Source organism: Staurois parvus, unplaced genomic scaffold (assembly GCF_062004578.1).
Source record: "Staurois parvus isolate SC_StPar_1 unplaced genomic scaffold, SC_StPar_1.0 ptg003053l, whole genome shotgun sequence".
Classification (NCBI taxonomy): Eukaryota; Metazoa; Chordata; class Amphibia; order Anura; family Ranidae; genus Staurois; species Staurois parvus.
In genome coordinates, this window is record NW_028320849.1 from 1 (window position 1) to 51,633 (window position 51,633).

A 51,633-nucleotide genomic window follows, 5' to 3' on the forward strand; every position below is an offset into this window, starting at 1 on the left:
CCACCACCATCATCTACTCCACCACCACCTACTCCACCACCATCGTCTACTCCACCACCACCACCACCATCATCTACTCCACCATCATCTACTCCATCACCATCATCTACTCCACCATCACCTACAGCTCCCCTCTGTGACCTCACACCTTCTCCATCTCACTCCACAAGCCTAAGGAAAGATGTTAAAAGCTGTTTTTAAGAAGAGTCAGGAGGGCGTCAAAATCAGCAAGAATCAAGGCGGAGGAGAGATCAAGGAAGTGTTCATCTCTGGAGGAAGAGTTTATCCTGGGTTTACCAGCTGGTTCATGTCCAATGTAAGGGACGCATGCATTTTTTGAACGAACTTAACGTGAGGTCAAACATTCCAGGTGAGGGCAGATCTGGTGATCCATGGTGGAGGAATAGATGAAGACGATTGCTTTGGGAGATAATTCGAGTAGAAGATATCACGGTTTAGAGCATTATTATAACATTATTATTGAACGCTCGTCTCGCCGTTGTGGGGGCGTGGCCCCGCAATGAAAACTTTCCTTTTTTTGCAATTTCAAAAATAAAAATAACAAACCATGCAGAAATTATGTCAAATTTTAGGGAAAGGCTCAGTGTAGATCTAAAGGGCCGAACCATCGAATCCCGTAAGTTTTGTGAAATACGTATTTTCACTCTTTTTTATTTTTGTTTTTTTATTTGTTTTTTTTAGTAGAATAGCGGATTTCAGTGCACCGGTCCTTGAAGAGGAAATCATTCACTCGCATATCGTTGAACCATTCTACCTAATGACATGAAACGATGCGCCGCGCTTGGCGCGCTCCAGCCTTCAGTTTATTTTTATTTCTCGTCGGCGGTCGGGAGTCGCTGCACAAATACTTCAATAACCAGATTAACCGCACTCCATTCACACGTAAATCACCTAGACCGGCGCTTTCTTTTTTTTTTTTTCTCCCTCGATTGGCAGGTTTCATTTCCGAAGACGTAATCCCGCTGATTGGCTACCTGCGGGCTCCGGAATTAAATTAGTATTATTATCTTCTATTTATAAAGCGACAGATGATGCTTCCTGCGTGGCTGAGATGGGAGCGCGCGATGGCCTGGGATTCGCTACATCTCTGTGCGCCTATAAATATTGCGGGGGTGAGGGCGCGCTAAACTCCTGGACCGTAACTCGGAGGATTGTAGATTTTTCCATCTCTTAATTGCTCACATATATATCTGACACCAGGATTGTGTGGATAGGCACCAACATCGCTGGATACAAACACAGTTTGGGGCTCAGTAGGAGGAATGGTGCCCCATCACTGGTATCAGTGGGAGGAATAGTGCCCCATCATTGGTGTCAGTGGAAGGAATAGTGCCCCATCACTGGTGTCAGTGGGAGGAATAGTGCTCCATCATTGGTGTCAGTGGGAGGAATAGTGCCCCATCATTGGTGTCAGTGGGAGGAATAGTGCCCCATCATTGGTATCAGTGGGAGGAATAGTGCCCCATCACTGGTATCAGTGGGAGGAATAGTGGCCTATCATTGGTGTCAGTGGGAGGAATAGTGCCCCATCACTGGTATCAGTGGGAGGAATAGTGCCCCATCACTGCTGTCAGTAGGAGGAATAGTGCCCCATCATTGGTGTCAGTGGAAGGAATAGCGTCCCATCACTGCTGTCAGTGGGAGGAATAGCGCTCCATCATTGGTGTCAGTGGGAGGAATAGTGCCCCATCATTGGTGTCAGTGGGAGGAATAGTGGCCCATCATTGGTGTCAGTGGGAGGAATAGTGCCCCATCATTGATATCAGTGGGAGGAATAGTGCCCATCACTGGTATCAGTGGGAGGAATAGTGCCCCATCACTGCTGTCAGTGGGAGGAATAGTGCCCCATCATTGGTGTCAGTGGGAGAATAGCGTCCATCACTGCTGTCAGTGGGAGGAATAGTGCCATCACTGGTGTCAGTGCGAGGAATAGTGCCCCATCATTGGTATCAGTGGGAGGAATAGTGCTCCATCATTGGTGTCAGTGGGAGGAATAGTGCCCCATCATGGTAATCAGTGGGAGGAATAGTGCCCCATCATTGGTATCAGTGGGAGGAATAGTGCCCCATCACTGCTGTCAGTGGGAGGAATAGTGCCCCATCATTGGTGTCAGTGGGAGGAATAGCGTCCCATCACTGGTGTCAGTGGGAGGAATAGTGCCCCATCACTGGTGTCAGTGGGAGGAATAGTGCCCCATCACTGGTGTCGGTGGGAGGAATAGTGCCCCATCATTGGTGTCGGTGGGAGGAATAATGCCCCATCATTGGTGTCGGTGGGAGGAATAGTGCCCCATCATTGGTGTTGGTGGGAGAAATAGTGCCCCATCATTGGTGTTGGTGGGAGGAATAATGCTCCATCGCTGCTGTCAGTGGGAGAAATAGTGCCCCATCATTGGTGTTGGTGGGAGGAATAATGCTCCATCTCTGCTGTCCAATGGGAGGATTGCCCATGTAAATCTCATAGTCCATAGTTTGAGACCCCTGCTTTAACCCAATGTCAGTGGCTTGGTATTTATGACAACTCTATTATCGAAGGGAATTGCTGGGGGGTACTTGATGTACTGAGGTTGGGAACCCCTGGTCTACAGGACTGGAAACAAAGCAAAATCTTCCCAATGGGACAGAGATGGCCAAAAAACAAAAGTGGCCGAGGTTTTAACCAATCCCTACGCAATCCAAAACAAAAGAAATATTGGCGTACTGTAATCGGTGAGCTGTCCTTTCATCATGGACACTCTGTACGTTGTGGTCTCCTGAGGTTCCTGAGGCCCTCATACTTGATGAACTCTACATTTATGAAGCCGTCATCCTTGCATCTGGAAAATCTGAGGCGGTCCCGTCTGTCCCATCACTTCATCTTCCAAGCCCTTGTAACGTAGCATGTCACTGTCACAGGCGATCCTTTTTCGGGAGGCTTTTATTCGAGCCGCTTGCTCATCTCTTTTTTTTTTCGCGTTATATAACCGTTAAGACTCAGATAAGTGTGGAGAAATCACAGTGGTGTTGGCGAGAGTGTGGGGAAGTGGGGACAGTTTTTCATATTTGGTGGGAATGTCCAAAGATTCAAATATTCTGGAAAAAAATAATATATTTAATAGAGAACATCACTGAATTGAACATCGGGTTAGACCCTGGGTTGTGCTTGCTACACAGTTCAGAGATATCAGTTAGTAAGTATAAGAAATTAGGTTTAGGGTACTATCTGAATGCAGCAAAAAGTCTGATCCCCAAATATTGGAAGAAAAAAGAAATACCGAAAGAGGAGGAGTGGATAGAGAGAGTAAATTGGACTAGGGAGATGGAGAAGACATATTATCTACAGGAAGATAAGTTGGAGATATATCTCGTGAAATGGGAAAAAATGGGAAAATTTCGTAATAAGTATGAGAAAGTGAAGAGTAGAATGTTATAGAGAAAAATTGGGTAGGTTATGCTTGCTTTGGATACAAGTCAAGGAAATGCAGAGTGGGGGGGGGGGGGGGGATGGGGTCAAGGTTTTAAGAGGGGGGTAATTGAAACAATAAGAAAAAATCGTATATTTATAATGATGGAGATGAAATTGTTTATGGTTATTTATGTGAAAATTACTAATAAATATTTTAAATAAAAAAAAAAAAAAAAAAAGACTCAGGCGATCCATTTTTCGTGCACTAATCTTTGCTTTGTCCTTTTTTCTGTAGAGGATTTAGAAAGGCGCACTTTGATCCCGTCTGAGATGCCTAATAAAGTTTTTTGCACCAAATGGTGTATTCTTTTTTTTTTTTTTTTTGAAGGCTCTCCATGTTGGGTGCGTTGACACCCTTGGCTACATGCTAGCATGGTGAACGTTACCGTCAGCAAAGGGGCCATCTGAGGTGCTTCTCAGTGGGCTTTGTATTATCCTTGAGCTTTGCAGAGAAGATGCCGTTTGTCTCCGAGAATCTCCAATCTCCGTTGTCGTGATGGAAAGTGACAAGGCTGAATGGGGACTCAATGGCAGGACAATAATTCAGTTGACGTTGGAGACTAATTCTCTTTGTGATACCGGGGTGTAGAAGAGGGTAGGATTGGCGGGAGTGATCTGCTAACTCTATTACTGATACTGGATGAGACAGTGGCCTAAATGAGGCCTTAACCACCTTCCCTCCAGAGGATTTACCGCCCTCCCTTCCTGAGCAGGACATTTTTTGTGATACGGCACTGTGTTACTTTAACCCCTTCCAGTCCGGACACTTACACCCCTTTCCAGTCCAGACACTTTCATCCCCTTCCAGTCCGGACACTTTCATCCCCTTCCAGTCCGGACACTTTCATCCCCTTCCAGTCCGGACACTTCCCCCCCTTCCAGTCCGGACACTTTCATCCCCTTCCAGTCCGGACACTTTCCCCCCCTTCCAGTCCGGACCCTTTCATCCCCTTCCAGTCCGGACCCTTTCATCCCCTTCCAGTCCGGACCCTTTTATCCCCTTCCAGTCCGGACCCTTTTATCCCCTTCCAGTCCGGACCCTTTCATCCCCTTCCAGTCCGGACCCTTTCATCCCCTTCCAGTCCGGACCCTTTCATCCCCTTCCAGTCCGGACCCTTTCATCCCCTTCCAGTCCGGACCCTTTCATCCCCTTCCAGTCCGGACCCTTTCATCCCCTTCCAGTCCGGACCCTTTCATCCCCTTCCAGTCCGGACACTTTCATCCCCTTCCAGTCCGGACACTTTCACCCCCCCTTCCAGTCCGGACACTTTCACCCCCCCTTCCAGTCCGGACACTTTCACCCCCCCCTTCCAGTCCGGACACTTTCACCCCCCCCTTCCAGTCCGGACACTTTCACCCCCCCCTTCCAGTCCGGACACTTTCACCCCCCCTTCCAGTCCGGACACTTTCACCCCCCCTTCCAGTCCGGACACTTTCACCCCCCTTCCAGTCCGGACACTTTCACCCCCCCTTCCAGTCCGGACACTTTCACCCCCCCTTCCAGTCCGGACACTTTCACCCCCCCTTCCAGTCCGGACACTTTCATCCCCTTCCAGTCCGGACACTTTCACCCCCTTCCAGTCCGGACACTTTCACCCCCTTCGAGTCCGGACACTTTCACCCCCTTCGAGTCCGGACACTTTCACCCCCTTCGAGTCCGGACCCTTTTACCCCCTTCCAGTCCGGACCCTTTTACCCCCTTCCAGACCGGACCCTTTTACCCCCTTCCAGACCGGACCCTTTTACCCCCTTCCAGTCCGGACCCTTTTACCCCCTTCCAGACCGGACCCTTTTACCCCCTTCCAGACCGGACCCTTTCACCCCCTTCCAGTCCGGACCCTTTCACCCCCTTCCATTCTGGACCCTTTCACCCCCTTCCATTCTGGACCCTTTCATCCCCTTCCAGTCCGGACCCTTTCATCCCCTTCCAGTCCGGACCCTTTCCCCCCCTTCCAGTCCGGACCCTTTCCCCCCCTTCCAGTCCGGACCCTTTCCCCCCCTTCCAGTCCGGACACTTTCCCCCCCTTCCAGTCCGGACCCTTTCCCCCCCTTCCAGTCCGGACCCTTTCCCCCCCTTCCAGTCCGGACACTTTCCCCCCTTCCAGTCCGGACACTTTCCGGGCAGAGTCCTGATCATCAGTCAGATCCCATATATAAAGGAGAGACCGAGTCCTGATCATCAGTCAGATCTCATACATAAAGGAGAGAGTCTTGATCATCAGACTGATGATCAGGACTCTGTCTCTCCTTTTATATATGTGATCTTACTGATGATCAGGACTCTGTCTCTCTCGCATATGTGGTCTGATCGATGATCAGGGCTCTTTCTCCCCTGCTGCTGGATGAAAAGGCTGAGTATTTACGGAACACTAAAGAGATACCAGAGCTGCCTGTTTGATTTGTGGAAACTCATTAGCGGGCGCCCTGTTAGCCAGGAAATGACATCAATGTAGGTATTGGCTCGGCAGGGCAGGCGTTGTTTGGTTCATGCTGTGGACTTGCTGTACAAAGCTCTCCTGCACTGAGATGTTTGTTTTGCCTCCTTGCTGAACAAAGGTGCAGGACAGAGCTGCTTGGACTGTTCCTGGGTGACCCCATCTCACGCATCACTTACCGCTGCCAATACCAGCCCAGCCTGCCCTCCCTGAATATATATGTAGGACATTCTGAAGGACTGGCATTCAGCCTGCCGGGGGTGCAAATGTGTTCCCAGATCTGAGGCTTCTGGAGGGGTGACATTCTGGAAGAGGTTGCTGCAAGTCAGAGAAGGAAGAGGGGATTAGCAATGACACGAATCCCGGAGAGCCGCCATTTCTAGCAATATTCACATTCAGCCCAATCCTTCCCCCAGAGCGCAGCGAATCCTAATTGTGACTTTGCAGCTTAGCGAGTCCACATTATCGCACGCGGCTTATTCAGAGGCACGCTAATCTCCGCCATCTCATTGGATGTTCAATCTTCAATTCCAGGAATCGCACCATATGTCCATAGACAAGAAGACGCCGGGCTGCGATAAGGCGGAGGTCATTGCTTTTCCTCTGACCAATACATCTTGTGTTTCGTGGCGTTCCACTCACCCTGTCAAAAAATAAACGTCACAAAAACTGTACAAAAACTGTAGCTGCTGACTTTTAAAAAACAGCCACTTACCTGTCCCTTGGTCCCGAGGTGTCCCCCGCAGCCCCTTTCACCGGCTGTGCTGTGTTCCCCGCAGCCTGTTTCACCAGCCCTCCTTTGCCCTCCGCAGCCCATTTCACTAACCGTCCTGTGCCCCCTGCAGCCCCTTTCACCGGCCGTCCTGTGTCCCCCACAGCCCGTTTCACCAGCCATCCTCTGCCCCCCACAGCCTGTTTCACCGGCTGTCCTGTGTCCCCCACAGCTGCCTGTTTCACCTGCTGTCCTGTGTCCCCCGCAGCCCGTTTCACCTGCTGTCCTGTGTCCCCCGCAGCCCGTTTCACCTGCCGTCCTGTGTCCCCCGCAGCCCGTTTCACCTGCCGTCCTGTGTCCCCCGCAGCCCGTTTCACCTGCCGTCCTGTGTCCCCCGCAGCCCGTTTCACCGGCCGTCCTGCGTCCCCCCCCACAGCCTGTTTCACCGGCCGTCCTGTGTCCCCCGCAGCCTGTTTCACCGGCCATCCTGCGTCCCCCCACAGCCCGTTTCACCTGCCGTCCTGTGTCCCCCGCAGCCCGTTTCACCTGCCGTCCTGTGTCCCCCGCAGCCCGTTTCACCGGCTGTCCTGTGTCCCCCACAGCTTGTTTCACCATCCGCCCTGTGCCCCCCACAGCTTGTTTCACCATCCGCCCTGTGTCCTCCGCAGCACATTTCACCGGCCGTCCTGTGTCCCCCGCAGCAGCCTGTTTCACTGGCCATTCTGGGCCCCCCGTAGTCAGTTTCACTGGCCGTCCTGTGTTCCAGAAGGCCGGCATCTTCAGTGTGGGCACCCGGCTGTGACACAGCCAGGTACCCATTGCGCATGCGCAAGTAGCGCTGCGCTTCATAAATGGTCCTGTAGTCTTCTGGGACCTGTCACGTGTCCTAAAAGACTACAGAGGACAACTTCCTCCTAGGCGATCGGACCGGAAGTGGGAGCGGGTACCTGTCAGAGTCAAAGTCATGCAGGAACCTTTTCTGTCACCAGAGTCACATGTTGGGGTTGAAACCCGAACTCTGACCCTAACATGCGACTTTGGTCACATAAAGGTCCCTTCACTACTTTGATGCGACTTGAGTGCCGCAGAGTGTGAAGTCGCATTAAAGTCCCATCAGAATCGCAAATTGCACTACATGACCTGAACTGTCGTACTTTTCTGTTGGCAAAAAAAAATAAAAACGCGTGTTCAAAAATGCAAAAAAAACGCCACAAAACACGCTGGAAGAAAATGTATCCGATGCAACCTGCGTAGTTGTGAACCGATATCCTTCTACTCCTACCGAAAGCCCAACGCAGGCCATAGACGGTTCGTTTATCGGCCGATTTTTCATCCGAAAAATGAAACCTCGTTTTAGTGGATGGTGCCACCAATGATTTTAAAAATCGGTCATTTTTTACAAATTTTCCAGCACGACCGATAAACGAAACGCGAAAATCGCCCGATGCCATTGCCCCATTAACAGTGCGAAAATCGGCCGATTATTCTTTCAGACGAAAAATCATCTGATTTTCAAACCGTCTATGGCCTGCATTAGTCTAGGCTCACACCTATGCAGGTTGCATTTTGAGGTGTTTCTGCATTGTGTTTGGCGTGTTTGATGCGTTTTGCGTGATTTTTTTCATTTTTAAAAATGTTATTGTTGCTAGGCAGATTTTAAACACAAAAACACAGCATAAATGCAATGAATGCTTTTCTGCAGCATTCCCATTGAAGTCTATAAAACCAAAAACGGGTTAAAAAAAGTCCCTGACTCTTTCCAAAAACGCGCGTCGGGTGAAAACTCGGAGACATGAACCTGTCGCATAGGAAATCATGTTAAATGGACTGTAGTGCATTTCTGCAAAACGCGGCAGAAAATGCTTAGGTGTGAACCTAGGGTTATACTTTCCTGAACCCAATCCTGACCCAGTGATGTGCACAAGAACACATACTCTCTCCCTCCTCATTGGCACAGGGACAGCAGTGGTGTCAATCACAGCCAGTTGGTGGGGGGGGGAGCCGTGCTTTGTGTGTCAATGGAGACAAAGTGCTGGCTCGGCAATGAATGTGGCTTACTATGAGGGCACTCGGGTAAGGGGAGGAGCCATGACTGCCAGCGGGGGACCGCGGAGGAGGAGAATTGGGGCTGCTCTATACAAAACTGAGCAGGTATGTATCACGTTTTTGTTTTAAAAAAAAAAAAATTATCCTTTATAAATAGCTGCGCGAATATCTTGTGACATTAGAAATTGCAACTAATTCCATTTTATTCTCCAGGGTCTCTGGTTACAGAAAATATAGACTTTAACGTGTGTAAAAAAAAAAAAAAAATGCAGATAGACTTTTGAGGATTTGGGGGCCATAAAGTTAAAAAAAAAAAATAAATGCAGACTTTGAGGTGTGTAAAAAAAAAAAAAAATGCAGATTTTAACGTGTGTAAAAAAAAAAATGCAGATTTTAACGTATGTAAAAAAAAAAATGCAGATTTTAACGTGTGTTAAAAACAAAACAAAAAAAAAAAAACAGATTTTAATGTGTGTAAAAAAAAAAATTCCATTTTATTCTCCAGGGTCTCCTGGTTTCAGAAAATATAGACTTTTGAGAATTTGGGGGCCATAAAATTTAAAAAAAAAACAAAAAAAAACAGATTTTAAACGTGTGTAAAAACAAAAATGTAGATTTTAACGTGTGTAAAAAAAAAAAAAAAAAAAAAAAAAAAAAAAAAATGCAGATTTTAACGTGTGTTAAAAAAATGCAGATTTTAACGTGTGTAAAAAAAAATGCAGATTTTAACGTATGTAAAAAAAAAAATGCAGATTTTAACGTATGTAAAAAAAAAAATGCAGATTTTAACGGGTGTTAAAAAAAATGCAGATTTTAACGTGTTAAAAAAAAATGCAGATTTTGATGTGTGTAAAAAAAAAATGCAGATTTTAACGTGTGTTAAAAAAAAAAACAAAAAAAAAACAGATTTTAACGTGTGTAAAAAAAAAAAAATTCCATTTTATTCTCCAGGGTCTCCTGGTTTCAGAAAATATAGACTTTTGAGAATTTGGGGGCCATAAAATTTAAAAAAAAAAAAAACAGATTTTAATGCGTGTTAGAGAAAAAAATGCAGATTTTAACGTGTAAAAAAAAAAAAAAAGAACAAGTGTTTAATTGCACATACAGAATCCACCAAGCGCCTCCCAGAATGTGTGCTCATTAACAATACATGACAGTTTCCTGTTTGACTTGTGATTTGGTCCTCTGTGTGACCGATTCCCTGTTGTGGAGGAATTGGGTCGTAAAACTTCCCTTTAATAGAGGAGGCTGCTGAACGGTTTATTGTTTCCATTAATGCACCGAACTTAAATGCAGCAAAATAAATATTTCAGCATGTGAAAAATAAAATCTGTTTTTCTTTCTTTTTTTGCCCTTCACAGAGACGGATCCTGGATGGCAGTTTGGGGTTTGCCGCTGGGGTGAGTGTTTTTAACTCTTTTGGAATAGTTTCCGTGTTGGATAATACGGAGCTTTTGTTTTCCTCCCCCCCCCTCCCTGAAGGATCAGAGCGCCCATTGTGTTTCGACTGTCACTGCAGGCTCCTATAATCCGCGCTCCGTCACGCACTGTTCTGTCATTCCTCCTAATATCTCATGTCATTGACTTCCCATTACCGGAGAATACAAAGTGATGTTGTGGCCCCGAGATTCGGAGAAGAGATTTAAATGCCTCGTGACACCCTCCTCACTCGGATTTTGGAGAAACATTTCTCCCTGCGGTTCCTCGAAACAGTACACCGGGGGAGGGGTCCATGGTTTGGCGGCAAAGTGCGCTACGGGACTGATTCGTCCAGTAGGATGTATGTGCAATACATTTCCTGTGAGCGTACTGAGGGGCCGCTACGGTTTGTTTGGGATTTAAAAAGCGTAAAAGGGTCCAAATTCATTAAAATAACACTTGCGACACGTTTCAGGGGCCCTTCATCAGGGCTTAAAGTGTCATTAATGCCTTCATATGATGCCCAATCACAACGGCGAGAGTCCCGCCCAGCCATCAATCTGCTATAGGCCGGGACGTGAGCACTCACCGTTGTGACTGGGCGCCATATGACGTCCTGTCTAAATGATTGGCGCAATCTGTCACCGGCTGCGTCCACGAGACACAGCCGATGACCTATCACCACACCGGCCCATTGCCAGTGTCATGTGACCGCTGTGACCAATCACAGCAGATCACATCAATTGTATCCAATAGATGGCTTTTCGTCACGCCCTCTATTGTATACAATTATGTTGTTAGCCCATCTGTATCATGTGATCAGCTTTCCCCAATCACAGCTCTTCCGTATCATGTGAGTAGCTTTGCCCAATCACAGCCCATCTGTATCTTGTCATCAGCTTTGCCCAATCACAGCTCATCCGTATCATGTGATCAGCTTTGCCCAATCACAGCCCATCTGTATCATGTGATCAGCTTTGCCCAATCACAGCCCATCTGTATCATGTGATCAGCTTTGCCCAATCACAGCTCATCTGTATCATGTGATCAGCTTTTCCCAATCACAGCTCATCTGTATCATGTGATCAGCTTTTCCCAATCACAGCCCATCTGTATCATGTGACCAGCTTTGCCCAATCACAGCCCATCTGTATCATGTCATCAGCTTTGCCCAATCACAGCTCATCTGTATCATGTGATCAGCTTTGCCCAATCACAGCCCATCTGTATCATGTGATCAGTTTTGCCCAATCACAGCCCATCTGTATCATGTGATCAGCTTTGCCCAATCACAGCCAAAGACTGAACAAATCCGTTTCATTCAGTGACAATGATTGCAAATATCAATGAAATACATCGGTAGTAGCAATGATAATGTGTCAAAAAAAAAAAAAAAAAATCCTGATCACTTGCCTAGAGTAGTTCAACGTTACTATGGTTTGCTTTGGTCGCAGTGTGCTGAAAAATAACAAAATAAAATAGTAAAAGAAAAAATGTGATTAAAAAAATAGAAACATTTTGAAAAAAAAATACAAATTCAATTATTATTATTATTATTTTCACCAAAGAAATGTAGCAGAATATATTTTGACCTAAATTTATGAAGAAATGTTATTTATTTGCTACACTTTATAACAGAAATGAAGAAAAGTGCTTTTTTTTTTTTTTTTTTTTTTTTTAAAGTTTCTATTTTTTTTATTTTTCTATATATTATTTAGCAAAAAATCTCAATGGTAAATACCACCAAAAGAAATCTCTATTTGTGTGAAAAAAAAAATGTCATATGGGTACAGTGTTGCATGACCGCGCAATTGTCAATCAAAGTGCGACAGCGCTGAAAGCTGAAAATTGTCCTGGGCAGGAAGGGAGTTGAAGTGCCCGGTATAGAAGTGGTAAAAACAGAAGGCGCGCCAGCCTAGGGCCGTAGGTCAATAATGGCACCGGCTATGCTGCCCTCCAAACCAGAGATACGACTGTAAAAACATAAAAAACAGAAGGCGCACCACCTAAATATTGCCTTTATTTAATTAAAAATCGATGTATTCTCATGAAGGACATTAAATAAATGGCACGTCGAACAGACAATACATGAGAGTGAACTCATCCCCTGGACTAGTCCTTATTGGGAATAGATGATCCAAAAGGCTGACTCATTTCGAGGGGCGATCCCCTCTTCCTCAGAGCCAATCTGGAATGGATTGCTCATCGAAACGCGTCAGCCTTTTGAATCATCTATTCCCGAAAAGGACTAGTCCAGGGGATGAGGTCGCTGTCCTGTATTCTCTGATCTTGTTTGCTGCATTTCTGCATCGTAGACCTTCTGTCTCAGCAGCCCCTGGGTGGGGTAGTCCTGGAGACTAAGACCTGGTTAGTTGGCAGCAAAGAAAGCCGGGACTGCTAGTTTTCCTGGTCCATCTCCACCATCAGGAGCTGTGGTGAAGGCCATCTGGTACCTCAGGTGAGCCCGTGTTACCTGCTGGGGGCACCATAATAATGCTGGACCTTGCAGAAGCTTTACTCCCTTTCCCTTTGTTCCCCTACCAGGATTGGGCAGAACTCTATGGTACTTCCAGGTATGGGGGGGGAGCATGTGACTCATTCCCCTTCCTTCCTCCTACCTTCCAAGCTGGTGCTTGATAATTGGCTACTAGACCTGTATGATTTGTTTTTTTGGGACAAAATTTTCATTCGCTGATTTTGGATGTGTCTGAATTTCTGAATCACAACAGTAACAAACTTCAACGAAATGATTGCAAAACGAATGATCCGAATTCAAGAATGAATTAGAAATGGAAACATTGCAATATATACAGTGACGTATAAAAGGGAAATGAGATGATGACTGCTATTTAGGCTGCTTTATAGAATAGAAAATAGAATAGAAAAGAAAAGCATAAAATAGAATGGAAAAGAATAGAAAAGAATAAAATAGAATGGAAAAGAATAGAAAAGCATAACATAGAATGTAAAAGCATAGAAAATAATCAAATAGAATGGGAAAAGAATAGAAAATAATAAAATAGAACGGAAAAGCATAGAAAAGGAAAAAATAGAATGTAAAAGAATAGAAAAGCATAAAATAAAATGGAAAAAAATAAAATAGAATGAAAAAGCATAGAAAAGATTAAAACAGAATGGAAAAGAATAGAAAAGCATAAAATAGAATGGGAAAGAATAGAAAATAAAATAAAATAGAATGGAAAAGCATAAAATAGAATGGAAAAGAAAACAATAAAATAGAATGGAAAAGAATAAAATAGAATGGAAAAGCATAGAAAAGAATAAAATAGAATGGAAAAGCATAGAAAAGAATAAAATAGAATGGAAAAGCATAGAAAAGAATAAAATAGAATGGAAAAGCATAGAAATGAAAAAGCATAAAATAGAATGAAAAAGAAAATAATAAAATAGAGTGGAAAAGCGTATAAATGAATGAAACAGAATGGAAAAGACTAAAATAGTCTTTTATCTGGGAATAAAATAGTGCGTTATCTGGTAGAACTTCGGGGGGGGGGGGGGGGGGTTGGGAGAACAAGATTTTTGCTGTGATTATCTTTTTTGGTACATTTGGTCCACCTCACCTTTCCAAAAATATTTGTTTGCAATTTTTGCTGCCCCTACTAAGCCGATCTAACACTCACATCCTAAACTCTGTACTTACAGTTGTGTCCAAAATTATTCAACCCCCACTGAAATTGAGTGTTTTGGCCAGTTTGACATTGCTTTTGATCATTCAGTCATCTTGCTTACATTTACATTAAAGAGGCACTTGTAGGTCAGACAAATATAACATAACAGTTATAATGAAATAACCACAAATGTCTTTTCTGTGCTCACAGCATTATCAGTTTTATTCAACCCCCAAGTGACATTCAATCTTAGTACTTAGTACAGCATCCTTTTACAGTTATAACAGCTTTTAAACGTGAAGCATAGCTTGACACAAGTGTCTTGCAGCGATCTACGGGTATCTTCGCCCATTCTTCATGGGCAAAGGCCTCCAGTTCAGTCACATTCTTAGGCTTGCGCACTGCAACTGCTTTCTTTAAGTCCCACCAGAGGTTCTCAATCGGATTTAAGTCTGGTGACTGCGATGGCCACTCCAAAATGTTCCAGCCTTTCCTCTGCAACCATGCTCTAGTGGACTTGGAGGTATGCTTGGGATCATTGTCCTGTTGAAAGGTCCAACGTCTCCCAAGCCTCAGGTGTGTGACGGACTGCATCACGTTTCCATCCAATATCTCCTGGTACTGAAGAGAATTCATGGTACCTTGCACACGCTGAAGCTTCCCTGTACCTGCAGAAGCAAAACAGCCCCAAAGCATGATTGACCCTCCACCATGCTTCACAGTAGGCAAGGTGTTCTTTTCATCATAGGCCTTGTTCTTCCTCCTCCAAACATAGCGTTGATCCATGGGCCCAAACAGTTCTAATTTTGTTTCATCAGTCCACAGAACACTATCCCACAACTTTTGTGGTTTGTCCACATGGCTTTTGGCATACTGCAGTCGACTCTTCTTATTCTTTGGAGACAGCAAGGGGGTACGCCTGGGAGTTCTGGCACGGAGGCCTTCATTACGCAGTGTGCGTCTTATTGTCTGGGCTGAAACTTCTGTACCCACATCTGACAAATCTTTTCTCAGTTCCTCAGCAGTCACACGGGGACTTCTCTCCACTCTACGCTTCAGGTAGCGCACAGCAGTCGAAGTCAGCATCTTCTTTCTGCCACGACCAGGTAGCGTTTCAACAGTGCCCTTTGCCTTGAATTTGCGAATGATGCTTCCTAAGGTGTCTCTTGGTATGTTTAACATCTTTGCAATCTTCTTATAGCCATTGCCCTTCCTGTGAAGAGAAATCACCTCTTCTCTTGTCTTCCTGGACCATTCTCTTGCCTTCACCATGTTTGTAACCACACCAGTAAATGTCTAGAAGGAGCTGAGTATCACAGTCATTTTAAAGCTGCCTAATTGGTGCTTATTATGCTTGATTGCTGCTCGGTGACATCCACAGGTGTTTTCAATACCTGATGGAAAGCACCTGTATGAACCTCTGTTCTTCAGAGTGGTAGTCTTTAAGGGGTTGAATAATTGTGGCAATGAAGAAACCACATAAGAACCATTTACTACTGTATTACATAAACAATTGATGTCATTTTAGTTGCATTTGGGTAGTTACAACGTCCTTGTAGGATTTGATTCTGAATACAATTCCAAATGTACACTATAGTCCCTAAACCCCTTTACAGCATTGGGGGTTGAATAATTTTGGACACAACTGTACCTCTGCCCGGCCGGTCCTGCTCTTCCCGCTTCCGGCATGGGAGTAATAGAATATGTACATAAATAAATGCTTATAGTCGCCTTCCTCAACCCTCTAACCCCTAAAATTTTCTGGACAAGGGTAACCCCTACTAAAAATAATTCATCAGAGGTCAATGTGACCATCAGGTCACTAAGCCAGAACTCAAGGAACCCCTGGAAGCCTCTAGAGCTGTGGTCTCCAAACCGCTACCTGGGGACTGGATGTGGCCCTTTTCTGCCTCTATCTGGCCCTCGGGGCATTATTCCATCAAAGATGAGGCAACATTCGCCCTCCTGACACCATCAATGTGGCAGTAATCTTGTCACTGGTATCAACAATGGGGCACTATTCCTCGCATTCAAACCATTGATGGGGCACTGGTGCTGGGGCATTTTGTACTCCTACTGGCCACAGTCCTGCCCCCCCCCCAAAGCCTAAATGACAGTAAACTGGCCCTTTGCCTGGAAAGTTAGGAGATCCCTGCTCTAGAGGAACCCTGGTCGAGAACGGCTGGTCTTAAGCCAAGAAGACAATGGCTCATGTTGCTGGATTTGCCAAGTAGCATTGGCCCTGGAACTATGCAGTCACCGTCAGGTCAATGGATGGTCTACAGCCATGAAGAAAATGGGTCAAGTTGCATAGCTCCAGGGCCAATGCTACCTGGCAAATCCAGCATTCACCATCAGGTCAATGGATGGTCTACAGCCAAGAAGAGAATGGGTCAAGTTGCATAGTTCCAGGGCCAATGCTACCTGGCAAATCCAGCAGTCACCGTCGGGTCAATGGATGATCTACAGCCAAGAAGAGAATGGGTCAGGTTTCATAGTTCCAGGGCCAATGCTACCTGGCAAATCCAGCAGTCACCATCAGGTCAGTGGATGATCTACAGCCAAGAAGAGAATGGGTCAAGTTGCATAGTTCCAGGGCCAGTGCTACCTGGCAAATCCAGCAGTCACTGTCAGGTCAAGCTGCATAGTTTCAGGGCCAATGCTACCTGACAAATGCAGCAGTCACCGTCCGGTCAATGGATGGTCTACAGCCAAGAAGAGAATGGGTCAAGTTGCAAAGCTCCAGGGGCAATGCTACCTGGCAAATCCAGCAGTCACCATCAGGTCAATGGATGGTCTACAGCCAAGAAGAGAATAAGTCAAGTTGCATAGTTCCAGGGCGAATGCTACCTGGCAAATCCAACAGTCACCGTCAGGTCAATGGAGGGTCTACAGCCTGGCCTTCTAATTTTAAGGTAAACCTATCTTAGAAGCATCTGTCAGATCTGTGTGCACCATTACCATGCAAATGTAGGACATAGGGCAACTATAAGGTGAGATTGGGGGAGGGGTATATAATTGAGGAAAAATCATCATTTTTTGCCGTAATTGTTTATTGCCATTTACAAGCTTGTTAGAGACAACTCTCGGCAGACCTTCCCGGCCGGCTGTCAAATCCGTGCAGATTAGCGACCAATAAATTAGGATGTTTTCTCATTACGATGTCAGTCATTAGCTGTCTGAACACCTGATGTACAATGTTCACCTTTTAACCCGTTCAATATATCGCCGCCATTAAATGTCTTTACTATTAAAGACAATTGACCCGTTCCTGTTCATCTGGTTACAGAGATATTTGAGTCCTTTATTATGAGTGTCTAATTATAACATAAATCTGCTGGTGATTTTATTTAGTTTATTGCCAGATGTGGTTTTTTTCCCTTTTGTGGTTTGGGTTTATTATCTTACTTTGAGATGTCGAGAAAGATAACAACCCTTAAAGCTGAACTCCGGACAATCCACCACATACGCCAACTAAATACATGTAATGCCAGGGTGCTAGGTGTAATCCTGGACCCTGACCTCTCCTTCAGTCCTACATCCAATTGCTGCCAAAATCTTGCCAGTAACCTTTCCAAAATACACCCCTTCCTTGCCAGCTACGCCACCAAGCTACTAATTTACTCCCTGATTATCTCTCACCTTAACTATTGTGACTCCCTCCTATTTAGCTGACTTCTACACCAAATGTCCCCTCTTCAGTCTATCATGAATGCTGCTACCAGACTCCTCCACCTTACCAACCACGCAGTGTTCTCCACACTCTCCACCAATCCCTCCACTTGCTCCTGCTCAATTTCCTTTACCCCTCTTCATCAATCCCACCACTTGCCTTCTTTCAGTGTCCACCACCCCTCTCCGCCAATCCCTCCACTTGGTTAGTGTCCTCCACCTCTCTCCCACCAATCCTCCACTGGTCTCTGGTTAGTGTCCTCCACTTCTCTCCACCAATCCTCCACTGGCCTCCAGTCAATGTCCTCCACCTATCTGCCAATCCCTCCACTGGCCTCCAGTTAGTGTCCTCCACCAATTCCTCCACTGTCCACCACTCAATGTCCACCATTCCTCTTTTCTAATCCCTCCACTGGTATCCGTTCTGTGTCCTCCACCTTCTCTTCCAATCCTTTCACTTGCTCCCACTCAATGTCCTCCACCCTCTCCGCCAATCCCTCCACTTGCTCCCACTCAATGTCCTCCACCCTCTCCGCCAATCCCTCCACTTGCTCCCACGCAGTGTCCTCCACCCTCTCCGCCAATCCCTCCACTTGCCTCCACTCAGTGTCCAGCACCCCTCTCCGCCAGTCCCATCACTGGTTAGTGTCCTCCACTTCTCTCCACCAGTCCCCCACTGGCCTCCAGTCAATGTCCTCCACCTATCTGCCAATCCCTCCAGTTAGTGTCCTCCACCAATCCCTCCACTGTCCGCCACTCAATGTCCACCATTCCTCTTTGCCAATCCATCCACTGGTCTCCGTTCTGTGTCCTCCACCTTCTCTGCCAATCCTTTCACTTACTCCCGCTCAATGTCCTCCACACTCTCTACCAATCCCTCCTCTGACCTCCACTCAGTGTCCTCCACCCTCTCTGCCAATCCCTCCACTGGCCTCCAGTTAGTGTCCTCCACCAAGTCCTCCAATGTCCACCACTCAATGTCCACCATTCCTCTTTGCCAATCCATCCACTGGTCTCCGTTCTGTGTCCTCCACCTTCTCTGCCAATCCTTTCACTTGCTCCCACTCAATGTCCTCCACCCTCTCCGCCACTCCCTCCACTGGCTTTTGCTCACCTAACAAAATTCAAAATACTTGCAACTGTCGCTTGCACAAAACCGCATGGTGCCGCAGCGGCACGTTTTTAACCACAGATTTACTGCTCGTCAGTGGCAGCTAAAGGCTCAATGATGTACGTGTATGTAGCGCCGTCAATTTACGCAGCGCTTTACGCGTGTGTGTGTATATAATATGTATACACAGTTGGGTCCATTATATATTTGAACACAGACACAATTTTAGTTTTTTTTTTTCCAGGTATTTACCAAAGCATATTCACCTATAGTTCTATAATAGATATTGGCGGACAGTGCGAACTCTCAGGTGTAATTTGAGGGTATGTACATCCAAATTGGAGGAAGGGTTTAGGAATTACAGCACTTAAGAGTAGCCATCTCCCCTTTTTCAATGGACCAAAAGTAATTGGACAATTGAATCAAAAGCTGTTTAATGGCCAGGTGTGGGCTACTCCTTCATTATTTCTTCATCAGTTAAGCAGGTGAAAAGTCTGGAGCTGATTCTAATGTGGTATTTGCATTTGGAATCTATCGCTGTGAACCGACATCGTCCGTCCAAAGGAGCCGTACATGCAAGTGAAACAGGCCATTGTAAGGCTTCAAAAATGAAACAAATCTATCAGTGATCGCAGCACCATTAGGAGTGGCCAAATCAACAGTTCGGTAGATTCTGAGGAAAGAAGAATGCACTGGTGAGCTCAGCAACAGAAAAAGACATGGAGGTCCACGGAAGACAACAGTGGTGGATGATCGCAGGATCCTCTCTATGGTAAAGAAAACCCATTCACAACATCCAGACAAGTGAAGGACGCTCTCCAGGAGGTGGGCGTATCATTGTCGAAGTCTACAATCAAGAGAAGACTTCACGAGAGCAAATACAGAAGGGTCACCACAAGGTGCAAATACAGAGGGTTCACCACAAGGTGCAAACCATTCATAAGCCTGAAGAATAGAAAAGTCAGATTAGACTTTGCCAAAAAAACATCTAAAAAAGCCGGACCAGCTCTGGAAAAGCATTCTTTGGACGGATGAAACTAAGATGAATCTGTCAAAGATCCGTAAATCTGCTTCATGCTTTTTCTTTTTTTCTACCAAGGCACAAAAACAGAACATATATCACGGAGGTGCCATGCTGTGGCAGCTTGCACTTCCATCTGTAATGGTAATTGGAAATTTATTTAAATTGTCTTGTTAGGATTTTAGATCAATTACACTTTTAAATTTTACTATTCCATGCCAAATACAATGGTGCTGATATTTTTAACATTGTAAGGCAATTAAAATTTGTAGTAATAAAGACTAATATCAGCACAAAATGTGTTCTGAGTGTGCGAATAAAGAACTTGGAGTGAAAAAAAAACAAGAATAAGACTGATGAAACATACTTATTGTCTTTTGTTACATTTTATGGCCAAAAGTGTACAACTGACCATCACAACTATATGAGCTCGTTAGACATCCCATTCCAGAACCACTTAGTCCCCTCTTTGTGGCTATAACATCCTCCAATCCTTTGGCAAGGCTTTCTCCAAGACTTTGGAGGGTGTCTTTGGGAAAATGTGCCCATTTGTGAGGTCAGGTATTGATATGGATGAGAAGACCGGGCTCACAATTGGCGTTCATATTTCAAACCAGAGGTGTTCAGAAGGGATGAGGTCAGGTTCTGATGTTGGATGAGAAGACCTGGCTCTCGATTGGCGTTCATATTTCACACCAGCGGTGTTCAGTAGAGATAATGTCAGGTACTGATGTTGGATGAGAAGATCTGGCTCACAATTGGTGTTCATATTTCACACCAGAGGTATTCAGTAGGGATGAGGTCAGGTACTGATGTTGGATGAGGAGACCTGGCTCTCGATTGGCGTTCATATTTCACACCAGAGGTGTTCAGTAGGGATGAGGTCAGGTACTGATGTTGGATGAGAAGGCCTGGCTCTCAATTGGCGTTCATATTTCACACCAGAGGTGTTCAGTAGGGATGAGGTCAGGTACTGATGTTGGATGAGAAGACCTGGCTCTCGATTGGCGTTCATATTTCACACCAGAGGTGTTCAGAAGGGATGAGGTCAGGTACTGATGTTGGATGAGAAGACCTGGCTCTCGATTGGCGTTCATACTTCACACCAGAGGTGTTCAGTAGGGATGAGGTCAGGTACTGATGTTGGATGAGTAGACCTGGCTCTCGATTGGCGTTCATATTTCACACCAGAGGTGTTCAGAAGGGATGAGGTCAGGTACTGATGTTGGATGAGAAGACCTGGCTCAAAGTTGGCGTTCATATTTCACACCAGCGGTGTTCAGTAGAGATGAGGTCAGGTACTGATGTTGGATGAGAAGATCTGGCTCACAATTGGTGTTCATATTTCACACCAGAGGTGTTCAGTAGGGATGAGGTCAGGTACTGATGTTGGATGAGAAGACCTGGCTCACCATTGGCATTCTAACCTAGCTCACAGGTGTTGAGTAGGGTTGAGGTCAGGGCTCTGTGCAGGACACTCAACTTCAACACCAAACTGGTCAAACCATGTCTTTATGGAGCTGGCTTTGTACACAGGGGCACAGTCATGGGGGGACAGAAAAAGGTCTTCACTAAACTGTTGCCATAAGGTTGGAAGAACACAATTGTCTACAATGTCTTTGTATGACGTGGTATTAACAGGACCTTTCACTGGAGATGCCTCTTTAATTTGTAGGAGTGACCACCATCTATGTTGTATATATTTTGGTTTTTACCCTCTGTAGATGGAGGAAGAATTCTCTTTTAAAGTGGTTGTCCGTGTAATGGACCCCAGACACCTACGACTGGGTATCTCCGTCAAGAAGCTGCTTCTCAGGCTCTGGAACACAAAACAAGTGAATCTGGCTTATGTTACCCCAAGATCCAGATGACACCAGATTTGAAGTAAACCAGGAGGTAGACTACTTCATTTGAACAAAGATACAAGATATATACACTCAGGGGACAATCCCCCCTCCCTGCATAATGACACAGGGCGGGGCAATCTACATTTAGTAACAAGAGACACACAGGTATTCAAACTTCACACCAGCAGACAGTCCCATCAGGAGGGAGGGCTGCTGGAGACACCCTCCCCCCCCCCCCACTAAGCTAATACACATAAACACATACATCCCATAATAGTTTGCTCCCAAGCAAGACACACAATAGAACAATGGGATGCAGCCACATGACATTAAACAATCAACAACCCCCTCCCCACCTATCTCCTAAACATGTCTACGCAGTCTGAGACAACCCAATATTAGGACAGATCATCCTGTACCCCTAACAGGCACAGGGTGACTTACACATAAGAGGGATATGGGGAGCTGAGACAGGGGTCTCCCCACCTCTCCAAAGTGAGCTGGGTTCCATGGGCCCCCCACCCAAAGTGACTCCTCTCACATATCTCCCCTTTCGGCAGGGGACTAACACAGGACGAGACCCCAAACGGGTTGACTCCGAAGTTAGTCTGTACTTCCAGTCCCCCAATGCCAGCACCCACAGTACCCCAACCAAATTGTCCCACACAAAGCATTACTCACCCAGCCAACCTCTGCCTCTCTCGTAGAACATACCCGCCGCTGGGGAGAAGTACGGATTGGTCCTTCTCCCTGAAGTCCTCTCAGCCGCTGGAGAGAAGACAGGGTGGCTGGGCCGACTCCATCATGCTGTTGGGGATCTGGGCTGACTGCCCAGCATCCCTGGGGTAACCAGGTGGTGACTGTAGTCTCCTCCACTTTGACTTGATGGACATCCTCCAGTGTTTGCAAAGTAAGGCTGACATCCTCCTGTCCCAATGCCAGACCCTTTTCTGGGGTTGTGTCAGTGGAGACCGAAGTCCCATCTGCGGACATCAGCTTAAGCTGCAGTTGTGAGGTGCTGATTGCATCCTCTTCCTGTAGCTCCTGCGGTGCTGATTGTTGTGGGCAGAGGTCAACCACGCCATGCCCTGAGGCCAGCACTTCTGCTGATGGCGCACCGGCTGGTTCCTCCTCAGCAGAAAAGTCAAATCAAATCCCCAGTCTCTGGAATTGGTGTCTGGGGATAGGAGTTCACCATCTCCTCTCTGTGGAACCCAGAAGATGTTACCAGTGCTGGGTGGAGGCTAGCAGAGCTCTGCCCTTTTTGTCAGCACTTCAGGTTTGGGGACGGCAATCCTTGGAATTTCCACTGCTGATTCTTGGGCATGCTGCCGAAACATGTCTTAGCAGTTGCCTGTATGCCCTTTCCAGATGCTGTTCTTTCATCAGCAAGTATTCCAGATCTGGTTCAATCTCTGAGACCCCTGTGAGACGGAACATGGCCTCTCTGTCTTCTCGCAGGTCCTCAAGGGTAGGTTCTCTTTCATCGCCAAACACAAAATGATCTGTAAGGCTCTCCCACAGCAATCCAGGGCCACCAAAGTCATGTCCCTCTGGAGAGCATTCTGTTGTCACCTCTAAATATTTCTGCTCTGCATGCCATTGCAAAGCCCGATATCGGTTGTCCAGCTCTATCTCCTGCTGAACCAGCTTGTCCAACTCAGTCACCCATCGCTCTCCCGGGAATGGCATCCGTAACTCCCGTTGGGCTCCACTCCAAAGCACCACTCAAATCTGCTGCCTGAGCTCCAGGTACTCATCCGCCGACACAGTCCTGGGGTATGGTGCAAGAACGATCCACAGCAGCCCCGGGAACTCTGATGCCAGGTCCATATCTCCACTGGGGTGACCGATGTCTACTTTCCTGATCTTGAATCCCGGTGGTGGTTGTTTGGACTTGTTCACAGCCAGGAAGAACAATCTCACCACTGCCACCAATGTAACGGGTGGACAACAAACTGTTGTCAGCAGGACACTTTTGCCTTTATTAGCAGAAAATAGGAATAGATAAGGTCTTTCCTTGGCAATATAACCCACCGGTGACAACGGGTTCAGTTTACTGTCTCCCTGCAGCAGCTCTCATTCACCCCTGTTATGACTGAGTGCCTTCCATTCTGAAACGGGTTCATTGTAAAGGGTCAGTCCGGGCAAAGCTGATATTTTATTGGTTTGTGAATGATGGAGAGTCTAAGCTGAACTCCATGTGCAAAAACGTTTATTCAAATGTATTCCTCAGTCGCTATCAAGGATAGAAACCTACTTTTGTGTGCAAGAAATGCCTTTTGTAAACCCAGATATTGCCTTGCTAAAGTAGCGTTGACAGCATCACTGTGCTGCCTATTGCTTGTGCAGAGAGCAGAGCTGTGGGAGGGGCCCAGTTGGTCCAATCCACTACAGGTTGCCTGCAGAAAACTGCAGGAGGGGGCGGAGACGAGAGCAGTCACCCTGCATAAAGAGAGAGAGCAGCAGTGAACCATCAACACCACCAAAAAAGCACCCCTTTTGTGCCCATTGTGAGGTGCTCCTTCCATCCCTGAATGGAGTTCCCCGGTCTGTACACCCGCCGTGCCCATTATGAGGGGTTCCCACCATCTCTGTGCGGAGTTCCCGGGTCTGTACACCTGCCGTACCCATTATGAGGGTTTCCCACCATTCCTGTGCTGAGTTCCTGGGTCTGTACACCCGCTGTGTCCATTATGAGGGGTTCCCACCATCCCTGTGCTGAGTTCCCGAGTCTGTACACCCGCCTTGCCCATTATGAGGGGTTCCCACCATCCCTGTGCTGAGTTCCCGGGTCTGTACACCCGCCGTGCCCATTATGAGGGTTTCCCACCATCCCTGTGCTGAGTTCCCGGGTCTGTACACCCACTGTGCCCATTATGAGGGGTTCCTACCTTCCCTGTGCTGAGTTCCCGGGTCTGTACACCCACTGTGCCCATTATGAGGGGTTCCTACCTTCCCTGTGCTGAGTTCCCGGGTCTGTACACCCGCTGCACCCATTATGAGGGGTTCCTACCTTCCCTGTGCCGAGTTCTTGGGTCTGTACACCCGCTGCACCCATTATGAGGGGTTCATACCTTCCCTGTGCCGAGTTCCTGGGTCTGTACCGCCGCTGTGCCCATTATGAGGGGTTCCCACCATCCCTGTGCTGAGTTCCCGGGTCTGTACACCCGCCGTGAAAATTGAGGGGTTCCTGGGTCTGTACCCCTGCTGTGCCCATTATGGGGGTTACCACCATCCCTGTGCCGAGTTCCAGGGTCTCTACACCTGCTGTACCCATTATGAGGGATTCCCACCATTCCTACTATTTCTTTTTTATTTCATATTATGGAGAATGTAACAGGAGGAGGTGGGACACACAAAGGTCTGCAGGGGCACCCGAAACTCTCAGGTGTACAGGAAGTTATGGCAGGGAATTCTTGCAGTTGGATCATCATAGAAGTATGCAGGGACTGATTCGTTGCACCAGACTCCACATCTTACTTAAAGGAGAACTTTCATCTGAACTGCCCCCCACCCTTTTTCTTCTTGTCCCCCAGGGGGTTCTCTATAGCTGACCATACATGAAGATCTGGAGAACACACCTGACTCCGCAGATTTGTCATGTTCGCTGACACAGGAGAACTACATTACATGTCCGCTGACAGATTCACTGAAGATTCACCCTAAATTCACAACACATTTGTGCACAAGTCATTCATTTGATATGAAGTACAGAATGCTGATCTGTAGAACATCGGCTTGGAAAGCACTGAAGGTCACATGACTGACCTCCCGACATTCAAAGGGATTGATTTACTAAGAATTTCATAGCAATGTCTTCACCGGCCAATGCTCTCCTCCTCCTGAATTTGGTTCCATGCTCCTCCAATGCTCTCCTCCGCCTGAATTTAGTTCCATGCTCGGCCAATGCTCTCCTCCTGAATTTGGTTCCATGCTCCGCCAATGCTCTCCTCCGCCTGAATTTGGTTCCATGCTCCGCCAATGCTCTCCTCCGCCTGACTTTGGTTCCATGCTCCGCCAATGCTCTCTTTCGCCTGAATTTGGTTCCATGCTCGGCCAATGCTCTCCTTCTCCTGAATTTGGTTCCATGCTCGGCCAATGCTCTCCTTCTCCTGAATTTGGTTCCATGCTCGGCCAATGCTCTCCTTCTCCTGAATTTGGTTCCATGCTCCGCCAATGCTCTCCTCCGCCTGAATTTAGTTCCATGCTCGGCCAATGCTCTCCTCCTGAATTTGGTTCCATGCTCCGCCAATGCTCTCCTCCGCCTGAATTTGGTTCCATGCTCCGCCAATGCTCTCCTTCTCCTGAATTTGGTTCCATGCTCGGCCAATGCTCTCTTTCGCCTGAATTTGGTTCCATGCTCTGCCAATTCTCTCCTCCGCCTGAATTTGGTTCCATGCTCGGCCAATGCTCTCCTTCTCCTGAATTTGGTTCCATGCTCGGCCAATGCTCTCCTTCTCCTGAATTTGGTTCCATGCTCGGCCAATGCTCTCCTTCTCCTGAATTTGGTTCCATGCTCCGCCAATGCTCTCCTCCGCCTGAATTTAGTTCCATGCTCGGCCAATGCTCTCCTCCTGAATTTGGTTCCATGCTCCGCTAATGCTCTCCTCCGCCTGAATTTGGTTCCATGCGCCGCCAATGCTCTCCTCCGCTTGAATTTGGTTCCATACTCTGCCAATGCTTTCCTCCGCCTGAATTTGGTTCCATACTCCGCCAAGACTGAACAATGTGCCCGCTGGGGATCACAAAGATGTTGCGCTGCGCCTGGGTCACATGTATTTACAGATCGAACAAAATGCCACCGGGGTTGGAGGGTGAAAATAATGAGGTTGGATGAACCCCGAACTGTTTGAGGAGAACGAGGTGTCCTACTGAAGGCAGCTCCACTCTCCAAAATGCACAAGTCGGCGACGGACAATTGTGTATGAGACACTCCTATCGCCCCTTCCACTAAAATGCCCGGCTCACAATAACATCAGGTTTGAATGCACAGGCAATACTAAGAGGAGTCTGTCCAGCCGGAGCGGTAATGACCATCATAAGCAGCATTTGACCCAAGATTTTTAATGAAGCACCATTGTAAAGTGCTATGCCTGAAGACCTCCAGCAGAACTTTGCGTGCCTTATTGATTTTCGTCGGCCACATAGAGCTGCACATTAGGGAGATTCGCCCTCCCATTTTGTCCAGTTTACCATTCTCATCAAAAGTAAAAGAAAATCCCAAATTGTGGGTTGACATCAAAAACGTAATTGAGCGGAAATGTTCTTTCTAGTGGTGGGTTATCCTATGACCCTCTATAGTGGTATGGTAGTCTCTGACCATATCTTGTGGTAGGTTGGCCTCTGACCCATCTCTAGTGGTATGGTAGCCTCTGACCCATCTCTAGCGGTATGGTAGCCTCTGACCCATCTCTAGCGATATGGTAGCCTCTGACCCATCTCTAGCGGTATGGTAGCCTCTGACCCATCTCTAGCGGCATGGTAGCCTCTGACCCATCTCTAGCGGCATGTTAGCCTCTGACCCATCTCTAGCGGCATGTTAGCCTCTGACCCATCTCTAGCGGAATGTTAGCCTCTGACCCATCTCTAGCGGCATGTTAGCCTCTGACCCATCTCTAGCGGCATGGTAGCCTCTGACCCATCTCTAGCGGCATGGTAGCCTCTGACCCATCTCTAGCGGCATGTTAGCCTCTGACCCATCTCTAGCGGCATGTTAGCCTCTGACCCATCTCTAGCGGCAAGTTAGCCTCTGACCCATCTCTAGCGGCATGTTAGCCTCTGACCCATCTCTAGCGGCAAATTAGCCTCTGACCCATCTCTAGTAGTAGGTTAGCCGTTGACCATTTCTAGAGGCATGTTAGCCTCTGACCCATCTCTACTGGCATGTTAGCCTCTGACCCATCTCTGGTTGTAGGTTAGCTGTTGACCCATCTCTAGTGGTTGGTTAATTTCTGACCATCTCTAGTGGTATGGTAGCCTCTGACCCATCTCTAGTGGCAAGTTATCCTGTGACCATTTCTAGTGGCATGTTAGCCTCTGACCATCTCTAGTGGCATGGCAACCTCTGACCATCTCTAGTGGCATGGTAACCTCTGACCATCTCTAGTGGCATGGTAACCTCTGACCATCTCTAGTGGTATGGTAACCTCTGACCATCTCTAGTGGTATGGTAACCTCTGATCATCTATAGTGGTATGGTAACCTCTGATGGTTTCTAGTGGTAGGTTAGCTTCTGACCATCTATAGTGGTATGGTAGCCTCTAATGGTTTCTAGTGGTAGGTTAGCTTCTGACCCATCTCTAGTGGTAAGTTATCCTGTGACCATTTCTAGTGGTATGTTAGCCTCTGACCATCTAAATAAATAGGTCATTCGAAAGTCCCTTCGTCACTTACTGAACTTGCACAGAGTTGGCACAGATTAAATCTGCACAGTCATAGTCTTTAGAGCTGGATGTTGTTATGGGATTTTCCATCCCTCAAGAACCATTTGTGAACAGATAATGATTGGGCAGAATGGCTGTTGTCTGGCTATACATGTGCTGATGATCAGCAAATTGGATGTAAAGGGACTTTTCTTGGCTAACGATTGGCCCCTTTTTTCTGTTCCTTCACTCAGAGGGATTGTAGCTGTGTGATTAATTGTTTCTTCCTTTTTTAATTAGCCCGACTTTCTGCTAAATAACTTTTTGCCTAGAATGAGAAAAGACACAATCGACCTCTTGAGGACAGTAGACTTCTTTTTTTTTTTTTTCTACCCCTTTTTTTGGTAGCTTTAAACATTTGTTCCGCTACTGATTTAGAAAATGTCTCCAGCTTGTAGAAGAACACCCCCCCCCCCCGGGCGTTCTTTCCATCCACCGACCTCGTACTTCTCATCCGAATATTGTGCTGATATCAGCTTCTCATCTGATGCCTGAGAAAAGTACTCGCTACCCAATCACATGTTCTTTCCTCTCCTCCTCAGAGTCATGTGAAATCTTTCATCCACATTTACGCCATCACAAGCCCCAGACATGGAGTGATTTGTGGTTTGTCTTGAGGGCGCATGGAGGACTTTTGTCACGAAACTAAGCGTGGGCGATTTTATTCGTCTTAATGCCGGCCACTCCACCCATCACTTTTTTTCTTCTTTTTTTTTTTTTGTTTGTAGATATTTTCTATCTGTGCCACCACGTGAGTCTTTCATTCGACCGAATTAGGATTCGTTTTTTGTTTTGTTTTTTTGTTTTTTTAAATCGTAAGAGTTTATATAACAGTTTTGATACAAAACAAAGTAAGGAGACCGCACGTGAAATTCGTTTTTTGTCTCAGGATATGGACAATCAGTTGTCTCCAAACCAGGGGCGGACTGACCATTTGGGAACTGCCCCAGGGCCCGGGGTCAGAAGGGGGCCCCATGAGATGCCCCTAGTACCTTTTTCATAGGCTTTTTTGGGTTTGGTTTGAGTGTGGGCGAGGACACGGGCCCCATGAGTTGTCAGTCCGCCCCTGCGCCAAACTATGGCCCTTTGCTTGCTTTTGCCCAGACCTTGGGGCGCTATTCATCTCATTGATGTGAGTCATTATTCCTTCTACTGACACCGATGAGGCACTATTCTTGCTTCTGGTACCAACACTTGGACATAATTCCTCTTGCTGACACCAGCGGTGATCCCTATTCCATCCACTGATGCTAACAATTGGGAATACTTCCTTCCACTGATATAAACGTTAAAACACTGTGCCTCCCACTGATACCGATGATGGGGCACTATTCCCCCCACTGACACCAACAACGGGGCACTATTCCTTCCACTGACACCAATGATGGGGCACTATTCCTTCCACTGACACCAACAACGGGGCACTATTCCTCCCACTGACACCAACAACGGGGCACTATTCCTTCCACTGACACCAATGATGGGGCCCTATTCCTCCCGCTGACACCAATGATGGGGCACTATTCCTCCCGCTCCTTCTGCTGATGCCAACAATGGGGCACTATTTCTTCTGCTGGCACCAGCGAATAAGCACTATTTCTCCCAATGATGGGGCACTATTCCTCCCACTGACACCAATGATGGGGCACTATTCCTCCCACTGACACCAATGATGGGGCACTATTCCACCCACTGACACCAATGATGGGCCACTATTCCTCCCACTGACACCAATGATGGGGCACTATTCCTCTCTCACTGACACCAATGATGGGGAACTATTCCTTCAGCCAATACCAACAATGGGGCACTATTCCTCTCTCACTGACACCAATGATGGGGCATTATTCCTTCCACTGATACCAATGATGGGGAACTATTCCTTCTGTTGATAACAATGGGGCACTATTCCTCCCACTGACACCACTGATTGGGCACTATTCCGTCTGCTGATAACAATGATGGGGCACTATTCCTCCCACTGACACCAATGATGGGGCACTATTCCTCCCACTGACACCAATGATGGGGCACTATTCCTCCCACTGGCACCAATGATGGGGCACTATTCCTCCCACTGATACCAATGATGGGGCACTATTCCTCCCACTGACACCAATGATGGGGCACTATTCCTCCCACTGACACCAATGATGGGGCACTATTCCTCCCACTGACACCAATGATGGGGCACTATTCCTCCCACCGACACCAATGATGGGGCACTATTCCTCCCACTGACACCAATGATGGGGCACTATTCCTCCCACTGACCCCAATGATGGGGCACTATTCCTCCCACTGACACCAATGATGGGACACTATTCCTCCCACTGATACCAATGATAGGGCACTATTCCTCCCACTGATACCAATGATGGGGCTTTATTCCTCCCTCTGACACCAATATTGGGGCACTATTCCTCCCACTGACACCAATGATGGGGCACTATTCCTCCCACTGACACCAAGGATGGGGCACTATTCCTCCCACTGACACCAAGGATGGGGCACTATTCCTCCCACTGACACCAAGGATGGGGCACTATTCCTCCCACTGACACCAAGGATGGGGCACTATTCCTCCCACTGACACCAATGATGGGGCACCATTCCTCCCACTGACCCCAACGATGGGGCACCATTCCAGCCACTGACCCCAACGATGGGGCACCATTCCAGCTCTCTCTCAACAATAGATCCCTACCAGCAACAATAGATTTCCCATCAGCAAAAATAGACCCTTACACGAAAACATGTCCCCCACCAATGACAATAGATCCCACAGCAGCCAACATCAATAGACCCTCCAGCACACCCCTTGCTATTACACACATTCAGTGCTGCAGGTGCCAGAACTGCGTTCCCCCGCATTTCCGCTGAAAAAAAAAAGCCCTGGCAAAGGGTATCGGTTGCTGTCTTCCAGGCCTTAACCAGGGTCTGCCGGGCTGCTAGGAATATGTTCCCCGCCGGCTTCCATTGATAGTTATAGATGTGGGATGGGCTTATGCAGGAGAGCCTCCCAAGGTTCTCCAGTGAGAGTAGCATGAAGAACCGAATGGAGCATATTATCCACTTGACCTCCGGAAAGGTTTTATACCCTTCATGACCAGGCCATTTTTTGCTCTGCGGCACTGCGCTACTTTAACTGGCAATTGCACGATCGTGCAACGCTGTACCTAAAATAAAATTTATATGATTTTTTTTTCTAACAAATAGAACTTTCTTTTGGTGGTATGTGATCGCTGCAAGGTTTTTTTTTAATTTTTTAAATATATAAATGAAAAAGACAGAACATTTAAAAAAACACAAACATATTTTCTACTTTCTGCTATAAAACATATCCAATACAACAGCACTGGAAGCTGAAAATTGCCCTGGACAGGAAGGGGGTGAAAGCGTCCGGACTGGAAGGGGGGGGAAGCGTCCGGAGTGGAAGGGGGGGGAAGCGTCCGGAGTGGAAGGGGGGGGAAGCGTCCGGAGTGGAAGGGGGGGAAGCGTCCGGAGTGGAAGGGGGGGAAAGCGTCCGGACTGGAAGGGGGGGAAAGTGTCCGGAGTGGAAAGGGGGGAAAGCGTCCGGAGTGGAAGGGGGGGAAAGCGTCCGGACTGGAAGGGGGAGAAAGCGTCCGGACTGGAAGGGGGGGAAAGCGTCCGGACTGGAAGGGGGGGAAAGCGTCCGGACTGGAAGGGGGGGAAGCGTCCGGACTGGAAGGGGGGAGGGGAAAGCGTCCGGACTGGAAGGGGGTGAAAGCGTCCGGAGTGGAAAGGGGGGAAAGCGTCCGGAGTGGAAGGGGGGGAAAGCGTCCGGACTGGAAGGGGGGGAAAGTGTCCGGAGTGGAAAGGGGGGAAAGCGTCCGGAGTGGAAGGGGGGGAAAGCGTCCGGACTGGAAGGGGGGGAAAGCGTCCGGACTGGAAGGGGGGGAAAGCGTCCGGACTGGAAGGGGGGGAAAGCGTCCGGACTGGAAGGGGGGGAAGCGTCCGGACTGGAAGGGGGGAGGGGAAAGCGTCCGGACTGGAAGGGGGTGAAAGCGTCCGGAGTGGAAGGGGGGAAAGCGTCCGGACTGGAAGGGGGGAAAGCATCCGGACTGGAAGGGGGGGAAAGCGTCCGGACTGGAAGGGGGGAAGAGTCCGGACTGGAAGTGGTTAAAAATGGTTTGTGTAGAGTTGGAGGCTCGGCGGGTTCAGTACTTCCACCTGGAATGGCTCAGAGCATCTGCTGACGGCTCTTGCTGCGTAGCGGGTTGGAATCTCATTGGATGAATCGCCCGGCAGACGAACAGTTAAGGGCGTTTCGGCGTATCGCTTGACTGCGTCAGTCACAAAACGCACCTTTCCTCGGCTCATCCGATTAAGATGTAAATGATGGATGAGCGCGGGGATGCAGGAAGCAGCTGAAGTGATTTAGCTGCAGGCATAGAATACCAGGTCTTTAGCCTGCCGAGGTGCGAGGACCCGGAGAAGTCTGCGATTTATTGTACGCCGTGTGCCGGAGGGAGAAAAACAAAAACGTATGAATTCCTAAACACTAGAAAACATTATACATTGTTCCGCCACATATATCAGAGTTTTTTTTTCCTCCGTGGGCACCACCTGCCACTAGAAGCATTATGCCACGTTCCCAAAAAAAGTCCTATATCTGCAGGATATAAAACAGGAGGGGAGGACAGAGGAAGATATCAAAATCACATTAGTAAACAAGTTGTAGGGGCCTAAAACCGCTACTAAATGTTGGCTCACTAGTCTGTCTGGATAGTATGGTTACCTGCTGACTTTCACCATCCACCGGCAGCTTAACTCTTCAATAAAACGCAGTAATTGATCCCAGCGCAATTTTACTTCAGCTAATTGCAGTACAGACATTTCAGTCTTCTGCCCTGTAAGAAGACAATAGCCTTGCAAAATACTAACACAGAATGTGAAAGGAGTGGGTGGGTCTAGCTAGGACTAAACTAGCACTAAACAGGAGGGGAGGACAGAGGAAGATAACAAGCTCACATTCTTCCCACTGACCCCCAATGTAAGGGACATTCTTCCCACTGATCACCATTGTAAGGGACATTCTTCCCACTGACCCCCAATGTAAGGGACATTCTTCCCACTGATCACCATTGTAAGGGACATTCTTCCCACTGATCACCAATGTAAGGGACATTCTTCCCACTGACCACCAATGTAAGGGACATTCTTCCCACTGATCCCCAATGTAAGGGACATTCTTCCCACTGACCCCCAATGTAAGAAGCATTCTTCCCACTGACCCCCAATGTAAGGGACATTCTTCCCACTGATCACCAATGTAAGGGACATTCTTCCCACTGACCCCCAATGTAAGGTACATTCTTCCCACTGACCACCAATGTAAGGGACATTCTTCCCACTGATCCCCAATGTAAGGGACATTCTTCCCACTGACCCCCAATGTAAGAAGCATTCTTCCCACTGACCCCCAATGTAAGGGACATTCTTCCCACTGACCCCCAATGTAAGGGACATTCTTCCCACTGACCTCCAATGTAAGGGACATTCTTCCCACTGATCCCCAATGTAAGGGACATTCTTCCCACTGACCCCCAATGTAAGAAGCATTCTTCCCACTGACCCCCAATGTAAGGGACATTCTTCCCACTGATCACCATTGTAAGGGACATTCTTCCCACTGACCTCCAATGTAAGGGACATTCTTCCCACTGACCCCCAATGTAAGGGACATTCTTCCCACTGACCCCCAATGTAAGGGACATTCTTCCCACTGATCACCAATGTAAGGGACATTCTTCCCACTGATCCCCAATGTAAGGGACATTCATCCCACTGATCACCAATGTAAGGGACATTCTTCCCACTGACCCCCAATGTAAGGGACTTTCTTCCCACTGACCCCCAATGTAAGGGACATTCTTCCCACTGACCACCAATGTAAGGGACATTCTTCCCACTGACCACCAATGTAAGGGACATTCTTCCCACTGACCACCAATGTAAGGGACATTCTTCCCACTGACCTCCAATGTAAGGGACATTCTTCCCACTGATCACCAATGTAAGGGACATTCTTCCCACTGACCCCCAATGTAAGGGACATTCTTCCCACTGACCCCCAATGTAAGGGACATTCTTCCCACTGACCCCCAATGTAAGGGACATTCTTCCCACTGATCACCAATGTAAGGGACATTCTTCCCACTGATCCCCAATGTAAGGGACATTCTTCCCACTGATCCCCAATGTAAGGGACATTCTTCCCACTGACCCCCAATGTAAGGGACATTCTTCCCACTGACCCCCAATGTAAGGGACATTCTTCCCACTGACCCCCAATGTAAGGGACATTCTTCTCACTGACCCCCAATGTAAGGGACATTCTTCCCACTGACCCCCAATGTAAGGGACATTCTTCCCACTGACCCCCAATGTAAGGGACATTCTTCCCACTGATCCCCAATGTAAGGGACATTCTTCCCACTGACCCCCAATGTAAGGGACATTCTTCCCACTGACCCCCAATGTAAGGGACATTCTTCCCACTGATCCCCAATGTAAGGGACATTCTTCCCACTGACCCCCAATGTAAGGGACATTCTTCCCACTGACCCCCAATGTAAGGGACATTCTTCCCACTGACCCCCAATGTAAGGGACATTCTTCTCACTGACCCCCAATGTAAGGGACATTCTTCCCACTGATCACCAATGTAAGGGACATTCTTCCCACTGACCACCAATGTAAGGGACATTCTTCCCACTGACCCCCAATGTAAGGGACATTCTTCCCACTGACCCCCAATGTAAGGGACATTCTTCCCACTGACCCCCAATGTAAGGGACATTCTTCCCACTGACCCCCAATGTAAGGGACATTCTTCCCACTGACCCCCAATGTAAGGGACATTCTTCTCACTGACCCCCAATGTAAGGGACATTCTTCCCACTGATCACCAATGTAAGGGACATTCTTCCCACTGACCACCAATGTAAGGGACATTCTTCCCACTGACCCCCAATTTAAGGGACATTCTTCCCACTGATCACCAATGTAAGGGACATTCTTCCCACTGACCCCCAATGTAAGGGACATTCTTCCCACTGATCCCCAATGTAAGGGACATTCTTCCCACTGACCCCCAATGTAAGGGACATTCTTCCCACTGACCCCCAATGTAAGGGACATTCTTCCCACTGACCCCCAATGTAAGGGACATTCTTCCCACTGACCCCCAATGTAAGGGACATTCTTCTCACTGACCCCCAATGTAAGGGACATTCTTCCCACTGATCACCAATGTAAGGGACATTCTTCCCACTGACCCCCAATGTAAGGGACATTCTTCCCACTGATCACCAATGTAAGGGACATTCTTCCCACTGACCACCAATGTAAGGGACATTCTTCCCACTGACCCCCAATGTAAGGGACATTCTTCCCACTGACAAAGTCCCATCACATCGACATACTGTACAATCCGGAGTCACTTGACAATACGTAGTTAATCACCTATAGTAGACAGTAGGTAGTCACCTCGGGGGGGGGGGGGGGGGGCACCTCTTCCAGGATCCTCCAGGGGAATAGAAGAAACTTTCTTTATATAACAAGAGAAAGATGGTGGTGACTCTTTTGCCCTAAAGAAGAGGGCATGTTCCTCAAAACGCGTCAGTCTGATTCACGTAAGGACCCTGCAAGTTCTTTCTTCTGGATCACCATTGTGGTTTCAGTGGTTGCACTACGCTTTTATTCCTTGGCATTTGTGAGTATGTTTTCTATCCAATAAATGATACGGTAATGCTCTAGGCCAGGGGTGTCAAACTGGTGGCCTTCCAGCTGTTGCGAAACAAGTCCCATGAGGCATTGCAAGATTGACAGTTAACAAGCATGACTCCCAAAGGTAGAGGCATGATGGGACTTGTAGTTTCAACAACAGCTGGACACGCCTGCTCTATGCCTTTGTGCTCTCCATTCCTTCCTTGGGGCTTTAAAGGTCAAGGGCCAGGAATGCCGTGTGGAGGCCTCTGGCATGGAGTGGCCACAATATGGCAGCCTCAGCAGAAGAGACTAATTCTACAAAGGACTGGAGTGGGGTAAGGACTTGCGCTTTTGCCACCAAAATCCAGCCAATTGCAGAGCTCCTCTTACAAGTTAGCTTTATGTTGGAATTCAATGGCCAGGAATGCCTTGTGGAGGCCTCTGGCATGGAGTGGCCACAATATGGCAGCCTCAGCAGAAGAGACTAATTCTACAAAGGACTGGAGTGGGGTAAGGAATTGCGCTTTTGCCACCAAAATCCAGCCAATTGCAGAGCTCCTCTTACAAGTTAGCTTTATGTTGGAATTCAATGGCCAGGAATGCCGTGTGGAGGCCTCTGGCATGGAGTGGCCACAATATGGCAGCCTCAGCAGAAGGGACTAATTCTGCGAAGGACAGGAGTGGGGTAAGGACTTGCGCTTTTGCCACCAAAATCCAGCCAATTGCAGAGCTCCTTTTACCAGTTATCTTTATGTTGGAATTGTACTTCAAGAGAAAGTAGATCTGTCTCGAAATTCCTATTTCCCGAACGCTCCATCTACTTTCCATTTCAACTTTTTTTTGCTAAAGAGGATTAAAAAAAAATGATTTTGGTACGCCCTTTGTTAAAAAAAAAGTCCTTAATATTTGAGCGTTGTCTGATCTGACACAAATGATCGAAAACGTTTGCCTGCGTGATTTTAGTTTTCTTAGCTTGCTTCAGACTTTGGAAGAGGATATTAGATCAGTTGAAGGGATTAAAGTTGGTGTAAGCTCTAAAGGAGCCACCATGGGCCCCGAACGTAGCGGCAGCCGCGCCATACTGAAACGTCGGTTTGTAGCGGAATTGGCTTTCAAGTAGAAGGAACAATTTATACTGAGATCAGGACTCGAAATTTGACAACCCAACAAAGCCCATGAATATCTCCTAATGACTCCATGTTGGTGCCTTTTGATGCTCCGCGCCGAGACATGGGAGGCTTACCATCCAGAGGGGCTAATCTTACAGAATAAATAACTCCACCACCTCTTCAGCGAGCTTCCCGGCCTCCTCTCTCTACGTGAAACTGATATTGAATTCCGTCTGTCATCTGGTTCCTCGGGCTCGCATTAAAGCCGGGCCAATCTGAAACTGACTTTTTTTTTTTACTTCGTAAAAGTTTTCCATCAAAACAAAAAAAGTAATCTCCCAGCCCCTCCACCTCCCCCCTCCGAATTCAAAGACTTGCATAAACTGCCGTTTTTTTTGAGCCGACTGGAGATGAACTTGAAATGAGAAGAGTAGAATTGCTGAGTTGGAATGACACTTTCATTTCTATGAACATCTCACAAAAAAAAAAAAAGAGAGAGTGAGAGCGTGTTTGTGGAAATATTAAAGCGGAACTGCGCTGCCTCTCAGCACCGGAAACCGAAAACACAGTTGAATTCATTTTTATTATTCAAAGTAAACTCCCAAATCCATCCTTGTCTCCATCCATCCATGCCTCCATCCATCCATGCCTCCATCCATCCATGCCTCCATCCATCCATGTCTCCATCCATCCATCCGTCTCCATCCATCCGTCTCCCTCCATCCATGTCTCCCTCCATCCATGTCTCCATCCATCCATGTCTCCATCCATCCATGTCTCCATCCATCCATCCATCCGTGTCTCCATCCATCCATGTCTCCATCCATCCATCCATCCGTGTCTCCATCCATCCATGTCTCCATCCATCTATGTCTCCATCCATTTCTACATAATTTATTTTGCTGAGAAGTCACTTTAAAATACACCCCCTGACAGTGGCCATGTTGAGTAAGGGCAGATGTTTCATGTAGAATTTACTTCCTGGAATCCATCTGCCCTTAGCTCAGGCATGCAGACAGGAGGGTGTGGTTTGTTGAAAAAAACCCTCCTCCCCTCCTGAAGAGGGAATGATGTATGACATTATTTCCCTAGGAACTGAAACCAGGATGCAACTTAAGAAAGGTAAAAAATCAGTTTAAAACAAGTAAATATAATATACTTTACTATCTGTTTATTAATGCTAGCAGCATAAGGATTAAAAGCATTGATTGAGAGACAGAAATTCCAAACTCCGGCTTTCCCTTCAGTCTTGCACAGGTGTACCGGCTCCTCCCCTTCAGTCTTGCACAGGTGTACCTGCTCTTCCGCTTCAGTCTTGCACAGGTGTACCGGCTCCTCCCCTTCAGTCATGCACAGGTGTACCAACTCCTCCCCCTTCAGTCTTGCACAGGTGTACCGGCTCCTCCTCTTCAGTCTTGCACAGGTGTACCGGCCTCCTCCCCTTCTGTCATGCACAGGTGTACCGGCTCCTCCCCTTCTGTCTTGCACAGGTGTACCGGCTCCTCCCCTTCAGTCTTGCACAGTCTTACTGGTTCCTCCCCTTCAGTCTTGCACAGGTGTACCGGCTCCTCCCCTTCTGTCTTGCACAGGTGTACCCGCTCCTCCCCTTCAGTCTTGCACAGTCTTACTGGTTCCTCCCCTTCAGTCTTGCACAGGTGTGCCGGCTCCTCCCCTTCAGTCTTGCACAGGTGTACCAACTCCTCCCCTTCAGTCTTGCACAGGTGTACTGGCTCCTCCTCTTCAGTCTTGCACAGGTGTACCGGCTCCTCCCCTTCTGTCTTGCACAGGTGTACCGGCTCCTCCCCTTCTGTCTTGCACAGGTGTACCGGCTCCTCCCCTTCTGTCTTGCACAGGTGTACCGGCTCCTCCCCTTCAGTCTTGCACAGTCTTACTGGTTCCTCCCCTTCAGTCTTGCACAGTCTTACTGGTTCCTCCCCTTCAGTCTTGCACAGTCTTACTGGTTCCTCCCCTTCAGTCTTGCACAGGTGTACCGGCTCCTCCCCTTCTGTCTTGCACAGGTGTACCCGCTCCTCCCCTTCAGTCTTGCACAGTCTTACTGGTTCCTCCCCTTCAGTCTTGCACAGGTGTACCGGTTCCTCCCCTTCAGTCTTGCACAGGTGTACTGGTTCCTCCCCTTCAGTCTTGCACAGTTGTACCGATTCCTCCCCTTCAGTCTTGCACAAGTGTACCGGCTCCTCCCCTTCAGTCTTGCACAAGTGTACCGGCTCCTCCCCTTCAGTCTTGCACAAGTGTACCGGCTCCTCCCCTTCTGTCTTGCACAGGTGTACCGGCTCCTCCCCTTCTGTCTTGCACAGGTGTACCGGCTCCTCCCCCTTTAGTCTTGCACAGGTACCTTCTCCTTCTCTTGAGTCCTGCTCAGGTGTACCGACTCCTCCCCTTTAGTCTTTCACAGGTGTACCCACTCCTCCCCTTCAGACTTGCACAGGTGTACCGGCTCTTTTCCCGGATTGCTCTGTTTTCGCTGCACGCTGTGAGCTTCTCTAGAGTCGCTAAAAAAAAGTCAGGCACAGAAGCTTCTTACAGAGCCATAGGAAAAGATGTCGCTGTATCACAGAGAATACTGCATTGACTAAGATATCGGTTTTACATTAAAAGTGTATGTCCAAGAATTAGCCAAATTTACCTGCAATTCTCCCTCTTGATCAGTGGTCTCCAACCTGTGGCCCGTGGGCTGGATGTAGCCCTTTCCTAGCCTTTATCTGGTCCTTGGGGCACTATTATTCCCACTGATATAGGAGCTCTACTGCCTTTGCCAAGTCTGTGTGCATTGCAGGAATGGAAGAAGGAGTTCAGCACAGTTGTCCACATTTTAAAAAACGTTTCCAGGGTCACCTTTTTTTTGCGATGCATCCAGAAAACCATTGTAGACGGAGAATATACTTTATTTAGGGATGGTGCATTCATTTAAAACAGGCGTGGTTATACAAAGAGAGTGTTATTACCCTAATGCCATACTTTAATTACACATATATGAGAGAGCTGTAGTTATGCTGGAGCAGTGTAGCAGCAGGTTAGAGCAGTATAGTGGCAGGCTGGGGCAGTGTAGTGGCAAGTTAGAGCAGTATAGTGGCAGGCTGGGGTAGTATAGTGGCAGGCTTGGGTAGTATAGTGGCAGGCTTGGGTAGTATAGTGGCAGGCTGGGGCAGTATAGTGGTGGCAAGTTAGAGCAGTATAGTGGCAAGTTAGAGCAGTATAGTGGCAAGTTAGAGCAGTATAGTGGCAAGTTACAGCAGTATAGTGGCAGGTTAGGGCAGTATAGTGGCAGGATGGGGCAGTGTAGTGGCAGGCTGGGGCAGTATAGTGGCAAGTTAGGGCAGTATAGTGGCAGGTTAGGGCAGTATAGTGGCAGGATGGGGCAGTGTAGTGGCAGGCTGGGGCAGTATAGTGGCAAGTTAGGGCAGTATAGTGGCAGGCTGGGGCAGTATAGTGGCAGGCTGGGGCAGTATAGTGGCAGGCTGGGGCAGTATAGTGGCAAGTTACAGCAGTATAGTGGCAGGTTAGGGCAGTATAGTGGCAGGCTGGGGCAGTATAGTGGCAAGTTACAGCAGTATAGTGACAGGTTAGGGCAGTATAGTGGCAGGCTGGGGTAGTATATAACAGGTTGGGGTAGTATAGTGGCAGGCTGGGGCAGTATATAACAGGTTGGGGTAGTATAGTGGCAGGCTGGGGCAGTATAGTGGCAGGCTGGGGCAGTGTAGTGGCAAGTTGGAGCAGTATAGTGGCAGGCTGGGGCAGTATAGTGGCAGGCTGGGGCAGTGTAGTGGCAAGTTGGAGCAGTATAGTGGCAGGCTGGGGCAGTATAGTGGCAGGCTGGGGCAGTATAGATAGTGGCAGGCTGGGGCAGTATAGATAGTGGCAGGCTGGGGCAGTATAGATAGTGGCAGGCTGGGGCAGTATAATGGCAAGTTAGAGCCTCAGTCCAGCCCCCCAGGCTTTTATAGTTCTTACAGCAGTTTGGAGGTACGTTCCCATTGAGGAAAGCCCACTAATACCCTCCCCCCCCAGAGCTACATCTCCCAAGAGCCTTTTGCCAACATGCGGTGTAGTTAGGCTTGGGAATCCGACAGTCGTGTTGGGAGTGAAATCAGTGTATGTCCACATAGAGGGACAGAGAAGGATTGGGGGTAGGCAGGGCTGACAACACTAGACAGTGCAGCATTGGCATTGTGTTGTCAGCTCAAACAGATATTTCGGAGATCACTGAATTTCTGCCAGATCAGCTGGTAGGTTTCTGTATTTTCAGTGTTTTTGAAGGGATGACACACTGCATGTGCGACATATCAATTTTCTTTTTTTTTGCCCACACATTCTCTGTTTAGAATCCATCAAGGGTGCATGACACCATCCTTTGGCTTTGTAACGACATTTGGATGGAACTACGAACTCTGCCGGGGAGATCTCGCTGCTGGAATCCCCATGAAATCCAAGAAGTCAGCATGCGCTTTATCTAGCAAACGCACAATATGGAAAGGCTGAGCTGTGGGCGTAGTTAGCGTTTAATGCATTTTTATTGCTGGCTCCACCAATTAGCTATTGCTATACAAAGCTGCTCCATCCTCTTACCCACGGGGGACTTGAAATACGAAAGTCAATTTGTACACACGGTGTGCCACTACGCTGCAATTAGTCTTTCAACGTTGGCCAGTTTTCCATCACTAACAGGCAGCGGCTACACAAGAGCCAATTTCCGTGCCATTAAGGTCAATAGAGACTGCAGACCGCAAATCGCCTCTCTTAATTATTTGCCTTGTTTTGTTGTTACTCAGAGCGGCTCAGCAGGGGCCACCAAGATGTGCTCCAATTTTTTTGTACTCAAGATTTTAGAGTAAAAAAAAATGATGACTAAAGCTTCCCACCCCTCGTGGAAAGTGGTTGGCACCACAAAAAAGCTTTTTACGCCCGCAATCCTGTTAAACGAGAGATGTGCCTTAAAATAAAAAAAAACCTACGGCAGGATCAGAGCATTTCCCGTTGATATCCAATGCTGGGTGTTAAGTGATGCTTCAAACATTTTTTTTGTGTCCTTGATAAAGAAGCAGGATGGCAGACAATATTGTTTCCTTTTATAACATCGGCCACAAACCTGGTCACTTCGTGGAGGTGGAGGGCTTCATTCCGGAGGATTGTAAAGAGTTTGCCATCATCTTGGGAACAGATGAAAAGAATCTTGTGCTATACTTTAGTCCTCGATTTGACTATCTTGAAGACCAGCGCACGGTAGTCTTGAACTCAATGGTGGACAATGTCTGGGGAGAAGAGCAGAGGGAGAGTTTCTTCCCCTTCCAGGAGGGATCAGACACCACGGTTTGCTTCCAGTTTGAGCTAGACAAGATCACCATACAATTACCTACAGGAAATCCTCTCTCATTTCCAGTCCGCTTTACCATAGAGGAGATCTCGTACTTGGCCGTGAGAAACCTCCAACTCAAGGAAGCAGGATGGCAGACAATATTGTTTCCTTTTATAACATCGGCCACAAACCTGGTCACTCCGTGGAGGTGGAGGGCTTCATTCCGGAGGACTGTAAAGAGTTTGCCATCATCTTGGGAACAGATGAGAAGAATCTCGTGCTACACTTTAGTCCTCGATTTGATCTTGAAGACCAGCACACGGTAGTCTTGAACTCAATGGTGGACAATGTCTTGGGAGAAGAGCAGAGGGAAAGTTTCTTCCCCTTCCAGGAGTTATCAGACACCACGGTTTGCTTCCAGTTTGAGCTAGACAAGATCAGCATACAATTGCCTACCGGAAATCCTCTCTCATTTCCAGTCTGCTTTGCCATAGAGGAGATCTCGTACTTGACCGTGAGAAACCTCCAGCTCAAGGAAGCAGGATGGCAGATAATACTGTTTCCTTTTATAACATCGGCCACAAACCTGGTCACTTCGTGGAGGTGGAGGGCTTCATTCCGGAGGATTGTAAAGAGTTTGCCATCATCTTGGTAACAGATGAGAAGAATCTTGTGCTACACTTTAGTCCTCGATTTGACTATCTTGAAGACCAGCGCACGATAGTCTTGAACTCAATGGTGGACAATGTCTGGGGAGAAGAGCAGAGGGAAAGTTTCTTCCCCTTCCAGGAGGGATCAGACACCACGGTTTGCTTCCAGTTTGAGCTAGACAAGATCACCATACAATTACCTACCGGAAATCCTCTCTCATTTCCAGTCCGCTTTAGCATAGAGGAGATCTCGTACTTGGCCGTGAGAAACCTCCAACTCAAGGAAGCAGGATGGCAGACAATATTGTTTCCTTTTATAACATCGGCCACAAACCTGGTCACTTCGTGGAGGTGGAGGGCTTCATTCTGGAGGACTGTAAAGAGTTTGCCATCATCTTGGGAACAGATGAGAAGAATCTTGTGCTACACTTTAGTCCTCGATTTGATCTTGAAGACCAGCGCACGGTAGTCTTGAACTCAATGGTGGACAATGTCTGGGGAGAAGAGCAGAGGGAAAGTTTCTTCCCCTTCCAGGAGGGATCAGACACCACGGTTTGCTTCCAGTTTGAGCTAGACAAGATCACCATACGATTACCTACCTGAAATCCTCTCTCATTTCCAGTCCGCTGTACCATAGAGGAGATCTCGTACTTGGCCGTGAGAAACCTCCAGCTCAAGGAAGCAGGATGGCAGATAGTACTGTTTCCTTTTATAACATCGGCCACAAACCTGGTCACTTCGTGGAGGTGGAGGGCTTCATTCCGGAGGATTGTAAAGAGTTTGCCTTCATCTTGGGAACAGATGAGAAGAATCTTGTGCTGCACTTTAGTCCTCGATTTGACTATCTTGAAGACCAGCGCATGATAGTCTTGAACTCAATGGTGGACAATGTCTAGGGAGAAGAGCAGAGGGAAAGTTTCTTCCCCTTCCAGGAGGGATCAGACACCCCGGTTTGCTTCCAGTTTGAGCTAGACAAGATCACCATACAATTACCTACTGGAAATCCTCTCTCCTTTCCAGTCCGCTTTACCATAGAGGAGATCTTGTACTTGGCCGTGAGAAACCTCCAGCTCAAATCTATCACACTAAAATGAAGAATCCAGCAATGGAGGAGCTGCCTGTCCCATGTGTCCATATCTAGGCTCTGTGAAACAGCCACAGTGGATGAAGAGGTTTTTCCTGTTTTGTACCTGCCCCCCTACCTCCCTCCAATCTGCATCCTTGCTGCTCATGTAGACAGACTGTGTTTTTGCTAAGATTATTTACTAGAAATGAATTTCATGTACATTTCAAAGAAAATCCAATGAGCTTTAAAAAAACAAACAAAATAAAACCCTTTTTTTTGTGCTAATTGATACTTTTTTAGGCATTGAAGGTTGGAGGAGGCTTGACCTTGCCAGATGCCTCCTGTTTTTGTGTGCTTGTGTTAAAGTGTAAGGACCCAGGTCTGAAACTCTGAAATCTGACTTGTCTAATGATGTCTCTTCTTGCTAAGCCACCTGAGATGCTGAACAGCTCCCTGCCTGATTTTTTTGGAGTTTCCTGCCTTGTCTCTTGTTTTTGATGAACCTTGAACCCTTTGCTCCTCCCATGAACTTCCTATCTAAGCTATGCCTTTTCACTTCTGTTTGCCAGATTATTGTGCTCTCTCCAGCCAATATCTCACTTTTGTCACACCTGCTGCCGTTTGTACCTTCACTACCACTTGTTACCACCCTTTGGCTTGTTCCTCGACTACGCTTATGCTTGATCCCAACTTACAGCAATTTGTTCTGGACCTTTTGGCTTCTTCCTCGATTATGCTTCTGCTTGATCCCAACCTACAGCCATTCATTATCAACCTTTGGCTTGTTCCTTGACTACGCTTCTGCTTGATCCCAACCTTCAGCCATTCCTTATTGACCTTTTGGCTTGTTCCTCAACTACGCTTCCACTTGATCCCAACCTTCAGCCACTTATTATCAACCTTTGGCTAGCTCCTTGACTACACTTCCGCTTGATCCCAACCTACAGCCATTCATGATCAACCTTTGGCTTGTTCCTCAACTACGCTTCCGCTTGATCCCAACCTTCAGCCATCCATTATCAATCTTTTGGCTTGTTCCTCAACTATGATTCCTTTTGATCCCAACCTTCAGCCATTCATTACTGTCCTTTGGCTTGTTCCTCAACTATGCTTTCACCGCTTTCACTTACTTGTTTGACATCTGACATCTTTCCAGCGTGCGGTTCTGGGATTTCTCCTGGTTTATGTGCGTATACTGAGCAAGGACAGGCTTTCTCCATACCGACACCCTTTCAGTGCAAGTCACCAGAGGCCATTGGAATGTGGACCTGGAGCGTCATCAAAAGCTGTTTCAGATCTATCTGCACCAGTTTTTATTTCCGAGTCAAATAGAAACTAGAGCATGTCTGTACCTGATTAACTGAGGGGATATGGCAGTTTTCTATATAGGTAACCTCCAGGTGCAGTCTTGTGATAAGAGATGTGAGCTTTCAGCAGACAGCTCATATCTGTTTCTCTGCTCGTGCAGTAGTTACACTACATGAGCAGGGACTGCAACATTAGAAACACTCTTCACCCCTCCTGCTCTGAGCCAAGTGGGGGGCAGAAACGGTAGAGAGGTAAGAGCATGCAGCTCCAGCTCTCCTGTTCCCTATGCTGCCTGTCTTGGCCACAGAACAGAAAACTGATTGATTGCTCCTGATTGCACCGTTTTGGTTAATTAGGAGCAGACTCTGCTCCGTGTTCTAAATTTAAAAAAGTTGTGCAAGCATGTGCTAATTACCCCCAGGGACTCTGAGCAGCATCCTCTCCTGTCCTGCTACTTATCCTGTCTACCCTGTTTAAAAAAGATCTGTATACTTACCTATTTTTTTGTCCGCTACGGTCTGGTCCTGTGGTCCAGCAGCTCTGGTTTTAGCTCCAGGTCAATGGGCAATGGCTGCAGGGGAGAGGAGGGAGCGGCAACAACAGTTGGGACTGGAAGCTGGTGGGTGACGTCATGGCTTCCAGAATTCCCAGCTGTTGTTGAGTGCTCCCTATCCTCTGCAGCTGCCTTTCACTGACACAGGGGATCACGTGACCAGAGCAGGTAAGAGTACATCCTTCTTCTTTGGGCTAGGTTGCAGAAGGGTTGAGATAATTTTTAAGCATAGTTAGTGCTAGGTTGGATTTCTAGCTTAAGACATTTTCCACCCCAAAACCTCACCGCAAGTTTTGCTTCCTCCGGCCTTGTCAGGGTCCTGTCCACGGCAGAAGTTCTGGAAGATCTGGCATTTCTGCCCGTAATCTGCGTGGCCGCAGAAGGACACATCAGCCTCAGTTTGGTGCCAAACGGCCTTTATAAGGAGGCTCATCACTTCCTCAAGTTGCTGGATAATCTCTAGCTCCCCGTGCCCTGTTCCTGTTTCCTGTGACTTTGACCCGTGATTTCCTGTTACTGACTCAGCTTGCTCCTGGACCCGTCTACTCTGCTTTACCCCTGATCTGACCTCGGCCTGACTTGTGGATCTCTCTCTCTCTCTCGCTCCTCTGTGTATGACCTCGGCTATCCCATCTGACTACATCTGCTCTGATTCCCACCTGGTACCTGACCTTGGCTTGAACCGACTACCCAGTAAACATCTAAATCCCGGAAGGGCTTGCATACCACGCACAGGCGCCCCCTGTCTGCAGACCTATCTCCATGCACCAGCTGTGCTTCTGAGTGGACCACCAACCAGCACTTCTACAGGTGACCTGTGCAACTTTGGGCCTGACTCCCGCTGTCCCACTCTCAGGGGAGTCTGGAACTTGGCCTCTAGGGAAGCCCTCTCTCCATTGGCTTCCATCACCAGGTACATGATAGGCCTGCAGCAGACTGATGACATCATCTCTGCCTAGGCAAAACCACTGGCCTGGAGCTAAAGGATGGCTTTTCGATGATAAAAGGTGGAGCGTTTATGAAAATAATCCTGTTACTGTTTGTTGCGACATGTTGGGAGATTATTCCTGCAATTGCAAAAATCATTGAAAGGTTCACTTTATTTCACTTTTTTGAAACACCCAAAAAAAAGGTAACCGAAAAAATAAAAAAGAAGGCGAGTGCCTTCCCTCCAAAATTGCAAGGACTTTTTAAGTCTGCCGAATCAAAGTATATTTTGTTTTAGAGGGTTTGCAGCGGCCTCTTGACAGAAAAGTTTGTTTTTCCACTTTTTTTTTTAGTCGGAAGTGCCAAAGAAATATAATCGCAGAACATTGTAATTAGTTGCCGTTGTCTTGCGGTGAGACACCTGCATTGTGACAAGAAAAACCGCCACAGCAACAGCACCTGCCAAATGCAAATTGCTCAGAAAGGTCAACATGTGCCTTGCTCTGGATCTGTAGAGTACCGATCAGCACTTGGTATAACCGAGGTAGCAATCAAAGCTGTAAGATGTAACATTTTCGCTGCCGGAACTGGAGAGCAAAACTGAGGGGTGGGAAGCAGTTTTGGATGGCTACCATCACGAGGATAAACTTCAGACCTTTTAAAGTGGATTGGTCAAGAATTGAGCAGGTAACATCTGCTTATTTTTTCGTGAGATGCTTTGGTTTATGTCTGGCCTACAACATGGTGACCGTGATCTTAAAGCACATCTACCACTAGTATGATTTTCAGGGCCCTAGACTTGAGCCCAGAGCACCTCTTGTTAGGGATCCGGGTGTGACCAGAAATGTGTGGACTGACACAGGGAAGTAGCAGGCTTCAGGAACACAGGCGTAGTCAGGGTTGGAGAGGTGGAATGGTCAGGCAGGCCGTTAGGTACTGTCAGGCACCACCCGGTGGGATCTCTAGTACCCACAGACCAGGATTCCCCAGGGCGCGGAGTCTAAGCCCCAGTCTGCCTTTTCACCAGAGCCCCTGATGGTGGGGACGGACTTGGCGCAGGACTGAGACCAGGTCGCGGCCCCTGAGTGCACCCAGCTGTGGTAGAGGGTCCGCCGAGGGTATGTACTGTGGGAAAGCCTGATGTGAAGAGGCTGGCAGACCTGGTAACAGGGACTGATCCGTGTGGGATGGATGGATGGATCGTTTGAGTAGCGTCAGGCAGGCCAGGTCAGCAACGTGCGGACAGCGAGGTACCGGAGGAGCAGGCAGAGAATAGTCAGGGTCACAAGCCGGGTTCAGTAACTCATGGGCAGCGTGGTACAGGGGATCAGGCAGAAGGATGGTCAGGCAAGCCAGGGGTTCAACAGGAGACGGTCAGCAGAGGTCAGGATCAAGCAGGGTCAGCAACGAGGCAGGAACACAGGATACCAGGTACAGGGGCTCATGGGAAAACATACACCAAGGCCCTGATCACAGGTCTGGCCATTCTTAAATACACCCCCTGCAAACAGCCCCCAGGTGTTGGCTGATTGCCTGGAGTGAGCTTCTGGCTGCTGAGAGCACCACTGGTCAGCCCTGGTACTGCAGCCCACACGGCAGGTGAGTCCCACCACCAGTGCTGAGTCCATTCTTGACACCTCTGCTGTGTCTGGCGATGCCTATTCTTACTGAGCCACCTAGGATGCTGGACAGCTCCCTGGACAATTCTTTGAATGTTCTTACTTTGAACCTTGTTTGTCCTAAACCTTGAACTCTTTGCTCCTCCCATGAACTTCCTGATTTCAGCCAATATCTCACTGTTGTCACTCCTACTGCCACCCGTATCTTCACTACCGTTACCGATGTTTGGCTTGTTCCTCACCATACATCCGCTTGATCCCTAGCTGCAACCACTTGTTACCGACTTTTTGGCTTGTTTAAACGACTACGCTTCTGTTTGATCTCTACCTGCCATATCTGCTACTGGATCCCCGGCTTGCACAATTCCTGGTGGGGCGATCTTGAGGACCGCAACCAGGTACTAACATGCATCAAAACCCATCTCCACCATCAGGAGCTTTGGTGAATGCTAGTTAGTGTTTAGACCCCACACTTCAGGAGAGCCCGTGTTATCCACCAGGGTGATCCTCTAGTATTTTTAATGCAGTAGTGTTTTTAACGTATCTTGGCATAAATGATACCCCCTATGAGGCACATGGTGGGGCTATTATTGAACACAAGCCAGAGTTCCCTCAGCCCTGGTCTCTTTTTTTTTGATAATTGCTCATCACTCTATCTGTTACTAGCAGCTGAGGGCAAGTGGCTTCCATATATTCGGTTTTTTCAGCACTTTGGATTCTCTGCTTTTATTGACCCGCTAGTTTACCTATCCTGCTGATCAGTGGGAGTCTCTCTACTTCTGTAGCTATTGGTCTACGAGCCTGACCCCAGAGTGTGACTATCACGATCTGGGTCAGGTTCAGAGACCAGTTGCTACAGCAGTTGTAAGGCTTACCTGAAACCAGCAGGATTAGTACACCAGCGGCCCACCCTGGGAATGACGCAGGCTCACCTGAGGTGCGGGGTCTAAGCATCCACTGGTCTTCCCCAGAGCTCCTAATGGTGGAGATGGATTTGGCTGCGTGTGAATGCCAGGTCGCAGATCTCAGGATCACCCCACCAGGGAATGAGTAGGCTGGAAACCAAAGTGGATCAAACAGTTCAGGGATCAAACAGAAGCGGAGTCAGTCACAAGCCAAGGGTCGGTCACCAATTGTAGTAGATAGGATGAAGCAGAATCGTAGTCAGTAGCAAGCCAAAGGTCGATAACGTAGATGAAGCCGGCAGCAGGAACAGTAAGTGGGATATTGGCTGGTAAGGCACAATAATCTGGCAACCAGGAAGTGCAGAGACATGGCTTTTATAGGAAGTTCATGGGAGAAGCAAGGAGTTCAAGGTTCAAGACAAAACAGGGCAAAGGCAGGATCATCCAAAGAATTGTCAAGGGAGCTGTCCAGCATTCCAGGTGGCTCAGTGAGAAGAAACACTGTCTCTCACCGCAGAAGGCCCAGGTTCGATTCCAGGCTCTGACAGTGACAATGTTATAGAAATTTCAGAAGAACCTAAAAGCAGACACCTGGAGGTTCCTACACCTCATCTCATTTTCCTGAATCTCCAAACCCAGTTGAAATGCTTGCGCTATACAATGGCCTTCTACTAGAAGCCAGGAGAATGGTAGCGCTCCCACCTCTGGGGTGTCAATCCAGAACGACTCCCCAGGGTTTCCAAGGATAAATGTGATGTGGCTATTTAGTCCTTCAGTTGCCCAAGTAACATCATCCGCCCTGCAGTTTTAAACTGTAAGAGGTGAGTTTTGACATTCAAACATAATCTGGAATTTTCTGATCTCCCTGGGTATTGTCATAAACAGGGCTACTTGGATTGATTTGAGCAAGCATGTTTATCAAAAATGAGAAGAAATGGAAAGATGGCTTTGGTGCTGCCTTATTCTGCGGAAGCAAGACAAACTTTTCAAAGCTTGGAATGTATTACGTAGCTGTGATTTTATTGAGGAACTCCAACCAGCCACCCACCAAACGTGGAAGAGAAGTTTCAGCTCTTCAAGCTTCTGGGATAAGAAGTCACACCTTTGTCATGTGAATTGGGACACTAACACCTATGCAGACTTTCTTACACCAGCAGTGGGTTAATGTAACTAGAACCGGGTGGTTCCAGCATTTTCACACCTTCCACCCTGCTCTTCAACAATCAACATCTACACATCCCATGGTACTTAGATTAATGTGTAGGCTAAACTAAAAAACAACAGTACAGTTCTAATGCTGCAGAAGGTGAGTCCTGTGGCTGGTGACACTGTATACTGGTGCTGGTTGGGATACCAGGCTCAGCTGGGACTACAAAAACATGGCGCCCAGCCGCAGACAGGATCAGCAGACTGTAAAGCTAAAATCGTGAACCAGCTTGGTTCTCCATCCATAGAAGCACCCCCCTTCAATGCATTTCACCCATTTGAGGCTAAATTATAGAGGCCACTTGCTCTTCCAATGCATTTTGCTTAAGTGGGGCTTAATCATAGAGACCACTGTCCCCTGTTGCATTTTGCCCATGTGCAGCTTAATCAAAGACCTCTTCCCCCCCAGTGCACTTTGCCTATGTGGCGCTTAATCATAGAGGCTGCTGGCCACCACCACAATGCATTTTGCCCATGTGGGGCCTAATCATAGAGGCCACTGGCCCTCCAATGCATTTTACCCATGTGGGGCTTAATCATAGGGGCTACTGACCTCTATACGTAAGCCCCATATGGGCAAAATGCATTGGGGGGAGTCCCTCCTGTGATTGGAGAACCAAGCTGAAGGCAATTCTCATCATCTTTCACTATTTTAGCTATGAAGTCTGCTGATCCCGTGTGTGACTGGGCACCATTATCTTGTAGTCCTTGTTGTAACGGAACCGGACCCCGACTGCACTTGGGTATTTCCGTTATACTCCCGCTTCCCTATCCGAACACAGATCCATGGACACCACTCTTGAACGAAAACCAGGAAATAGACTCCTTTATTTTAACACAGATACAAGATATATACATTCAGGGGAACAATCCCCCCTCCCTGCATAATGTCACAGGGCGGGGCAATCTACATTTAGTAACAAGAGACACACAGCAGACACCCCCCCTCACCAAGCCAATACACAAACACATACATCGCATAATAGTTTGCTCCCAAGCAAGACACACTAGAACAATGGGATTCAACCACATGGCATTAAACAATGAACAACCCCCACCTATCTCCTAGACATGTCTACACAATATTAGGACATTTCACCCTGCACCCCTAACAGGCACAGGGTGGACTTACACATAAGAGGGATATGGGGAGCTGAGACAGGGGTCTCCCCACCTCTCCAAAGTTCCATGGGCCCCCCACCCAAAGTGACTTCTGTCACACTTGTAGCTTGGGTTAAGGTCTTGAAGTCTTGTAGCTTGGGGTAAGGTGTGTTAAAGTGTGGCCATAAATACTGGGGTATCTTCCTGATGCTCATTAGAACTGAAGATGTGGCTGGTAAGCTACGAAACGTCTTCAACATTACAGATAAGTCCATGTGAATGTGGCTCTTCCTAATGAGTGTGCCAGTTCTCCATAAATGAATGATGGTATTTTCATGCAGAGACACATCTGCATCTCT

The 51,633-nt window shown here is 47.7% G+C and overlaps 3 pseudogenes; all 3 read left to right on the top strand.

The window, feature by feature from the left end:
* Window positions 1-41,939: 41,939 nt before the first annotated feature.
* Window positions 41,940-42,700, top strand: LOC149428661 (galectin-1 pseudogene; annotated as a pseudogene).
* Window positions 42,701-42,880: 180 nt separating this feature from the next.
* Window positions 42,881-43,192, top strand: LOC149428662 (galectin-1 pseudogene; annotated as a pseudogene).
* LOC149428663 (galectin-1 pseudogene) lies at window positions 43,088-43,836 on the top strand (annotated as a pseudogene).
* Window positions 43,837-51,633: the final 7,797 nt, after the last annotated feature.